Source organism: Camelus ferus, chromosome 9 (assembly GCF_009834535.1).
Source record: "Camelus ferus isolate YT-003-E chromosome 9, BCGSAC_Cfer_1.0, whole genome shotgun sequence".
NCBI classification, from domain to species: domain Eukaryota; kingdom Metazoa; phylum Chordata; class Mammalia; order Artiodactyla; family Camelidae; genus Camelus; species Camelus ferus.
The window spans coordinates 57,961,478-58,033,406 of record NC_045704.1 but is presented as its reverse complement, the minus strand read 5'-3'; the positions used below and the strand labels follow the sequence as shown (position 1 = coordinate 58,033,406).

The 71,929-nt window shown below is 45.4% G+C and overlaps 1 protein-coding gene across 5 annotated transcripts; it reads left to right on the top strand.

Moving 5' to 3' along the window:
- Positions 1–36,488: 36,488 nt before the first annotated feature.
- On the top strand, positions 36,489–66,478 carry HAO2 (hydroxyacid oxidase 2). Of its 5 annotated transcripts, none has more exons than XM_032486933.1 (8): positions 36,489–36,609; positions 53,814–53,951; positions 55,761–55,912; positions 57,784–58,058; positions 59,378–59,587; positions 61,171–61,329; positions 61,689–61,758; positions 65,670–66,478. In XM_032486933.1, exons 2-8 carry the CDS (start codon positions 53,821–53,823, stop codon positions 65,723–65,725), a joined length of 1,053 nt encoding a protein of 350 aa, XP_032342824.1. In that variant the 5' UTR covers positions 36,489–36,609; positions 53,814–53,820; the 3' UTR covers positions 65,726–66,478. The 5 variants fall into 5 exon arrangements, with proteins under 5 accessions (XP_032342824.1, XP_006184351.1, XP_014414360.1 ...); XM_006184289.3 differs by lacking the exon at positions 36,489–36,609 and adding an exon at positions 43,218–43,361; XM_014558874.2 differs by lacking the exons at positions 36,489–36,609; positions 61,689–61,758 and adding an exon at positions 43,218–43,361.
- Positions 66,479–71,929: the final 5,451 nt, after the last annotated feature.

The following is a 71,929-nucleotide window of genomic DNA, read 5'->3' as shown; positions in this document are numbered from 1 at the left end:
GGTAAGAATAAGAAAGACAAAAAAAGAATGAGAAAGGCTGTGAGCAACAAAGGCTAATTAAAATTCAGCCTTCTGGGGAGGATCATATTGAGGGTATAGTGTTTATACACAGTTGTTAAAACCTCTGAATGGAGTAAAGTGTCTTAAAAATTTAATGAAGAGTGGGGTACCCAATAAATAAAAAATAAAGACATGACACTTGAATTAAGTCTAGAGATAGACATAGGGGTAAGAAAGCAGAGAAGTAGCAAATACGCGAGCCACCTTTCTGAAAGGACCGAGAGTGTGGTTGGTAGCACAGGAAGCTAACTGGAATCCACTGTGTGGGGAGTCTCAGGCTAGTGAGTTTCTGAGAGAGTTATGCACCAAGGAATCCTGGGCCTTGACTGCAAAGATGGTGATGGTTAAGACCTGGGCCTCTCATCATCTAGGGAGGGAAGTGAACTGGGACAAGTTCTCAGTCCCCTAGGAAGTCATATTCCCTAATGCCTATTTTTGATGTGATCAGAGGAATAAAAGAACAGCAAGAGCATCCTGTAGGGTAGACACAGCAGTGACAGAGCAAAGTGGATGGGGGAGGTCTGTCAGCCTGAAGAATCAGAGATTAATCAAAGTGCACTTCCACTCCAAGCAGGGGCCTCAAAAGGTTAACCCAGCAGGACTCAAAGCTTTTGCAACCAGTGTCTGCTGTGTGTCTCCCATCCTTCCATTCTTCTGAGCCACGGTGTTTTCTGTAGTTATCATGCCCCTATTCTATCACGGTGAGTTAGGGAGTGGGGACAGATCGCTTGGCTTTTTAGTTCAGAGCTCTCGAGATAACAAGATGCCACATCCATACCTGACCTACAAATTACAATGTAAGATGCCATGAGGAAGGAACTTCTATGCTTCATTCAGAGATCCTAGACTTTGAATTTGATACCTGACTCAGGGTATTTATGTTGTCTCCTTGGGGAGGGGATGAGTATGTTCTGCGTGGATTAAGAAAACAGCATTAAAGATTTGGAGACTGAAGACAGACTGTTGCAGATATTTCCACTGTTGGCCAATACTCAGCTCACCTCTCCTTTGGTGAACATGGAAACTCATACTTCCTCACAACCTTGAAACTAGACGTGGCTGTGTAATTAGATCTGGCCAATGAGTTGGGGCCAGAATAGATGTGAGCCAGGGAATTTAAATGACAGTTCAAGACCCTCTGACTCAGCACCTTGCCAACCGAGGTGACTGTGGATGACTTGGAGACACCTTACTCCATGTAGAGGAAGGAGGCTGCATCAACCTGGGTCCCTGAGTGACCAGAATAAACAGAGGTTTTCTGCCAACCTGATGTGGACATGCGGCCTGAGTGAGAAATACACTTTTGGTTCAAGTCACTGAGATTTTAGAGCCGCTTGTTCTACAGCATAACCTTTCCTATTCTGAAGGATACACTTACCTTTTGTGAAGGCAGGAAGGAAAAGTGGAACCAGGGTTTAAATTCAGTTCTGTCTGGCTCAGAGGTCAAAGCTTGGCCACTACCTCACTGTTAGCTTCAAGGGAATTTTCCAAAGCCAATCCTTGAACTAGGGCTGATAAGTAAAATTCAGCACCATATAGCTTCAAAAAAATTAAAGCCTGAAGATGTCAATAAAATATAATGGAGACTGAGGAAGAAAGAGAGGGAGCCTCATATGATCGATCAGAGAGTTAGGGAATGAAATTATAAAACTTTACCTTGGATTAGCTTATTTTCCTCATGTGAAGACAATGGTTAGAGATACTTAAAAGAGACTAACTCAAGGAATTGCATGAGAATTAGCAATGAAAGTAAGCATTAATGTATTATGTCCTACGCAGAAGGTCCAACAGCAAACTCTGAGTGACAGGTGACTGTGTGTAGCAAGAGGTAGGATGGAGGTTGGGGGAAGAGGGCAAGGATGACAAGTGGAAAGGAAGGAATTGATAATAGTTTGAGTAGGTGAGTGAACCAACTGTAATATTCCTAATCTCAGACAGAAATTGTTAAAATGTCTGTAACAGTGAAGTTGGGACTAGGAATTTTAGCTATTAGGCAATAATCAAGAAATCCATTTAGAATATCAGTATTTTTATATTTTCCATGAAAAGTATTCTGTGTTTGATTCTTATTTTGCTTCCTTAATATTACCAGTTTAAACAACTTTTTCCATCGGTGTAATAATGGAACTTCATAATTATAAATCTCTGTAGGGGACTGAGCCTAATGTGGTAGTCTGGACTTCCAGGTGAATAAATCTTGATGAGACACGTTGTTACTTTACCGACATCTGGTGGCCATGTAGCTTAATTGCAGGAGTATTTTTTTAGTGTAGCAAATGAAATGTCAACATTGCTCTTCAAATCATGTAGTAATGTCTACGAGAATTTTTAAATTTCTTTATTCTATGTATTACTTTCTTTGCCATATTTAATATTATTTTTCTCAACCTCACTTTCTCTTTTTCTTAGATACAGCATTTTTTTAAATAGTCGATAATATATAACCTAGATATCCAAGGTACCCAGAACATTTCTGAAGGAAAAAGTCAGAGAAAACACTGAGCCTGCCAGGATTTTAGAACTTATCAAAGTCATGTAGTAAGAGATCTATCAGAACTTCCATTCCTTCATTTATCTAACACTCACATAGGTCCCATTCATTTTAGGGACATTCAATGTAAGGATTAATGCATAATGTACGTAAAGTGCAGAGATCAGTGCCTGGAATGTGGGAAGCACTTGAAATGTTAGCTAATGCCATTCCTCCGTTTGTGCTCCCTAGACTCTATGTGAGGCACCATACTGAGAGCCCCTGACTTTATGGAGTTTATGAAACTGGTGGAGGGAGTAAATATGAAATGAAAGAAGTGATTTCAGTGCACTGTGGTATTGTTGGATTAGTGGAGTAGGAGTAGGAGAGGAGAACTGTTTTCTGGGGGGACGTGCATCTCTAACCTTTGAACTGGACCGTCAGATATAAACTAGACTTGCCTAGGATCCCAAGAAGAAGGGCATTCTATTAGAGGGCATGGTAATTGCAAAAACACGAGGTGCAAGAGCACATGACCTATTCATGGAACTACAAGTAATTCAAGATTACTCATGTTTAAAGTGCAGGAGAGAGAAGTTGGGACAAGGCTAGATAGGTAACAAGACCCACATCAGGAAAGTCTCTTAGGACATACCAAAGAAATTAGAAGTTTGTATGATACACCAGGAGTGGTTCAGACTGGTGGCCTGAGGGCTTTGCAGCTAAGAGATATTCAGTTTGGTTTGCACAGAGTTTTAAAAAGCCACTTATTTAGACAGGTCACAGTGCAAACAGCTGAGTGCACCTTGTTTTCTCAATGGTCCGTACTGTGAGTTTGTGTTGCCTGTAAAGGTGTCTGTGTTGAACGCCCAGCTCATCTATCGCCTGATGGATGATAAAAAACCACTGGAGAGTTTTGAGCAGGGCAGCAGCATGTCTCCCTAGTGGTGACATGGTACATGAGATAGGAGAACTAAGAATTAGTGACAGAGACCAGTAAGAGACTGTTAGAGTAGCCCAGAGGTGAGAACCTGATTGGGGGCAGCAGCAGAAGGGATGCACATAAGATTGATTTAAGAATTAGAAGAATAGGCAGCTCAGTAAGTAATTGTTTATGGGTTTTTTTGTTTGTTTGTTTACTTGGATAGTTGGGTTTTTGGGAGTGGTGATGGGCAGAGAACAAGAGGGAGGAGTCTAGAATGACTCCCAGGTTGTCAGCCTGGGCAGTTGAGTAGGTGGTAGGCAGAGGGACCATTCCTAGACTGAGGTCCAACGGGATGGGAGGGCAGATCAGGGAGCAAGGTCATGGGTTAGGTTTGGACAGGTTTGAGGATTCTTGTGGACATCCTGGCAAGGACAGTAGTTGGGATGGATCACAGACCAGTAACAAATCATGGCGTTGACACTGAAAGTGGAAAGGTTCTCTGGCACCAAATCCACACCTCTTACAGCTCATAGAGGAGAGGTCCTCAAGCTTGGACTCAGGATAGGAATCCACTAGCTCTCCCATGGTTGATCTAAAGAGTTATAAAAAGAACAGTAGTGATAACTATACTAACAGTAATACAATATTGCCTTTGAGAGAATTCTAACTGCATGTGACAGCCTGGATTCTTTCATTTATTCTTCATAATAACCTTATATAATAGGTGTGCTTGTTGTCCCCATTTCACAGATGTGAAAACCTAGGTTTAGAGAAGTTAAAAAGCTGGCTCCGGCCACATGGTAGTAAGTGGGGGAGCTAGAACCTGCCTTCAGAATTCCGTGCTGATTACCACTCCATTGGTCTGACCACCTAAGCAGGCAGGATAATGAGGGATACCAGGGAGGTTGACTTCTTTCCATAAATTTCCACCCCTCCCCCTAATCTGCACATGTGACTGAAATTTTAATTTTAGAAATGCATTTCTTATGGTCTAGCTGGTTTAGGAGGGGAAGTTTCTCAAATGCCTCTATTCAGATCGAAAAACCTCTGGGAGTTGAAGACTTGGTTTGAATTTACAGGGGTTCTCAGCCTGATTGCACCTTAGAATCACAGGGTGGGGGGTGTTTAAAAACTACCAATGTGCTAATTCTACAAAAGCACTCCCAACACACACACACACAAAAACACACACACACAGTTTTGTCAAAACAGTGATTCAAATTTGCATCCAAGATTGAGAACCAGTGGACATTCAGTGAGATGCAATTTTCAGTGAAATCCAGTCAGAGACTCTAGGCATGGGCCCCCAGCAATCTGTATTTTCTCAAGTCTTCCAGGTGATTCTGGTCAGCACTTTGGTGGACTTAAGGAGCAGCCACAGAAGAGAAAAACAGGTCCAGGGAGAGGATGCAGCTGCAGGCACTGGAGGAGGGAAGGGATGATGCCGAAAGGGGAGCCTGGCCAGAAGACAGACTTCTCCTCCATACACTTTGAAAAGTCTGATCTGTCCTTCCCTACGTGTGGACTTAGTATGGGTCCGTTCACCCCAGAGTTGATTCTGCCTCTCCCAGAAGTCTTGTGGGGAGGTGACAGCAGCCTGCTGGAGAGAAAGGCCAGAGCCTCTCGCCTCCCTGGAGCAGCTGCTAAGGAAGGTGAGGCCAGAGGGTGGTGCCACACTCCCCCTTCTCCTTCAGTCTTTCTGAGCGTCGGGAGTCTAAGGCTCCAGGAGACTCAGGGTGACAAGAAGACTGTGGAGAACGGGACTCAGGAGGTCTGTGGATTTGGAGACTAGGTTAACCAGAACTCCTTGTTTCCACAGTTGTTGAAGGAGAGGAAACAGAGATACCACTTGCTGGGAAAGTTATGTGCAGGGAGGATGCCTCCTCATCCCCAGAGAACTAAATGGAACCATATTGCCCTCCCCACCCCACGCTCCTACCCCTTGCCACTCAGGGAAGATGCTTTTCAAGGGAGTGAAATGTTTTATTGAAGAAACTCCAAGGAGGGAGGGGAAAAGACCAAGAGAGAGACAGCCTGACAGGTCGGCAGATGGAAACAGCCCCGTCCGTGCATGTGGCTAAAAGCTGGAAGTCAGTCCCTCTGAAGGCAGAGCACTGGTCCCCAGGTCCGGACGCCTTTCATCTGCCTTCTCTCGGCTTTGGGCTGCTGGGAATTGGGGATGTCACAGCCATCGTGTGAGAAACAGAAATGGGGGCCCACTTTTAGAGTCTACTCAGCTGATAGCAAATGGGACCCGGAGTTCCTGGAGTCTGCAAACTGGGGCTTTCTATTCACTTTTGCCACCTCTGTAAGATAAGGGCAAGAGAGACCTCTTGTACTGAGTGGTTGTGAAGATTAAGGGAAATTACGTGTGGGAACTGCCTGGCACGTAACAGGTACTCAGCAAATGCCTCTTCCATGTTCCTCTTCCCTAGAAGTGCTCGACAGCTGTACCATCAAAATACCACCAACCAATCATTTATTCTTTAGGTCAGTTTTCTCAAGAGAAAAAAACAAAAAAGGAAGCAATGACACCCTCTTCTCCTGGGGCGATAGGAAACCACAAATGTGAGCTCCCAATTAACCCAAGGATTTTTAATTACCAATAAAAAACTTCTCACGTCCTAATATTGCCACCACACCAGGGTATTAATAAATCATAAGTAAGCATCTCTTTTTGTTGGACAGTTTACACAGCTTAAGGGCCATTTCAGTTATCATGGTTTGTACTTTTACAGGTCTTACCTTACCCAGTTAGATAGTCATCAATTGAAAATGTATTAAGCATGATAAATAATATTGTAAGATAAAGATGGACTCCTTCAGTGGCCACCATCACTTGTGGAATACATCTGGGGCTGTGGCCTCAGGAACATAGCTCTTTCCCACACAGTTCTAAAGGCACCATGTTTTCTGCAACAAAAATCTGATTAAATATTCACTGCACAGAACATGGATATGGAAATATTCTCCAGACCCCTCTTGATTGCCAAATGCAGTAGAAACGTCATTCTTTATCCCACTGCTGCTCTGGCCCCTTTGGCCACCATGAGCCTCCTTACAGACCCATGGACTTCCTTGCTTTGAGTGACACTATTGACTCCTAGCTCTCGTCTCTTTTAATGTCACTTCTCAGCTCCTCCTTGGGCTCCTCTCCTACATCTGTCACTTCCAGGAGGTTTTATCCTTCACCACTCTCTTTTCGTTCTATGGGCGCCACCTTAATCGAGCGCATCTTTTCTCTCCATGATGAACTCACCTCTCCTGCTGTTGGGCTGCACCCTGTAAGCCTGCAAGGCCTGTACTCACCCAGCTTCAAGATCAAAGAAGGAGCCCAGAGGCAGCAACAGAGACATCAGTGGTTTAACAGATGGGGGAGCTTACATGTCTGGAGCAAGGACCTGGAGCAAAACCCCACTGTGTACAGTGGACGGCAGGGCAAGACATGGCGGCAGCCTTCTGTCCTGGGGGAAGAGGGAGACTACCAGTTTATAGGAGGAACTGATGGCAGATTGGCTCATTGGTTACCGGGGAAACCAGCAGAGGGGCACACCCTCTTAGCTCCTCTTAGCTCCCCAGGCTAGTACCTTCCTGGGGCAGAGGTCTTCCCTTTGTTAAACTTTCAAAGGGGAGCCATTCTGATCTAAAGGTTAGAACAATCAGTAGCTGGGGCCAGGGAGTGAGTATGTAGGTATTTACTGATTAGACTCTACAGTTAAAGGGGAGGTTGGTCATGTGAGTGGGGTGTGGGTGAAGCAGGGCACAGGTCGAGCGGAGGGTGTACAAGAGAGCAGGAAAACAGCCACCTGGCAGCGCATGACCTGAGCACACACACATTCTGATGTCTGATGCAGCAGACACAGTAATGCTCACCACAAATAATATGTGCTTCTCTACCTTTCCCTGCCCCTGCAGTCACAGAGGGGGCCATGAAACCAACTCTGGCAATGAAATGTGAACAGATACGATGTAGGTCACGTCCAGCTCAGGGGGTAAAAGGCCATGTGTGATTCTTGAGTTTCTCTTCTCTTGCCAAGTTGACTGAGGAGGACATGTGTTCTAAATGCTGAAGCTACAAGATGATGCCACCTTGTCAGTTTGGGTCCCTGGGTGACGATGTGGAACACATGTTTGTTGTGTAGTGTGAGTGAGAAATAAACTTATTTCCCTGAGATTTGGGGATTCTTTGTTACTGCAGTGTAATCTGTTCTGTCCTGACTTCCAAGTCTAGCATCTAGCCTAATGTCCACATACCCCAGACTGCTCCCAGCGTTTCATATTTATTCTTTCCAGTCTGCATCTGGACAAATCCATTTTCAGAACTGCTCTTCTTCCAGCATCCAAACCTCTGTTAGTAGCTCCACAATCTCACCAATCATCGAGTTGAGAAACATAGGACTCAAATCTTACTTAGAAACCAAAAATAGACTCATGGTCATAGAAAACAAAGTATGGTTACCAAAGTGGAAAAAGGGAGGGATAAATTAGGAGTTTAGGATTAACAGATACATATGACTGTATATAAAATAAACAACAAGGACCTACTATATAGCACAGGGAACTATATTCAATTTCTTGAAATAACCTATAATAGAAAAGAATCTGAAAAAAAAGCATGTGTATATATAACTGAATTGCTTTACTGTACCTGAAACTAGCACTGTAAGTCAACTACACCTCAGTAAAAAACAAAATTTTTTTTAAAAAAAGAAACATACATATCAACCAAGACATCTGCAGTGCTAGCCACTCCTCTTCAATCTGATCACTAAATGCTTCTAAAAATACCTCCTGAATATCTCTCCAGTCCCTTCATCAGCTCTGTTGTGACTTCCCTAGTGAGAGTGCTCATAATCTCTTGTCTGGAGTAGTGGAATGGAATCTTGAACACCTCCTATCTCCTGCCCTGCCATCTACCCATCAAATCCAGCCTCCCTACTCTAGTCAGAGTGAATACCTAAATTATAAATCTAATTCTGCTTAAAATCGTGTAGGGCTCTCCATCATTTACAGAATGAAGATCCAGCTTCATGGCTTGTCAGAGAGGCTTCCTGGCACACATGGCCTAGATCCTACTTGCACTTCTAGCCTCATACCTCGCCTCTTCCACATTGTCTTCTGCACTGTGATACTAGCAAATTACTTGTAGCTCCACCCACATTGTGTGGTGTCATGCTTCCTCCCACAGCTCTGTCCCTGGCGGGGTCCTATGAATTCTCTAAGACTGGCCCAGACATCATTCCTGCCAGGTGGCCCTCCTCAACCCCCGCCTCCACCCCCGCTCTGTGTTTCCACAGCAACCAGCTCATTGTTTTTCACAATGGTAGTGGCTCCCTTGAGGCCCATAGATGTGAAAATGAACACGCTCTACCTTATGGCAAAGATAAGCCCAAAGAGCTTTCTTTGACTTTCTCAGGACATGTTTCATTTGAAAATTACTGGGTTCTAGATCTCTGTGTAGTAAGGTCTCCTAATAATATACCTGAGTAGTACTCAGCATATATATATATTTCCTTCTTTTCTTTTTCCTTCCCTCTTTCCATGCCTTCCTTGTTCTTTCTGGCTTTGGGGTCAGAAAGACTGGGTTCAAATCCAAGCTCTACCATTTACTAGCTGTGTGACCCTAGAAAAGCTTTGTAACTCCTCTGAACCTTATTTTCCTCATTTGAAAAATGGAGATAGTCGTAATCCCCATAGAGATATTCACCTCACTGGACTGTTTTAAGAATTAAATACATGCACATATAAAATACTTGGAATAATGTCTGATACAAGGTAAGCACTCAAATTAATATTTGCTAATATTGATGCTTTCTTTGACCTGTTCAATAACTAACTAAATAATAATCAACACTTAATAGCAATTCCTAACCTTGGAATCTAAGTTAAGCCGACTGGTATTTTGGATTTGGGCCCAAACCACACACCCTGCCCCCTATTCACTTACCCAAATCCCCCTGTGTAGATGCTACAACCGGCATTCCATACCAGAGCTTTAGCCATTTGACTTAAGACTTGTTCCCCCTTAAAGCACAAACACCGCATAAAGTCTTATCAATCATTTATAATGCCCTTATTGAAGTAGTCCCAGACAACCCCAGCTGGAAATAATAACAACTCATATTTGTGTGGCACTTTACAATTCACAAAGCACTCTCACATCCTCTCGTTCTTTTGATCCTCAGAACAGCGCCATGGTTGGAGGCACAGGCATGACTGGGATTGTTACCATTTTAGAGAGAAGAATACTGAGTCTCTCTGAGTGTAGGAGCCCAGGTTCCCACGGCTGGCGCACCACAGAGCTGGGCTCACCTTCAGGTTTTGTGGTTCAGGGTCCAGGCTCCTCCCACTCTGCCATGCTCACGCAACCTCTGAAACCTGCCAGCAGCAGTACAGGGTTAGACATCCTAGGTCCTTGGAGGACTTTGTGTTAATGAGCTTAGAGACTTGGAGAAAGCTGGGGACTTCAGAGCCCACCTGTTGGGGAAGCCGGGATTAGAATCAGGTTTGCTGAGTCCACACCCAGCTGGGTCACTTACTACTGATTCATCGTGAGAAAGGCATTGAACTTACATGTGCTTTAATTTTATCACCTATAAAACAGGGCTGATAGTAGAAGTCATCCAATATGGTTTTGGTGGGGATCAAATGAAAACATTCATTCACAGCCCTTAGTTAATGAATGTTAGCCATCACCACTAACATGTTCACATCACTGCTGGTAAGATTATTTATAATTCGTTGCCCTTTAAAGACATACATGACTAGGAGATCACCTGGACCCATCTCCACATTTTATAGGCAAAGATACTAAGACCCAGTGAGCTATGGTAACTTGCACAGCTTAGAAAAGTAGAGACTGGAAACCAGATCCCCAGATTTTTAACTGAGACCTTTTACCACTTACAGTGAGCTACATCCTCTACTAGGTCTCTGGGAAGCTTATTCAGTCATTCAACAAATATTTATGCCTGACCCTGAAACAGCCACTGTGGAAAATTACAAATGTTTATAATCTGTTTGGACTGGCAAGTGTATGTAACAGCGGGGCTTAAATCAGCATTGAATTGGTAGAACAATTTGTATGAGGCCATCGGTGGAGTGCATGAAGCCTGTGGGAAAGGAAAGAGCTCCACTAATTAAGTCATTTAATGATTCACAAGCATTTTACCGCGCTCATTGGGTCAGGCATTTTACTAGGCTCCAGAGATACAGGGTCTCTCCTCCATTCTACAGCTGCATTTTGTGATTTCTCTGTTTTCAGCTAGACCGAGAATGCCCTGAAGACAAAGAGACTGGGGTCTCTTCCCATATCTCATACAGAGCCCTGCTCCTCTCTACCCCTCTGTGCTGATGGACTTGAAGGCTGGGAAACATTGGAATATGATGGGTTCTGGTTAGAGTTATCAGATTAAATAGAGGACATCTAATTATAGTTGAATTTCCTAAAAACAATGAATAATTTTTTAGTATTGATATGACATATGCAGTTTTTGGGACATATTTATATTTTTTTAAAAAAACATTGTTTATATGAAATGCAAACTTAACTGGGCATCGTATTTTGATTTGGTAAATCTAGCAACTGAGGTTTGTGTGTTTGTGTGTGTGTGGTGTGTGTGTCCAGTAGGAAGGCAGGAACAGAGCTGTGGGGAAGGGATGGGATATACAAAAGATTAAATTGACCTTAAGGATGCTTCATTCTCACAGAGGAGGCCAGGGAGGCACAAGAGACAAAGAATGATGAGTCACACTACGGGAGGCAGTAGAGCAGAGTGACTGACAAGAGAGACCGTCTTAAGGTCACTAGCGCTCCTTGTTCTCAAAGCAACCATCTAATAATCTGGCTCCTATGTAACTGCTCATGGACAGAGGATGTGCTGATTTGGGGACAAGCCCTTTCTGACCCACATGAACTGGAAGTCGAGGACATTATTCAGTGCATGAGTTGTGTGTTACACAGTCTGGCTTCAAATTCTAGCTGCATGGCCTTGGGCAGATCACTTACCCTTTTAATCTGTTTTCTTCATATGTAAAGTGAAAATACTAAAACCTACCTCAGATTCCTTTTAGAATTAAATGGAGGCACATGCATCGCCTGGAACCTATTAATAAGGCACTAATTATCATTATTTTCTCATAATAATAATAGTACCTTACCTTCAGAGACCACTTGTATACACATCTTTTTTTTTTTTTAAATCATGTCCTCACAAGAGCACTGTGATATACATAGACAGTACAGGGCAAGTCAGATTGTTCCCATAATACAGGTTTCTTTAAAAACTGACCAGTTTGGCCAAAGTCACAGGGGAGTAACTGGTTAGTGCCCAAAGCAGGACTCCTAAATGGATACAGTATTAGGACTAGAAGGGAAATTGAATTATCCAGTGGTTCTCAGTGTAGGGTGTTTGGAAACATGAAGGCATTTTATTGTCCCAACACCCGGAGGTTCAGCTAGCATGGAACATTCAGCCCAGGGTGCTAAACATTCTCTAAGAGCAGGACAGTCCTGGCCCCAGATGCCAACCCTAACCCTAACCCTAAACCTAACCCCAACCCCTACTGAAAAACACTGAGGCCTGGAGTGGTTAAATGACAGGTTCTCCGTGGTTTTCACATAGGAGATGATCAAAAACTGCTTTCACTCCTCTACCTGGTAAACGTGGTCCCTGAACGTGTGGGCATGGCGGTAGGAAGGAAAAGGCCACTGGGTTCCAGTCTGCGATATACAGGCGACATGTGGCCAAGAGCAGTTCCTTGTTAACCTCCAAGACTCAGGCTCTCAGTGGGAGAGAGTACCCCGTGGTGCCCCTCATCCAGATGTGATGAGGACATAGGGAGCCTTGCAAGTGCCTCCCTGGTAAGGCATTCATCAAACGCAGTCAGGCTCCTCGGACCTAAGGCCATGGGACTCTCATGGTAAACTTGAGCATGAGGACATGCGTCCCAGGGCCTGAGCTGGCTCCTGGCAGGTTGGGAATGTCAGCAGCACAAGGCCCTGTTGCCTGAGCGGCGCAAATGTACAGCATATTGCTAGAAGCGGCCTTAACATGCATCCAGTCCAAGGCCAACATCTAGGCTAGGAAAATAATAAAAATGCAGCTATCATCTTTCATGACCTACTACGCGTAGATGCAGGCTCAGCAATCTGCATCTATTGCCTCATTGAACTCCCGCCCTGACTCCATGAGGTAGGTGTTTGCATTCCCACTCACACCCCAGGAAAGTGGAAGTAAGTCTCAGAAAGGAAAGTGACAGGGGATTTTAATCAAGGTCCAACGGATTCCACAGTCGCTACACAGCTTTCTGGAAGATTCTGAACATGGGAAAGGGATTTCCCTAAGAGGACCCTCTGCTAGAGGTCCTGGTACCCGGGCCCCTCACTCCTGTTTCAGTGTGTTTTCGGCCACTCGGTGGGGCAGGATGCCCAGACAGGGCGGTGTAGTTTGCAACGCCCCCTTCATCCCGGCCTCACGGGGAGGTGGCCCAGAACGTTCTTGACAGTTTCCATTCCTCCCCAAGTAGCTGCACAGAGGACGTGACAGGAATAGTAAAACCCCGGGCTGAGGGACGGGCCCCCCACCCCCAACCCGGGACCGCGGAACTTCAAAGCCAAAGGAAGCGCGTGCGGAGGGGGAGGAGGTGTAAATCTGCGCGGCCCCTCAGAGCTACGAACATCCGCTGGGCCCCCGCCGCACCCCCCCGACCTCCCCCCGCCCCAGCCAGGTGTCCACGGCCCGGCGCGCCCCGCCCCGCGCCGCGCGCCCCGCGCCCCGCCCCGCCGGCTGGCGGCTTTTATGTGGATCAAGGCCGGGAAGATGACAAGCCTCCTGACTGATAGATACGCGGAGACCTCGCTGGTGATTTATTGGCTTTCTGCACCTGACGAGACCCACTAGGCCTATCTAAGGAGGGAAATATATAGGCTTTCCTGACTCCAAGTGGCAGCTGCGGGGCCAGCATGTGATCTCAAGCTGGGCAGGGAAAGCAGAGCTGTGCTCCGGCCTGTGTTTTGTAAGCGGGCCCGGGTCATAAAAATGTCAGCACGCGATATATTTCTTGCGGGGGATCCTCTCTGGGCTCTTGCCAGCGCCTTCTCTCCCGTGGCTGGCAGCCGGAGCCGGGTGAGGGTGTCCCCAGCCGCCTGAGCCCAGGCTTTATTTCGTTGGGTGCCCCTGAGAACGCGGTCCCTGTGCACCTCGAGCGCGATCCTGGGATGGGGGCTGGAGGCAGCCACGGGGCGCGCTGGTCCTTACACCGCCGGGAGCCTCTCACGATCGCATCTGGCGCGAGGAACTTAAGAGCTCAGCGCTGCGTGGGAGTTCTGGCTATTACACATTAGATGGAGGCATATTAAGCAAGTGACTTAATTCCCCTGGATCTGCTCCCTCATCTGTGAAATGTGAATGATAACACACACTGAATATGGTGGGGCAATGATTATTTTAGGTAGTTTATTTCCAACGCAGCTCTGAAAGGTGACATTACTAGGAGGAGGCTAGGAAAAGGGGCAGGAAGGATGGTGTGACTGGGCCACAGGAGGTGAGCAGGGAGATGAGGCTGGGAGCCCATGATATGGATTGTACCGTCATTCAACTGCTCTGTCACCCCCATTATCTTCTTAAGAAAAGCCCTGGGTTGGGGGGAGGGTATAGCTCAGTGGTAGAGCATGTGCTTAGCATGCATGAGATCCTGGGTTCAATCCCTAGTACCTCCATTAAAAAATAATGAAGTTTAAAAGAAAGAGAGAAGCCTTGCTACATATACTAATATAATACTATGTGTTATCATACTGTATACATTATGATATGGTAGTATGTGTTATTATATTAGTCATTACATATGCAGCAGGGCTTCTCTTAAGGCAGAGATGAATTTTACTTTCTCTTCTATCCAGAAGTAGAGACACCGGGTTATCTAGAGAATTTAGTTTTTCTGAGGAAAAAAGTAATTTGAAGGTCTTTCTTGGTTATGTGAGCCTGAGGCCTGCCTTGTACTTACCTTGGGAGATAAGAGAACTTTCTGTTCCTAGGGCAAGGTTACAAGTCCTTTCACCCTCTGGCATGCAAAGCCAGTCCCCAAAGTGGAGTTGCATCTGTTTGTAAAAAGAGCTCAAGAACCTTCTGGGAGAGAAGCTGCTAAGGCTGCCAGCTCCTGCTTCCCAAGATTTGAAAAAGAAGACCTGAGGGGGGACTGGAGTGCCCCCAGCCAAGGCTCAGGGACAGAAAGGGACAACTAGGCCACAGAAATAAAATTAACTTAAGGAAAAGAGAAGCCTGGGCTCATAACCCCAGCTCAATACAACAGCCAAAAGAACGACAGAGGAGGTTTGGTGTTGCCTCGGCATGGTGTGGCGGATGATAGAATCTTCTCCAGGATCCCCTGCTTGGCACAATGACTGAGTTTGGGGGAAAGATGGCTGAACACGGGAATGGGAACCTAAAATCTCTAACCAGGACAGGCACATGGGGGAACACCTCTAGCCTAACCCAAGGTAACTTCTAAGCTCGGAGAATCCGTGTTCAAAAGCATCATCAAGGGCAACAAGATGAACAGCAGTAAGTCAAGTGATGAAAGTCTATGTCTGTATATTTAAGCTGTAAGTCTTCAGCATTCTCAGACAATTCAGGGTGAGGATGGGGACAAAGAAGAGAATATTGGATTTTACTATTTACAGGGTAGATCGGGAGGGGCTTGAAAAATAAAAGATCCAACTTCCTTTAGACCCCAAGTTGGTGAAAAAAGTTCTACGATTTTGATGAATCCCAGTGCTTTTATCACTAATTGTCCTGTCTTCAGTTAGAATAAAGGCTTAATACTCAGCCCACAATTGTCAAGAAATACTTGTTGGTGATTCTTTCCTAGAACCCTGTTCTGCCCTGATATGTAGAAAGGAACCACCTCTAAATTGTGTTTGCAATAATTTTTTCACCTAATGTCTAAATTGATGGTATGCTTTATTCTTGTCACTCATCTTTCCTCTTTTTCATTTCCTGCTTTGTTCTCGGGAAAAGGAAAAAAACATTTTATGGGTAAACATTCCACTGGATGTCTTTGTATAGGTGTTCGATGAAGAGAAGAAGTGACTGAAGCAGGTAAAGCCACAGCAGTACAAGCTATGAGATGAAGTAGGTTTGCACAAGACCAGTCCACAGCCCACCCCACGTCACCCAGCTAGGGTGTTGATCCTATACCCTGACCTCACTAAATGCTCACCCACAGGTAGGGCCCGCACCAGCCCCCAGTGCCCCTCTGGTGCATATTAGAGAAGAGCCCCATCCCCAGAGGGCCTAGCATCTTGTGGGGCACATGGTTTTGGGACTGGAGCACAGGCTGAATTTCAGTCCCCAAGGGTTCCTGCTGCAGGGGGGTCCTTTTGACCCCTCCCAAATCTCCCGACAGTCAACATTCCATATGGGCTTGTCACCAAGCTGGTCCTCAAGAATGTGTGTTATGCTAACCTGAGCAGAACTGGAGCTGTGGTGACTGTCCATGTTCCTTCTTGTGCCTCCACTCCTTTGCAGACCCCACTGTCAACTTGGACACACAGAAGGTTGAGAGGCTGCCTCTTCTTTGACTTGTGTGAGTTGTATGAACACAGCGACCCTCGCGTCTTTGTCCAGCCTATCCCTCCTGGACCATGGCACGTACAGTCCAAAAAGACAGAGAGCCAAGAGAAAGTGCCAAGGCACACTCAGTTCTGGCAAGTTCTTGGATACTCGGAAACTCTGCCTTAGCCTCCCAGCAAGAATGGTAAAAGATCTGGGGGCCAGAGAGCAGTCACGGGAATGGCCTCATGTGTGATCTAAGGCCATAGACACATGGGAGGGCAGCCTGGGAGAGTCATGAGTCTGGCTGTGAGGAGTGTCCCAGGGCCACCTTTTGAGCCCAGCTTTCCAGGACACCAACCTTCCCCCTCGAAGAGCAAAATCATAGAGTAGAATGGGTTTTTAAGTGAGGCTGACTTGGGTTAGCCAGATGACGGTGATGTGACCCTGTGCAAGAAACTCAACCTTAGGACCATCCTTCCTCATTTGTTCACCTGCCCCAGAGTCCCAAAAGTACCACAAAAATATCTATGTTTTTACCAGGTGATCATAAAACTGAGGATTTACATAGTGCCTAGTTTCCCCCCAAGAACATTTTTAGCTGATCACAGTATCCAAAATGTTTGTTGTTTTTCTGCAGGCTTTACAGGCCTCTCTCTCTCTGGTAAAAATCAATCGACAAATCCATGAATACTTATAAATTCTAAAATAGATGATTTCTGTGTGTTCTACACATGGCCATCTAGAGTCCACAGAAACCTACCCCAGAGTCTGCCCACCCTTTGCCTTAAGTCAGTAGCCGAGGAGGGTCACAGTTCTGAATTCAGATCAGGCCCCATGAGGTTGGAGAGCCTGCAGTCTTCCCAGAGTTTCTAACCTACATTGTGGGGTCGAAGATTTCAAGACATTCATCCTTTGCTCCCTCTCACAGCCATTTGATATTTTATGCCTTTTCCACCAGGGGGCAGGATCACAGAGATTTAAAATATTAAAGAGAAAAGAGCTGTCTAATGAGGAGGCCAGTCTGTGGTTTGCGTCTCAGAGGTTAAACCAGGAAATCTGAGCATACTTCCTTTTTGACCAGATTCTCTACATCATGGGGACAGTGAATCTTTTCTACCAGGGCAAACTTTTTCCGGAAAAGGCCAGATCGTAAATACTTTAGGGCTTGTAGGCCACACCGCCTGTCTCAACTGCTCAACTCAGTTGGTAAAAGCAGCGTAAAAGCAGCCCTACATGATATTCTAACAAATGGATGCCGCCCTGTTCCAATAAAACTAATTACCAAAAAAATAGGCAGCAGACCAGATTTGGCCCAAGGGCTACAATTTGCAGCCCCCTGCTTCATACCATCTGTGCCTCTGAGTATAAAAACAAGACATACTAAAATATTTCCTTATTGTTGAGGCTGGCTGCAACTCCACATCCACCCTTGTTCTACCCATAAACCCCAAGTTACACCTTAGGAAGAGGCCTGGGGTAAATGGTCCACCTCTGGTACGAGGCCTGGCACAAAATTGGCACTTTGTTTTCTGAATAAATAATGATGTAATTAATTAGTTGATTTCTGGGAATGTGAGTTTGCTGTTTGGTTAGCCCAGAGTACCTTTTTTTAAAATTCTTATTTTTTTATTGAAGTGTAGTCAGTTTACAATGTTAGTTTCAGTTGTACAGCAAAGCGATTCAGTTATACATACACATACATACATATATATTTTCAGTTTCTTTTCCATTACGACTCATTACAAGAAATTGAATATAGTTCCCTGTGCTCTACAGTAGGTCCCTACTGCTTATCCACTTCACATATAGTAATGTGTATCTGTCAGTCCCAAACTCCCAGTCTGTCCCTTCCTCCTTCTCTCCCCTGGTAACCACAGTTTGTTTTCTGTGTCTGTGAGTCTATTTTATCCCAGAGTACTCTTGATCTTCAGGTCATTCACCATCTTCAATGTTCTAGCTCACAATCAACCTTCTTTGCCAAAGTCAATAGTGAGAGCAATTCCCTGGGGCTATTATCTGGTCAATTCAAATAGCAAATGCAAATTGCTTTGGGGGGCCATTGTGCCCCAAACACATGCTAAATTCCCTGAATTGCCTGTGGTGAGCCTTTTCTGTAACAAGCCCTCTCCCTTCCCCTGAGGCCAGTGGCGTTCGGGAATCAGTGACCCTATGACGCTGATGGTTTCTAATTGAGATGGAGGGTCTGCCGGCATCTGAGCATCTAAGAACAGTTTGTTCTTACTGGTCAGTCTCGTCACAAATCTACTCCTGGTGCCTGGGCCAGGTTTGGAACTGAGCAGAAAAGGTCACTGAACAAAAGGAAGAGGTCCCTCACTGTATTCCTTGACTCCTCCATCACCTTCACCTGAAAGGCAAGTCTAGCTTGAGGGCTGGTGGGGTGGAGAGATTTCCGGCTCTGCCACATATTTCCAGCACTACTTGCTGCCATGACTTATCATCTGCTATTTGACATGCTCTGCACACATGGGCACGCTGTACATATGAAGACACGCTTCCTGCATTAGGAGATTTTCCTGGATTGAGGACATTTATCTGGTGCAGAAGTGAAGACTGAATTGCGGTCTTCAGATCGACCTCAACATCTATGGGTCTAGAGTAAGTTTGGAGTGTCTTCTTCCCTTCCGGAGTCCATCCCTTTTCTAAAGAGCAGCCGCATTTATAATGAAGCCTCCATCTGGCCCAGAGCAGGCTAGAAGGAGAGCTTGCTGTCTCTGTGGTGGGTGACCACTGTCTCCCGGAGAAACCCTGCCCTAAGCCTGCCTCTCCCCTTCCCCTTCCACATGGGTGGGGGAGGCTGCGGGCTGTAGCTCTCCGCTCACCTGGAACGCCTCCGGTTGCTGAAGGGCTGGATGGAGACTGAGACAACCTGATGGATCATCTCATAAACAGAGCCTGCAGGAAGGAAAGGAAAATTATGCCAGCAGAATGCACTTACGAGAAATAGATATGTGCGGTGCAGGGAGAAATGCTTTGATATTAAAATTTTTTTGTAACTTAAAAAGGCATGAAAAATGATACCGACCTCTAACTAATCAACATTCCTTTCCGAATGCAGCTTCAGTTCCTAACCAAAAACACATCCCTGCTATTGTCTTGTCTGGATCCAGATGCAAACATGATTAATTAAGTTTCAGATGAGGTGGGGGAGGGAGGTGGTCGGGACAACGGATGGCTTGCTGAGGATCATATACACGAGCCTGGGGAGAATCGCTAAGGCTGGGTGCCTTGCTCTACAGGGCAGGACTTACCTTCCGTGCACAACAGCCACAGCGTGGGGTGAGGGCGTGGCACCCAGCCTGGAGAGGCTCTAAGCACGGGCTCTCCAGGCAGGAAGGAGAGTCTGTGGTACAGTCTGTTGCCACCACCCAACATAGCATGTCAGGTATATCATGTCAAAGTACGTGAGATGTCTTGTCGAGAGACCTGGGCTCCGCTCCCCACGTTGCTACCAGGTAGTTTGGGACCTTGAGTAAGCTACCTCGGTTTCTGCATTTGTAAAATGAAGGGCTGGATTAAATATTCCTCAAAGTCTCTTCCATGTCCAGCTTTTTATGCGGGTGCCCCAGGTCCCTCCCTCATAGCAGGTGTTCATCAATGTTTACCAAGCATGGCATCCACTGCCACCTTTGGTCCAAGGAGCCTGCTGATGGTGCGGCTGAGGAGCATCCCAGGTGCATGCCTCTGGTGCTGGTGGCTGGACTGCAGAGATCTGGGCTGCCTGTCAGAGGTGAGGAGAATTGCTTTCTGATCACAGCTCTCCTGCACCAAGCCTCGTGACTCCGAGTGAGGCATCTGATTGCTCTGCTGCCTCACGTCCTTGCTTCAAGACAAAAACCCCAGGTCCAACTTACCCTGGGGTATTGTGAAGCTGAGCAGTGGCACTCGTCCCTTCTGTCCTTGTGCTAGCTGGTCAGAAAGGGCAGTGACGTGGTACAGAGCCGTGTCTTCTCCAGGAGTCTGTGCCCCAGTGGGAGCTGGGAGTCTACCTTCACTGTCACCGGTGGTTAAGGAGGTGGGGTCTGGAGTGAGACTGTCTACATTCAGATAACCTCCCACTGCATTTTAACCATTAGGCAAGTTACAAGCCTCCTTTGGGCCTCATTGACCTCATCTATAAAGTGGGACTAATAATCACAGATCATACCTCAGAATTGTTGTCAATATTATGAGTATTAAGTGAGTTAAAACATAAAATTGCTTATAATTATGCCTGCCACATTCAGCAGGTGCTAAATATGTGTTGGTATTCTTATCGAGGGCCCCCTCTGCAGCTTTGGGCACCCACCAAGTATCCACTTAGACCGTCAGTCACGTCTTCTCTCAGGGGAGAGTAGGTGCAGCTGCCCTGACCTTCATCTACATAGAGCAGGTATGTTTGTCCATTCATTCAACAGATATCACTGAGGGCCCACAACGTACCAAGCCTTGAGCTAGGCTTTGGGGAGACCACATTCCGTGGAACTTCCAGCTTGATTGAGCCCTGGGCTCACAAAAAGAGCACAGAGTGGGTACTTTCCCTGCATGGTGAGCAGAAGCAGGTGCGCGCATTGGCGAGAGAGTTTTGTAAGGTCTGCTGGACCCCAGGGGGATGCTGGTACCAGGTGTAACACCAAAAGCTTCCCATCAGGCTTTAAGGCACTTGTGCGGGGATTTGAGCCAGAGCCAAGACTAGAGTTGAGTGCGCGATTTTGTTGGCGAGTTTATTGCCTTCTTCTCAAGCCAATTGATTCCACTAGGATGTCCTTCTGGATGTTAGGTGGGCATGACCAGCTGTTTAGGTGACTTAGCCAAACCCTCTTAAGCATTAGAATGATAAATTGCCCCATTCAAGTTCTATAATTCTTCTCAATTCCAGAGGAAAGAAGATGGCTTTTACATGTGGGTGATGTTGTCCCTGGAAGCTTCTATGAAATAGGCAGCATTCTTTTACCTCACCGGGAAATCACTTTAAAAATATCGCCTCTAATCCATCTTCATGTTTTCAAGAGGGAGTTTCTTATTCCCATTTCCCAGATGGGGTAACTGAGAGCAGAGTCAGGAAATTGTTTGCTTAGGGACCCAGAATCACAGAAGGAGTTGGTGGTAGGGCTGAGCATGAGTTCTTACTTCCTGCCTCACAATGCACTGCAACCCGGGAATGACCTTTCTGAGCAATGTTAGAGAAACATGAACATATGAAATAGGGAATTTAGACTACAATCCCTTGGACCATGTCCAGGACACTAAAATGAGTGTCCTGCTCCTGTGAAACACATTCTGAGAATTATTTACTGTTCTGAATGTGATTTAAGGTAAAGCAGATCTTCCACAGAGGCTCCAGGTGGGCGAATCCCAGCCCCCCTCCCCATCCCAGCCCCATGGACAATGACTTCAAAGTCATGTCAACAAAGGTTTAATCCCCACAATGTGCAGGGCACTGCTCTGCTGGATGTTTTAGAAAGGAACCAGGAGGAGAAGGAATAGCACAAGGACAGCTAAGAGATGAAATGTTGGCCCCGAGCCGGTGCAGGAACCAGCCCCGCACGTGTGTGTCCCGTGCTCCAGCTGAGCTCCTGGGAAACCGAAGTGCTGTAGTGCTACCCTCGGCAGCTGCCAGGGACCCTCTTGTCCTCATTCTAGTGCTCTTCCTACTCCCGTCCAATTTCAGATTGTTCCTCATTTCAGGCTGCTTCTCCTGCCATTGGCCTTAGTGTTGGTGTTCGTGCTGGGGTTTTGCTGCTTTTATTCTCAAGGTCTTAGGTTTGTATTTACCACCCAACACACACACACACACGCACTTCTAGGAATCTGTGCCTTCATTTTCCTCCTTCATGGCCACACCTCAGCACTGAGCCTTCTGTCTGGGTGCCCAGAACTGGGGCTCAGGGCACATACGGGGCAGAAGGGAGTCCTGATAGAAGGACACCTCCCTCTTTGACTTGAGAGGCATTATAGGACAACTGGCTCAAGGCTTCAAGCCGACCTCGTGCTTATCTCCCTGGCTCAAGGTCCCACTCGACCTTGAGCATCTCTGAGCTCCCTTGTGTGCCCCTGGCAGTGGCTGTGTTCCTGGCAAGCCCAGGTCTGTGTCTGCACAGATTCTGGGCCTCCCAGGCCATGGGAGAGCTCAGCTCCCTCTCACCAACTCCAGGCAATTAACTTCACTGGGGCTCCATGTTCTTTTGAGTACATTAGCCATACCTTCCACTTCTGCGTATACTGAGAATCAAGCAATGTGGTAAAGATTTTCCCACATTCTCTTAATACTCACAGCAACCCTGTGTGGGAGGCCCATTCCCTACTTTATAGATGAGAAAACTGGGGAGCTCAGGGAGGTTATGTAAAAACTCAAGTCATGCAGCTACTGAGTGACACAGTGACACCTGAAAGACTAGAATGGAAATCAAGATAGGTCCGATCTAGGATTTGTCTAGCATTCAAAAACAAGAATGATGTTGCTGTTTTCAAAGAACTTATAACTTACTAGAGAGGATGAGAGAAGAACTGACCAAGTTTCTCCAAAAAATTAGAGAAAAATACCTCTTTACCATATGCATACTTAGAAACTGGCAGAAACTTACCCACATCCTTTCTAGAAATAACTGTATTGCTTGAACATGAATTTAAAAGAGTATAAAGGTGTGGTAAGTATTTGATGGATTTTAGCTCCGTGGTGGATGGAATGAAAATGTTTACAAACAGTAACAAATGTTTGCTTGCCTTTCCAATGTAGGACACAGAAAGCTCTACAAACAGATTTTGCCTGGGGCAGATGGAAAGGACCTCACCATGGAAAAATAGAGGATTTATAAGGGAATTGCATTAGTCAGTTCAGGCTGCTGTAACGAAATACCATTGATTGGGTGGCTTCAACAATGGGAATCTATTTTCTCATAGTTCAGGAACCTGGAAGTCCAAGATCAAAGTGCCAGCATTGTCAGTGTCTGGTGAGATCTCTCTTCCTGGTTGTAGGCAGATGTTTTCTCACTGTATCTTCACATGGCTGCGGGGGGGGGGGGGGGGGGAGAACTAGCTCTCTGATGTCTCTTCTTATAAGGACACTAATTCCCACCCTCATGACCTCATCGAAACCTAATTATCCCCTAAGGGCTCCATTTCGAAAGAGCATCACATAGGAGTTAGGGCTTCCACATATGAATTTCAGGAGAATACAATTAAGTCCATAGCAGGTGTATAAAATTATTTTGTCAAATATCAGACCATAGCTAGGTTTCTCTAAGTTTCTTTAAAGGACTGCTATTATTATTGAAATCCTATTTGCTATAGCTTTAAACACCAGAAATTCACAGGACTCTTCTCCTTATAAATTACATATGTATATTGGCTTCATGACCAGCTTTTGTTTCAGCATTTATCATCACTTGAATAATCTTATCAGGATGTCTGGTAACTATTCTCTTCCCACTTTATCTGCATGGCCTTCAGTAGTAAGATAGTTCAGTTATGTGGAAAATTTGGGGAAACTATAGTTGAGATTTTAGTCGACTTCATAAACATTAAACCACTTTCAGAAACATTACCTGGCAATTTTTATAGCAAACTTGAGAGAAGGGTATTATTATGATCCTTGTTTTCCATTTGAAATGAGAAAACTTTGGCTCAAACAGGTTTAGTGCTCAAGGTCACTGAGCAATGAGGAGGCAGTGTCTGCACTTCACCCAGGTCATCTTGTGTCAAGGCCAATGCTCTTCTCCCTAATCCACAAATGAATTTTTAGAACAAATGAAACTCCTCCTCACAAGGATGACTGGACAGCATGCTTTCTACTGGAACAAAGGTGCAGAGAGAGTGGTAGCAAGTTGGATGTGTGGTAGCATGTGCAGTAGTAATGGACATGTTCCCCCACACATATCCTCACACCCATCATTCACTTGCACACTCAATAGCTTCCTCTAGTCCAGACACTGCAGAAACAGAGAGCAAGGACACCAACCAAACTCCTTGGCTTCAGAAGGAATTGCCCAGGCATAATATAGAGAAACTATGAAAGAAGCTGTGAGCAGACAACTCTCCTTTCTTCCTGCCTTCCCGCCATCTACATACTCCTCCACTTCCAAGCCAATGGATGAAGCCCCTCTAAGCTGAGTAGAGAGAGGAGAGTTGAAGAGGAAATAAGAGGGGTGGATGCAGCGTTGAAATGGTACATCCTTCCAATCTGTGCCCTCCCCACAGCCAAACCCCAGATGTGGGTGTGTCTGGCAGGGGTACACCAAAGAACCCCTTTCAAATTGGGGGTCCGAGAGTGGAGCGGATCTGTGTCTTTCAACATGCATGAAGTCCAGAGAGACTGCAAACATGGCCCATTGTCACATATCAATAGTAGGGTGGAAATGGTGGGGTGACACGGAACCAGATGCTATCCTGAGTTTTCTGTATCCCTGAAAGAGTGTGGATGACCATCTGAAAATATCCAAGGCTCCTGAGCAAGATACAAAAGATATCTGGGAGAGAGGAAGCCCTTGGGGCTTCGGGACCAGCACAAGGGAACACTATATTTGAAGCGTGCAGCCCATGAACAGGGCTGCTGAAGTTCTGGGAGGCTGCAGGCACTTCTCAGAGGATTGCTGGTGTGTGAGAGGGTATCTTGAGTGGATACAGGACAGGGTCCTTCTGAAGCAGCCAGTCTCCAGAGCACCAAGGCAAACCAAGGCTGAGAAGTAGGTGCCAGCCCCCACCCCGCCCCAACCCTCAGCACCACGTAGGCAAGTATGACAGCAGCCAGACAGTGGTTGGGCAGCCTTCTCCCTCCTGGAACAAATGCCAACCAGGGGGAGGCAGAAGAGGGAGAAGAAGATCTCAACTATGACTCCATTACAATCCATCATGGCTGGGAAATCCCTGAATTTAACTGGTTTTTACCCCCAAAATAATTACATTAACTTTTCTGTAACAATTTGAATGAGGGCTCAAGATAGAAAGTAAGAAAAATAGAGGTACTTTTTTGGCCGACCTGAGTCTGTGTTCTGTGAAATGAGTAGTTATTACATTAGCCATGGTTTGTGGTTATCGAGTGTCAATCTTAGGCCAAGTACATTATACATATCATCTCATTTAATCATAACAACTTTATGACTTATGTGTTACTCTTCCCACCACGTAAGACCAGAGAGATTTTTACCTACCCAAGGTTACCCTGCTTATCATCTGTAAAGCCAGGATTTGTCTCTGTAGCTGTATGACTTCAAAACATACATTCTCAGGATTGGAAGGAAGAATTTATCAAGGATGACATTTTACCTTTGCACTTTAAACCATGTTACCTATGTAACAATAAATATAATTAAAACAAGAAAACTAAAGCTAATGTTTTCTACGACACCTTATCCCAGTCCTTATATCCTCCTTGGACCAAAGCACACTGATGTTCACAAGCCATTGAATTCCTTTCCCATCTCTTCTTTACCAGTATCCGTAAAGCTCTGACCCCTGAGAACCAGACTTTGGCTGGGCAACAGAGCAGTCCTTTCCTTTGAAAGGGATGAGCAGGAAGTGTAGGGTGAGATGGTTCCATGCCCTGGTCAGCAAACAAGGCCTGCAGTGCTTTCTTTGCTCATGAAAAATGTTTGTTCATTAACCGGTATCTGACTGCAGACTTTGGGCAGAGAGGGGACATGGGAGAGGGATGCTAGAAGACCCCATGTTGTAGGGGGTGGGAGGGCAGTGCAGGCAGAAGAATATCCTTTGCTCTCAAATCTCCGCTCTCTTGCAAACACATAGCCTGCAGCACCCCTGGTTTCCTGCCAGATTGCTCATGGCCTTGTAAGAAGAAAGGATTCTTCATTTGAACAAGAGACAGGAAATGTGAAATCATTGTCCTGGTTGAATGAAGCCTTGGGTGTTAGATTTTCATCACACACCTAACTGTTGGAAGTGGAGGGTGAAAAGATTATTCCAAAACTGATTTTAGGAAGAGAAGAAACAGGAAGATAGTTCTTTTTTGTTTGTTTTTTGTTTTAATTGAAGTATAGTCAGTTTACAATGTCAATTTCTGGTGTACAACATAATGTTTCAGGCATACATACACATATACATATGTTCATTTTCATATTCTTTTTCATTGCAGTTTACTAAAAGATACTGAATATAGTTCCCTGTGCTGTACAGAAGAAACTTGTTTATCTGTTTATATATAGTAGTTAATACCTGCAAATCTTGAGCTCCCAATTTATCCCTTCCCATCCCCTTTCTCCACTGTAACCATAAGTTTGTTTTCTACGTGAGTCTGTCAGATACTTTAAATTCCTCTGATCCACAATACTGACTGTTTTCCTAATAGGAATCATGACCCTTTCCTCAATATCTGTAACTATAAACTTTGGAAAATTAGGAAACAAATAAGAAGGAAAATGAAGGGAAGAAGAGGGGCGTGGCAGAGGCAGAGATCCATTTGTGAGTGGTTTTCATTTGTACGTGAGATGATCTGTGTCATCGATTCAGGGTACATGAATGGCTATATCTGTATTAGTTTTCCAAACGCTCACACATGTTCTACAATCAGGGGATCCAGACCTTCATTTTCTAATCCGGCCCCCAGCACCTCACCCACCCTCTCAGATTGTCCACGAGTTCCAGCTTATAATTATCTTCTAGAGAAAGAACTGAGCATCCACCTCAGTCACTACTGGTCCGTCACGGCCAGACAGCTGCTCTTGACTTCTGACATTGTGATGGCCTTGCCTAGGTCACTACAGTCCTCCATGCAAAGGCCACAACTATTCTGAGCTCATATTTCCTAGCTCAGCCACCAATCCCAGAGCACAGACATTGGTGGCTAAGTGCTCATGTCTGGAGGAACTCCCAGCATGAACCTTACTGTACTGTGCCCAAACTCACCCCACCCTACTCTGACAGATCACACCATTGGTCCCAATTCTTCACCCCTTCCTAAGTCTGTATTCTTTGCCATGTGTCTTTGGGGCTTCCCCACTAAAGGGACAGAGTATATTCCCCTGCTTCTTAAGTTTGGATTTGTTCATCTGACTTGCCCTGGCCAAGAGAGAAAGGAGGAAGTGGCAGTGTGTCAATTCTGAGACTAGGCTGTAAGAAGCTTCATGCATTTTCACTGGTGGAACAGAGCTGAGCCACCATAGATTTTGCAAATAATTAATAACCCCTTGCCAGAGAGTCCCTTTCCAAGGAGACAGGCAGTTTTATGAAGGCTTAAAAACCAGAAGGTCCGATTATATCCTTCTCTCAGAAAATTATAACCTGATCAGCCAACTCTTACATGACTAACAGAGATTCCTCAGGATCTGCCTTTACAGAGCCCCAAAATCTTCTCTGGTTGGGGGTGAAAAAGTCTATAACAGTACACTGTATTATATAAACAGAAGTCTCGGAGTGGTGCCCTTTTGCACATAGAATTATAAGGTAATAAATTCATGAACTAGTTTTACATTTAAGAAAAGTGAGGCATCGAGAAGTTCTTTTTCCCCTTAACTTTAAACACCTAAGGAAAGACAGAGGTCAGATCAGAACTAACATTTTCAAGTCCTCCATTCAGGTTTCTTTCCACTTAAACTATCATTGGGGTGTCCGAGGAGCCCAGTACATGACACCCCTCTTTCCTGCCCATGTTCTGTACAAACTGACAAGTGAAACAAAAGCCTGGCAAATGGAGACAGAAATACCCTTTGTTTCTAACAGAGGCCAGGCTGGAGGATGTGGCTGTCTGTTAGCCAAGTAGATCTGCCAACACTGGACCTCAGTGAGGAAAAAGATCCCTCCCCTAGAAGAGCAGAACAGAATCCTTCCTTTGTGAGCAACTCACTCCCAAGAGGAAGAAGGGTGGAGCTGAGCCGAGCACACTCAGATGTTTCAGGCAGTAAGGATGCACCATCCTCCTCTGGGGAAACCTGAGTAATGGGAGGATCAGGCCAGGAGTTACACTAAATAAGCTCCACTTAACAAATGGAAACACCATGAATTGGGTAAAGCTGCTCCTACAATATGCCTGATTTGTTTACTATTAATCTAAGTTAGACTTCATTAGAAAAGCCTGTATCTCCTTTAGCCAACTACCATAATGCCAGATAGAAGTCTTCTGCCTCTATGTTAACAAGGACAGTAGTAATTCTTCAAGCCTTAAACCAACTCTGAGGTCCTGTGAGGAAGTGTGAAATGGACTGTATACTGAAGCATCTTGAAATCACACCACCACATTGAGCCACCGGTTCTGTCTCTGAGTAAAGTCACCCTGACTATCCCTGACACAAGGAAAACCCTCTGTGTTTTATCCATTTGCTAGCTAATAAGAGACAATTTTAATTCTAATAAAGTTGTCATTTCCCCTCCCACCCCATCCCCGCCTTCAGGTGTAGTAATGCTCTTTTAGGCCAAACTGGTTCATCATCTTCTAGAAAAATCATGTTAGAAGTATCTAAATCTTAACATAGTTTGCATCTTAGCATCGCCACAACACATTACCTATTTCAGCTGCTTATTTGCTCTTTCCAGCCAAGGCACAATGTGCAATGAAAGTTTAACGGACAAGAATTGATAGATGGATTCCCCAAAGCATGGCAGCAGAGATTACTGATTGCCAAAGCCTTTTATAAAGTAGGTGGAGAGCAGGAATGGTTCTCATCATATCCTGTCTCCACCATCTTGATTCATCTACAGCGAAAAAGGAGGAGGGTATGGTGTGGAAATGTGTGTATGTGCGTGTGTGTATGTGTGTGTGTTTCAAATTGCATTTTTTGGCTACATCTCCAGTGAGATGATTAAAGAACTTTAGCTCTTTGCAACCAGCTCAGCCAAAAGTTAGACTATGCTTTGCTTTCCGAATATGGTTCTCATTTGCTTTCAACCTCATTCATTTCTTATTATTTGTCTCTCAGAGAAAAAGGCAGCAAGAAAAATCAATCTTGGGCTTTGTTAATTAAGGCTTGCATTCTTGCCGGTATATTTCAGGAAGACAATCGGTTCCTTTTGCCCCACTCTCTGGAGAACCTTATAATGTGGTTCTATTCATTCATCAGGGCTCCATGGAGCTCTGGGGCCTGTCCCGGTTGGTCCTTAAATTCATTTTCATATGGAATTGTGGACACTGTATCAATTTATAAAACTAATATTTCTCTCTACAGAGCTCCAGCAAGCAACCAGTAGGATACTCTCATAGAGCTTTACTGGGAAGAAGACAGAAGTAATGATTTTAATGTGACTCTGTGATTTTCGTAATTTAAAAAAAGAAAAAAAGAAAAGGTAAGCGCTAGATCTCTCACTCTCCCCCCACCTCCCCACCCAAATACCAAGCATTCTAATTCTGCTTCCCTGTTTACTTGGTATGTGAGGTCCTGACCCATCTTAAGCTCAGTCTCATTTTTCATGATAAACAAAAATAAAGGCCAGGAGCTTTGGGGTTATTTTCCAGAATGTGGAACCAGATAGAGTCCGAAAGAGAAGCCATATGTCTGCCTTCTCAAATCACTTTTGCTCTGCACATTTATGCCTTCTTGAAAGAAGACTGCTGGGGTGCAGTCATTTTACCCAAGCCTCTTTTGTTATGTCCACCAAAATAAAACTTCCAGGCTGGATGCCTTAGGTAAAAATGGATCCTTGAAGAAGATTCGCCATCTGTTTATTCAGCAGACACTATACCACTCAAGGCAGTGGTGTGAGTGTTGTAGGAATTCAGAGATGAACTCACAGTGCCCATGCAAGGAGTCCATATACAGGGTGGAAGGGTCAGTTCCTCTTGTTCTGACTGCTTGTTCGACTAGGACTGATGAAAGTGGCCGGAGAAACTGCCGACGTGGAATTTCCATTTACTGAGATGAGGAAATTTACAGGGTTGAGTCCTGGGATACCCCAACCTCAAAAAGTCAGGAAAATGAGGACAGACCAGCCAAGGAGACTAAGAGTAGCCAGTGAGGTAAGAGGAAACCTGGGAGAGAAGTAGGTCCTAAGGGCCGACAGAAGAAAGAGTTTAAAGACAATAGTGACTTCCTATGTCAATGCTGTGGACAGCGCAAGAGGAGACCTAAGAATTAAACCTTGGAGTGGACTGCAAGAGTAGAAACAAAAGCCTGATTGGAGAAGAGGAAGTAGAGACACTGATTAGGGACATCTCTTCTGAAAAGAATCCTGGAAAATCAAGTCAAAGACTTTCAGTGTTTGAAAGGTTCAGTTCTCAGTTACCCAATCATTTTGATGCTACAGAATAATCACCTCCCTGCAGTCCCATAGGATTTCGGTGTTCTAGAACAATAGTGGTTAATGTTGAAGTGCTTCCACTCAGTGCCAGGCACTCTAGTCACCTTGTACACACGTTTTCCCATTTATTGAATCCTTAAAATCCTTTCTGGTAACTGCTGTTATTAAAGTCATTCCACAGATGAGGCAGTGGAAGCACAGAGAGGTTCAGTGGTCTGACCGAAACAGCACAGCCAGTGAGAAGTGGAAGCGAACTTCAGACACAGCTGGACTGGCCCTGGAGCCCAAGCTCTGATCCACGTTACTCTGTTGTGAGTCTTGGTCCTTGGGTAGCACAGATTTGGAATCTATGGGGCTCTTTCCTCCAGTGTCTGCCTTGCTGGGTACCACTCAATTCCAGTTGCTGCAGCAGTGGAGGACAGGGGTGGCAGGAAGCTGGTCAAAGCCCCACTCTTCTCTACTCTTAGCGCTCATGAGTTCCTATGCAGTGGTCTTCTGCTGTCTGTTCCCTCTTAGTAAACTTCCAGACCACAGCCACTGCTGCCTGTGATTTGTTAAAAGCTGGAGTGATGGCTGTAGTGTTAAAGGAGGCAGATAGCTAGATATGAGCAGAGAAATGGGCACACAGACCAAATGGCAGGGATTGGGCAGAAAGGAGGGGCATGGGACCAAATGGAGGAAGTCAGACATCATGTAAACAACAGGGGTCCTTGGGCAGAGAAAAGCAGGAACCTCGGCTCTGATATGAAATCACACATTTTGGGGTGACAGGTGTCCTGGATACCCACAAAGATAGATGGGTAAAGGCAGGAATCTCCAGTGTCTGAAAGTAACCTTTTGCTCATTATACCCTTATTACAATAAAATTAGCCTTGCAGATTAGAAGTACCCATCATGCACCAACACCATGACACTTCTGAGCAGAAATCCTTCTCCCCTCTGGAAAGTGGGGTTGGGATGAAAATCAGGGAATACAACCCCAAACCCTTCTTTCCCCAATGAATACCCCGCCCATTCACTTTTACACCCTATGGTTAAAACCAACTTGCCAAAGAAGCTCAGGGAGGCTGCTCACCTGAGCCTGCTCGCTCTCCCCTTGAGGGTGTACTGCCTATCTCTTAATAAATCCTCACTTTACTTTCTTAACCTCCACATCTCATCCCTGAAATCTTTCTGCGATGAGACAGGAACCTAATCTCCAGCAACAGGAGGTAAGGTGAGAGGGGCCAGGTGAGGCTGGAGGCGAAGCAGAGCAGCTGGGGAGGGAAATGGCAGTGCCCTCGATTTGCCTGTTTCCCAGCCATGAAGCCCATTGTTGGAACCAGGATGAGGCTCCAAGGCCATCATTCCTCCCTCTCTTCCTGCCTTAACCCTTCACGAGGGGAAAAACTGAACCACGAAGAGAAGACCTAGGTCTGGGGCTGAGGAAAGTCATGGAGAACAAAGAATGGGTTCTGCCTAGTGTGGCCTGGCTGGAGAAGTCCCGCTAGAAAAGCTTGTCTTCCCTCTGCCTGACTCCAGCGGCCCCACCGCTGACCACCTGCTGGTTTAAGAGTGAAAGGCATATGTGATCGTGCCATTACTTAGCTGGTCAGAAACTCAGGCCAAGCTGCCTCACTTTGGAAAAGAGGGCTGTGACTCTACAAATTCTTTTTGTGGTTGAATTACAACCAACACTCCTCCTGTCTGCTCCTGCTCTCTTCTCCCTGTGCCTTTACTTAAGCCCTTCTCCTAGTTTTTGTGTGTGTGTGTGTGTGTGTGTGTGTGTGTGTGCTTCTTTTTTTTTCTTCCCCCATAGCTTTTATATTCCCTGAGAACTAATATTCTGCCGTATTTATCTCTCCATCTTCCGCACCACCCCGAGTACCTTACTGTATCAGTCAGGATGTCTCAGCCAAAGTAATAAAGATCCTAACTCAAAAGGATTTCACTTAATGGACAGTTTATTACCTTACATAACAAGAAGCCACAAGTTAGAGTGTCTCCAAGAATTCATTTAATGCAACAGCTTGAGGACATCTTCAGGGGCCCAAGGTCTCTGTGTCTTCTTCCTCCAGGCTCAGCCAGCGTGTTGGCTTATGTCCTGGACTGGCCCTCCTCATGGTCACAAGCATGCTGTTCCTCACCGGCATGGTGGCCTCCAGTGACAGCTCTTTGAAAGAATGAGGAAATCTTTATCAAGAGTTCCCCCAGCAAATATCCCCTCACATTCATTGATTGGAACAGGAGTACATGGCCACCTCCAAACTAAGCACTGGCTTAAAGAATGAACATCCCGTAATTAGACTAATCAGCTTTTACCCTTGAGTTGGCTGTGGGATCAACTTGTCTAAGCACATTGCTACGTGGAAGAGTGTGGACACCTGAGGAAAAAATCGGGGCTCTACTAAGGAGAAAGGCATTAGGGGGGCAATGAGAGGATGAATTTGGCGTGCGCAGCCTGCAGTGTCTGATAAAATACATGATAGTAATGTTTATTGCTTTCACCTCACCGTAGCTTGAATTAGTTCCTCAGTTCTGGGAACAGGGCTGTGCGGGGAGAGGACCCAGGCCACACAGGCTTTGATGAGGAAGGGGAAGAAAATATAGAGGAAAGGTTGGGAGCATGAGACGTTGCCCTGCTTCACACGGTGCTGTGTGACGTCTAACGAGGGATCAACAGAAAGCCAGTGCTGAAGACCAGCCACACGCCAGGCACTGTATTCGGTTCTCCATACACATTACCCTATTTAATCCTCAGAAATGTCCTTCTAAAATACAAACTATTAGTCTCCTATTATAGAAAAAGAAATCAAGACTCAGGGAAGTTGGATAACTGGCCGTGGGTTACAGGGCTGGTGAGTAGCAAAGGGAGAATCCTGTTGGCCGCCAGTTATGGCTGTAACCTTCCCTCAAGGTCTGAGTCTTTAAGGGATTTGTAGAAACAGAACTTTGGCTGAACAAATTCTTTGTTATGATCTGAGGCTGTGGGCCCCAAATCACTGGGAAATGAAGTGAGGTGGACCATTTTTGAGCACCACAGACTTGTTTGTGTTGCCGACCTAAGGCTTAGGCCTGGGGAGCCCCTTTCTCCTGGGCCAGTGCTTCTCCGATGTTTCTGCTGAAGTATGTCCAATGGCAGAGGAGGGGGAGACTCAAATTCAGATTGTCAGCTCAAGATACCTGGGAAATTAGCTAATCTGTGCCGATACGGAGCACACTTCTGCAAGTCAGCTAGGCCGGGGGTGATCCTAGAAAGCTCTCCTCTGCTTCACCACTACCCCGGCCACAACTTTGAGGGACAAAAAGTGAGAAACGGCTCTGCAACCAGACCCAGCTCCAGAAAAGGAGAACAGACAGAGCAGAAGCAATACTCGGAAGAAGGAAAGATGCCCGTGGCTAAGCTAAGAGAGTAAGACATACGACGTGGTTCAAGTAGTCACCTGGGAAAACCAGGCCTCCTGGAGCAAGGTGTGGTGGGGCGTGAGCCTCCTGAAGTGTCTAGTCCTCACCAGAGCCCGGGAGAAAGGAGACAGCGAGGGTAAGGGAGCAAGGCTCACCTGCCAAGTGGAGGCCAGAGGCGCCGGTGCAGGCTGGGGAGCCAGTGGCATGCGGGGCTTGGCACCCCGAGGTGGAAGTTCTGGTAGTTCTGATAGACTCTCCTGCATGTCTCCTTCCCTCTCCTCATCAAAGCCTATCTGACCTGAGTCCTGTCCAGTCTGCATGTGACCACTCACGTGTGACCACCTGCCACCCAGCCTTACTACCTGGCAGGCCCCAGCAGAGGTGAGTGGATTCCACAAAAGCCAACAATTGCTCAAAACTCAGAAATGGAAATGCCTCCCCACTGATTCTAGTTGCAGTAAGAATGGGCTTCTTGTGACTGACTGCGTCTCAGTAGTTACGGATGGAAAATAAAGAAGTCAGAGTAAGGTTTTATCCGATCCTAGAGCAAAAAAAGCTGGAAAAGGAACCATTTCTCTTCTTCACCAGATACAGAGACCTTGAGGGGTTGGAGAGAGAGAATACCCCACCCCACCTAAATGGGTTCCCCCTGGGGGGGGTGTAGGAAAAGCAGCAGCAGATGCGGCTGAGAATTCTGCCCGACCTGCAGCTCACCTTTCACCCTCAATCCCGCCGTGTCTGATCAGCTCCTGGCCATCCAAGATTCTTCCAGAGTCCCTGCCTGACTGGGATGGATGAAGCCAGTGTGGGGAACTAGGGTCTCAGGAGGCAGTGTAGGGACCCTCTCCACCTCAGCCAGCCTCAGGGGAGGAGTGGGTCGATAACCTGGATGCCACAAGTAAACAGCTACTGGGCACACTCCCCAGCAGTCCCCCAAAACTGACATTTGCCAGTGTCTTTCCACGTCTCTCCACATTATCATCAGATCCTTGGAAATCCAGAGGAGTTTTATTTTTACTTCTAGAAAGTGCTCACTCTTTTTCAGTTCTGTTCAGCAAAACCCAAGACCAAGATCTTTCTCAGCACAGTCAGAGCCTTATCCTGGGCTCTGGACCGGGGCAGAAAGGGGAGTACTGTTTTCCATGGGTTGGAAGAAATCACAGGTTCACTGTTTGCCGCCAACGAGCTCCAGCCCCCCCGGGCTTCTGGGTTGGTGCTCTTGAGGCTGTGAGTGAGTGGCAGTGATGGCGTGTTGAATGAAAGGTAAATATTTATGGTCGGTCTCCAGCAGATGTAGTCTGTGGGTAGGTGGGTGAGTGGGTGGGTCAGGGAGGTGGTCAGCACAGCATCTGGGGTCCCATCCCTGGTTAGGCTCCGGATCTCACCTGATACATTGCTGGGGGCCTAAACTTGACACTGTTGTTGTTCTGAAACCAGAGCAGGTAGGGGACCAAGCGGTCAAGATGCACTCCGCAGCCCTCCTACTCCAGAAGGACCACAGTTTCCTTGGAGCTAGGGCAACTTTCCTTGTGCTGTTTTTGAAAACTCCCAGGAAGGCAGAGCCCAGCCATCCAGTCTCCTGAGACGCTGCTGGCATCTAGTGGAAAGACAGGGAGGCGGCTGGCCGGCAAATACGGCGCTCACAGACAAAGGGAGGGTCCCAGCCAGATCCCAGGCTTTGCTCAAGCAAGAGTGGTGCCAGCGAAAAAGAGAAGCCACAGAAATGGAAAGATGTCCCTTCAATTCACCCATGTCCTTCAGTTCACCCACAACGAGGGTTCTCCACACCATCAGACCTAATGCCTTCTTTTTATTAGATATATTTAGTTTTTGCCCCCTTTACCACCCCAAAATTAAATTCATAGATGATATAATCAGCCGTGTGCATTATTATAAAAATCAAATAATGTCCTAACTGTAATATAAAGGTGAAAAAAAGCATATGACTTTTCGAAATGTGTTTCAATATGTGTATATTCGCACAGGAACAGATTAGAGCACTTAATCGGGCCATGTGTCTACACTTGCACAAAAAATGATAAAGTGTGAATTTAAGGGAGGGAAGACCATCAGGAGCCACTCTCAACAAGGAGTGCAGGAAAATGAAAGAGCAGAAAGCTGGGTGATGGCTGGAATAAAACCTTGTGTTCCGAAAAATGATATATTCATTTTTAATTATAAAGTCGATTATATATTATAATATGTAATAACATATTTAAATATAAACTATGTTCTATATGATATCATAAATTTATCAGACCACTCTGATGATTTATATGTGATATGATATAAAAGGAAATGACCTTAAGGGAAGAGAAAAGGAAATGACCTTAAGGGAAGAGAAAAGGAGATGTGTCTTACATTTGGGTCAACGAAGGATGAAAACAGCAGAACAGCTACAGGAGGCTAGATACACGTGGAGATCAAGAACGCAGCAGAAGCGGGAACTCAGGCGGTATCTGAAGGAAATGTGGGTCCTCTGAGAATCCAGGGGAATACGGGGTAGGGGGATGAGAAGCTCCCACTCCGTGTCAGATGGCAGCCACAGCCAGTTTATTTGTGATCTGATACTGAAGAGACGGGTGTGCCCCCTCCCCCAATGACCAGAGGACAAGGGACACCTGGGAGGCTGAACTTGGTCTACAAGTCACAGCCCAGGTACTGTGGCTGTCACTGTGTGAGTTTTGTCAGCAGGACTCGGTGCCTACTTCAGCAAAGGTTGCTTGTCAACTGAGTAAATCCGCCGACTGGTTGAGAACACTGCCATCTGGTTGGTGTATGACCCAGACAAGTAGCCTGCTTGACAGTGAAGCTCTCGTTACCGAGCGCTCAGTGATCGGTGCTTTATGTAGCTCACCCAAATCTTATACCGCCCCTGTAAGGGATTCATTTATATTCATTTATCATCTTCACTTTGCAGGGAGGAGACCCCAGATTTGGAGAGTTAAATAAGCAACACAGTCAAGCTTTTGGTGGGATGTGGCAGAGACTGGACTCAAATGCTACTGTATCTTCTTTGAATCTCACAGTCACCCTAGCAGGTAGGTGGGCAGAAACAGGGATTCTCATTCTCACTTTGGTTTTGAGGGACCTGCAGCCAAGAGAAGTGATGTGACTTGCTAGATGCTGTGCAGCTGGAGTGCATTGCCCCAGTCCTGGCTGCAGATCCGTCTCTTCTGTAGCATTTACATCACATTTTGTGATATTTCCTTCCTATCTTGTTTTAGGGATCTCAGAAATCAGCTGCAATCTTAGGCAAATTAAATTAAACCCTACTGGCAGGATATAAGCATGGTAATTTATCAGCTGTTTCATAATGGAGACCAGAAATTTAAATGTCACTTCGGCATTTAGTTAAGATCTGTGTTCAGTATGGGAACAATTAGCTAACAGACTGCAAATAAATTCTCTGATTACTCAGGGATGGAATAGTGACTTGTTACCAAGCCACTCTTAGACATGAGGGTGAGCTGGCTTGAACATCTGTCATCAAATTGACTGTTGGGTTTGATCCCGCATGGTGGGCTGAGCTGTATCACCTCCCCCTCCTCCATTGCTCCTGGAGCACCGTCCCTAAGTTTGCCTGCTGGCTGTAAGGTCCCAATGCATAGAAAACCTTTTTCCTATCGAGGACATTCAAGAAGGAAGCTTCCAAAAAAAAAAAAAAAAAAGAATGAAGCATCTCTTGGGGACAGAACACTTTAAAATCTGTTTTTAAGAACCAACGTCATGGCTTGCAAATGTTAGCCATTATATATATATAAATAGGTTTAAAAAAAAGTTATTCTGTATAGCACAGGGAACTATATTCAATATCTTGTAATAACCTTTAATGAAAAAGAATATGAAAACAAATATATGTATATATATGCATGATTGGGACATTATGCTGTACACCAGAAACTGGCACATCGTAACTGACTATACCTCAACTAAAAAAAAAAAAAAAAAGAGAACCACTGTCATGGTTTGAACTGTTCTGAGTAGTGACTCTGAGCTCACAGAATGAAGCCTAAGGGATCGCCCAAACTCTGGAACGCTGGTGGTGGGCGGGCAAAACGTCTCAACCACTCTGGAGAACTTTTTCTGACTACATTACAAATGCACCCTCTCCGTTATTCAGCGATTTTTCTCCTGGGCATCTATCCAGGAGAAATGAAAACATGCTCACGCCAAGAATTGTGTAAGAACTTTCATAGCAATTCTATTCATAATAGCTGCCCCCCCCAAACTGGTAGCAACCCGAATGCCCACCCACAGATGAATGGGTAAACAAATTTGTGTTATATTATCACAACCGAATACCACTCAGCAATAAAAAAGAATAAACTACTCACATAAACAACAACTTAAGTGTATCTTAGCAGCATTGTGTTGCATTAAAAGAAGCTGTACATACATAAACAATTGTTTAGTTGATTCCACTAATTTAAAGTTCCAGAACAGGTGCAACTAAGCTGTGGCGATAGAAATTGGAAGTGATCTCTGCCGTGGGTGGGAAGGCATTGACTGGAAACACACAAGGACGTTTCCTGTGCTGATGGACACGTTCACCAGTTTCACACTGGCAGGAGTGTCTTCTGATTCTTTTTTTTTTTTTTTTTTTTTTGAGGTTTGGGTCTTAAATGATCGAGAATCATACAGTTCATCCTCAGTGGAAATAATCAGAGTGGGTTGCTGGAGCAGTGGGGTAACTGTAGTCTAATGCTTAAAAATGATAGTCAACCCCTGGTTCTAGGACGTGGATTCAGCAGCTTGCAGATCAAATAGGTTTGAAGCACAGCAAATGATGGCTGCCACCACTGAGCACAGAGTAAGAACAGCCGGGTGGCCCGTTCACAGAACCTGAAGCTGCCTTGTTCAAGGAGTAAGCCCTGAGCGCACACAAAGTACCTCTGGAGAAGGAGGGTTTGCAAACTCAGTATTCAGGAGGAAGGAGAAGGGAAGACTAGGGCAGCTGCTTTCAGGGGCACCAAGGACTCCTCTTACCCATAGTGACACGGCAGGCTGGTTAGTCCATTTGGACCTGACAAAGCTCATTCAGCATCCTCAACGGTGGGCTTCAATGGGAGTCAGCGGTGCTGTATACCCGTAAGGGGCCAGGGGCGCTAAAGCTACCACCCGTGAAGCTGACTGCCCCAACATAACCCAGCGTGTTCACTGCAGGCTCAGAAATGTGAACATCAGGCCACGGTCCAGGAACCAGAGACGTCCGGACCTTTGCATTAAATCGGCTACACTCTTGCAGCGAGAGAGATGATCGAAAGGAGAGAGAAGGGAGATGCTGGGTTGAGACAGGAAGGCCTGATGCTGACTGACCACATTCTAATGCCTGCTTCCCTGTCTGAGGATGCAGGTTTTAACATCTGTTCTCTAATCCTACAGCAGAGACTCGTCATGTGCCTACTATGCGCCAGGCTCTGCTGGGCAGTGGGTTTCAAGAGTGAATGCAACATGGTTCCTGGCCTCAAGGCACTCAAAGTCCTGCCAGAGCCACCGCCATAATGGACCAACTGGAACACAGTGTGACATGTTTCTCTCTCTCTCTCTCTGTCTCACACACACACACACACAGCCTGACAGCACAGGGGAAGGCTTCATGGCTGGGAAGACACATCAACTGAGCCATAAGGACAAGTAGGAGTGACACGAACGCTCCAGGAAGAAGGGCAGCAGGTAGAGGCAGAAGCATGAAAACCTGGTGTTTTGGTGCAGGTGCAGGTGCAGGCAGAGGCAAAGGCAGCCAGTGAGCGGAGGCTTCTCCCGAATCCACGGACTGTCTCTAAGAGCCCCTCCTTAGCTGCGCCCCTGGCTCTGGGTTCAGCAGATCTGAGGCCTTAGCTGAACACCCTACCCCCGTTCATGTAGGGGCAGGACCTGCGGGCTCTATTTCAGACCCAAGGACTGGGGTTGGGAGCAGAAAATAGAGTTGAATTTATGTTGAAGGGCCAGTTGATACAGCTACTTATTTGGGTTACCCACTTCCTTGGTCACCCCAGCCAGAAGCCATCTCTTCCTCCTCTGGTCTCCTGTAAGCCATTCTCTGTAATATGAATAATAGTGTAAGAGATAACAGACTCTGGGGCTGGATTGCCTGCTTTGAATCCCGGCTCTGCTGCTTGCTAGCTGCGTGATCTTGGACACCTTACTTTTCCTCTGTGTGTCTCAATTTCCTTATCTGTAAAATGGGGAGAAAGCTGGCCCCTACCTCACAAGTTACTACATGTAAAACCCTTAGAACATTGTCTGGCACATAGTAAATGTCTTATGAATGTTATCAATTGGCACTGAGGATAAGACTTACTAACACTTACTAGTAATACAGTGTGAGACCCTTTACCCACCGTATCACAGGGCAGCTGTGAGGCACCCTGGTGTCTGAGCAAGGCCATGAGTTGTTTAGGGAGGACATTACTGCTCTCTCAATAGAAGAAACTTTCTCTCCTATGCCAACCATCCCTCCCCTGCCACCTAACAAGTCATCTCCCAGATGTCACTGGTTTGGAAGAATACAAGTCATCTGCACGATGTCGATGGTTCTCATACCAATGGGCTACTGATAGTGGATCCCACATCATCTCCCATGTGGTCAGCCGTGCCCATGACCCCCGACACCCAGCAGATTCTGGGATTCTGAACTCTTGTTCTGTACCCAGTGCCCAACTCTCTCCGTGATCTCAGAAAGGTTCATAACTCCAGCTCTTGCTCCCTAGTTCACCTTCACACCCCAAGGCTCCATCTACTTCTGGTCAGATCTGATCTATGTAGCGAACTCAGCAGCTGGAGAGAGACTTCTTCCTGCTTTCGACCCTGGAAAACAAGGACAAACAATACAGCCCCATGACAAGGGTCACTGGCCTATGACCACACTCTCCAGGAAGTCCTTCTTCGGGCTGTGCCCCCATCCCTCCCTGTGACTCATGCTGCACAGTTGCCCCCACCCACGGGGCAGCCAAACCACTGGGCCCATAGCTTGTAAGGGAGCTGCAGAAAGATGCAAACTCCCCCTTGGTTTGACTTAGCCTCGTGCATGACTGGTTGGCTTCAGGCTCCAACAATCCAAGGTTAATATTAACCTGAGGCTCCAAAGGGTCAAGCCCCCTGGTGGGCTTGAGCACAGACCTCAAAGTCCAGGACTCGTCTGACTTCTGGAATCAGCTCAAGCAAGATGGATGGCCAGGTGGCACATCAGGGACCAGGAGGGCCTAGACGCCCTCCCTCGTGGGGGACTGGGGCATTCCTTTCTGATCACAAAACTCCATTTGCTCCCTAAGAAGCTGGGCCATGGCTGCTCGGGAATGGCCTGCCATTTGTCTCCACCCAAATTAAGCAGGCACATTGTTCAACAGGTACCCAATGGCTGCTTGAAACAAACAAACAAACAAACAAACAAACAAACAAAACCAACATCCCTTTTCAACCTCATCCTGAAATGTGCTCCAAGCCTGCTGGTGATGCCCTGTCCAACCCAGCGTCAGATCCAAGGTTGGACAGGAACACATTCTCTGGAATTCAAGAGATGCTGCAAAAGCATCTCAAATAGCTCTGCCTGTGGCCCTCCGTGCCTCTATGCAAATTAATTCACTTAAACTACAGCAGTGAAGGCTGATAGTTAAGTGCATCATCTTAGAAGAGAGAATGTTCCTTAGCTCAGTGATCAGATTCAAAAGGTCCCCCAGGACCTCATATTAGACTCAAACTTGAGAACTTAGTTCAAACCTGGTTCAATCTAGGAATCCAGTTATGAGAGCTCTATGAGAACCTCCACTGTTCTACCAAGTGCCAGAACCTGATAGGAGTGAACTCATTTACTTCTCATTAAAGTGTGGAGATGTTATGAGGAAACTGAGGCACAACGAAGCCAGGTCACATGCGGATGTTAGTAAGAGGCTGCAGATTTGAGCTCAGGCGTGATGCTCCAGTGTCTGTGTTTCTGTTCATTCCTGACTGTAATAAATCCTGGAAGGGAGGGACGCTGTCTGGGATTGGAAAATGGCAATGGAAAGTCTGGATCAGAGGACTGAGAGCAGGCCAGGTGATGTGACAGCTGACTGTGAGCATGGCCTGGAGGCTGATTGAGGAGGGGTGAAATGAAAAAGGAATTTCCAGATCCCAGAGTACAGCCGCTTTGAAAAGCATTCTGAGGTAATACTGCCATCTAGTGGTGGTACAACAGATAGCAATTAATTTCCAAGAAAATATGGAAGGAGCCTTTGAGGAAGGTGTATCTAGCAGGTATAATTAGCAGGGAAGTTGTTATTTTTCTCTCCAACAGATTCTAAAAGACAGGCAAATACCATGGCCACGGTCCTCGAAGTAGCCTAGAATGTCACATGGCACTGAGTGGTGGCTACAGGCTAGATTCAAATCCAGACTGCTCTTTACTGATGAAAATCTTGGGCAAGTTAATTAACTTCATTTTCTCTTCTGAAAAATGGGGAAACTAATATCGACTCATATGGCTGCAGTGAAGATCAAATGAAATAATGCATGCAATGTGTCAGGCATATCAAAAGCACTGAATAAATGCTTGTTGTTCTTGCAGTGTGAGGGAACTCTAATCCCAAAAGATACATGCACCCCAATGTTCAAAGCAGCACTATTTACAATAGCCAAGACACGGAAGCAGCCTAAATGTCCATCGACAGATGACTGGATAAAGAAGTTGTGGTATGTTTACACAGTGGAATACTATTCAGCCATAAAAAAGAATAAAATAATGCCATTTGCAGCAACATGGATGGAGTTGGAGATCATCGTTCTGAGTGAAGTAAGCCAGAAAGAGGAAGAAAAATACTATATGATATCACTCATATGTGGAATCTAAAAAAAAGAAAAAAAGAAAAAGAAAAGAGAAAGAAAGAAAAAGGGGACATTAATGAACTCATCTACAAAACAAAAACAGACTCACAGACTAGTAAATAATCTTATGGTTACTAGGTGGAAGAGGGTGGGGAGGGATAAATTTGTGAGTTTGAGATTTGCAAAGGTTAACCACTATATATAAAAATAGATAAAAAACAAGTTTCTTCTGTATAGCACAGGGAACTATATTCAATATCTTGTAATAACCTTTAATGAAAAAGAATATGAAAACAAATATATGTATACACACACACACACACACACACACACACACACACACACATGACTAGGACATTGTGCTGTACACCAGAAATTGATACATTGTAACTGACTATACTTCCATTAAAATATATATGTATTAGTGGTTCTCCCTGCTTCGCATATTAGTCTCTGGTCAGGCCTGGAGGGCTCTGCACAGTGTGCCCCTCGCTCCATCCTGGCTGGGTCCCCGTGGCTCTCTGGCCCCGGCTCCCCAGCTGTGGCTGCTCTTTACCAGTCCCCTCACCACCTCCCCAGACTGGCCTTTCCTTTCCAACATGGGGCTTTTGTAATTCTCCACCTGAAGTCACCCGCTACTTTCCTCTAACTATCTGGAGTGAACTGGGGAAATATAAGGTATGGGAGTAAAGCAGCAGCTCTTTTATTTTGAAGTTTAATTTTGCAATGAACTTCACTTAAATGGGAGGCAACTTGGCAAAGCACACAAAGTTCGTGTCATGGTTAACTCGGCTCTGGACCCCTTGCTCACTGACTTCCAAGAAGGGTGTTGTCCCCAGTTAAAGATTAACCTGTAGCCTTGAACGTCCTCTGTCCTCGGGGAGCTGTGGGTGGGAACGTGCTATTCCCACCACAGCCAGCCGTGAGCCGGGATTTGGGTGGCTGCCTCTGGACACCACTTTTCCCAAGTCCTGGAAGAGACTGACATCAGGTTGGTTGCTGGGTGTCTGTGTGCTTGGAACAGGGGCAGGGGAGGAGGTGGCAGGTGGGGAGGGGAGAGAGGCGGAGAGAAGAGAGACTTCGCGGGGCATCACAGGTGCTGACTGTGAGCCGACAAGGTGACAGTCTTGGCAGAAAGGGGTCGTGCGGAGACAGGCAGTGGGATGCTGAGGGAACTGGCAGAGGAAGGCTTCGCTTCACAGACACTACAGATAGAGGAGGTTATGTCTAGATAACTTAATCTTTAGAACCACCTGGGGAATGTTTATGGGTGTCCTTAGGAGGGAAGATGCGTCAGAAGATGTCCACTTGAAAGGGTCCTGGAAAATCTAAAAGACACAGTTCCTACCCTCAAGGATATGCTTGTGTAACTAGACCATTGCCGCCTGGCCGCAGGCAGAGGAAAACAGCCACAAGGCTACTGCTTCTAAAAGGCAAAGAAGTTAATATTTCTCAAACAACTGGGCTGGTGTAGTTTCTCTGGGAATAAGCTTGCTCTGAACTAGGAACCAATTTCCTCCAATGCAAAGCCTCCCGAGATTGTGATTGGATCAAGTTGAATCTGTGGATCAACAGATCAATCTGGGGAGAACTGCCAAAACAGTGATGAAGTCAGGGTGGTACTGGTATAAAGACAGACAAATAGATTGTGATAGAGAGTCTGGAAACAGTATCAGGGGAGAAATGCTTTTGTAACAGGAGACAAAACTCCCAGCGTCTTTACTGTTAATCACTAGGCTAGTCTGCATTTTACAGAATCCTTCCATTCCCACAAGATCTCCATGAGATAGACAGCCTTGTCTTAATTATATAGATAGGTGAGAACTGGAGCTTGTCTAGACTAAATGCAGTAAAGCATCATTTATGAGATACCATTTGAGAAACAATGGCAATATTCCCAAATTCCCAGATAACTCTCCCTAGAAAAGGATTTCTGGTATACTCTGTATCATCCCAAGTAACAGAAAATCAGATACTGAAATCTGCCTTCTCTTTTTAATATAAGATTCTTGAAAGCAGAGATTGACATCATCTAAGTTTAAAAAAAAATCTCTAGTGTTTAGTTCAATGCCTAGATCTATTAGTCAGGTTGGGGTTGGCTATGCCATTGTAAATAATAAACCCTGAATTTTTAGTGGCTTAACACACAAATCTTTACTTCTTGCTCACGCCAAATCAGCTGATCTCCAGGACTATTTCTTTCCGAATGGTGATTCAGGGATCCAAGCTCCCTTTGCCTTACAGCTATGCCTCCTGGAGAACATGGCTCCCAGAATACTGTAAGGAGAGAAGGAGAGAGGGTCACATATCAGCTCTTAAACTCCTGACCTACAGTTAACACGTGTCACTTCCACTCCTAGCCCGCTGGCCCAATCCGGTCATATGAGCCCCACCCACATTTAACTAACTGGGAAATGTCGGGGAGCAGTGGCTGCCTCTGCCTTCCTGGCGGATGGCATGCATTCAGTAAACCTTGTTGGATGAACCAACGAGTAAACCCAACACAGGTTTAAATTATACTATCACAGAATTACTCAAATCTTGAATCCACTTTCAACCTCCAGAGCCTCGGAGGAGAACCCGCTAGTCATCAACAAGAGAAATCATGCAAATGGGTCTACCATTCATTAATAATCCACACTCCAAGGCAGTGTTCTAGAAAGTTTATATGGGCTATCGTATTGGTCCTTATGAAGGCTCTATGGGATAGGCATTAATATTCTTCTTTCACAAATAGTTTTTTCATGGAACCATGGTGAGCAAACAGCAGAGCTGAGTTTGAGCCCACGTTGGCCAAGTTACAAAGCTTATGAGAGTCTGTCTTCCTGGATGCTCTCAGCGACTGATGTCTTAGGGAGTACTGGGAGCAGCTGAAAGCAACGGCCTTCAGAAATGCAGTTTGGAGTGGATGCCAGAGTGGGAGGTGCTAGGAGGAAGGCGGAGAGAGACCGAGCTCCATCCTATAGCTGCTCTGTCCATCCAGACCGCACTGCCCTTCCTCTCTCTCTCCTGCCACCTCCTGGCATCTGCCACTCTCACAAGCAGCAACACCTTCCAGTTCTCAAGTCAGTAGTGTTCAGAGTTCAGAGCTTGCTCTGAACACTTGTGTCATTTCTGACATCTGTTTTGGCACTCTCCATCCTTTCTGAACAAATGAAGAGGCAGGGCAGTGATCTCCATGCAGGACACCTTTCCCAGGGGTCTCGGTTTTCTGGAAATCGACCAAGCTCACTTTATGCAACTCTTCTGACCCAACAGAGCAGAGACTTGAACGTTTTCTAGCTCACCACGGATACTCCAGACTGGCCGTGTCTGTAGAGACACCCAGAGCGAGTCAGAGGGATTCCTGGTCAGGCTGTGCCAGTCTCATTCTGTGAACATGGGGAATTCACTTGGAGTCTCTGGGTTTTCATTTCTTTCATCTCTGATTTCTTACACTCTCTGATTATCCTTTATCTCATTGGATTAAGATGAGTGACAATTGAAATTAAATATGGAAGGGTTCTCTGTAGACTGTTGAGACTGATTTAAACTTGCAAGGTGATCGTTTATGACCAGTTAAGTGATGGTGTTTTCTTACTTTCTGATCGAGTTAGGATTTTTGCTAACGGAAAGGAGCAAAGATGCATTTGCCCATGGCATTTCCAATGCCAGCTCTCACCCTGCAAAGCATGCTTGGCTGCACACGTTTGCTTCTTTTCATGATGCTTAAGAGCCAGGCCCTGGGAGTCAGAACATACTACTAGGCGTGTTGGGCATCACATATTTTAATCTCTCTGAACATCTGTGAAACAGGGATAATAATGGGATAATAATATTTGTGCTTGGGAATTATTATATAGGTTGAAATATTAATGCATATAAAACAACTTACACGGTGCGTGACGCATCATGAAGCACTGGGTAAATGGCGGCAATTTTATTTTCATTATTAAGGAGCCATTATGCTGTCTCAAGGGTCTTTGTAATCAGATTACTCCACTGCTCAGTAGAATTAGAACGTCCCTAACCTTTCCAAATACCGTAAGAGTCCTTGGATCAGTGTCTCCCAGTCTGCCCTAAACCGTCTCCAACACCCCATAGGCAGCCCACAACTCACAACATGGCTGTGCTCCAAAACTCTACTTGGAAGTCATTTGTTTGAAACTCAGCACTTATTTTCCCATAGAAAGAATGCTATTAAAGTAGTGGTTGGATTCCTGAGTGACTGCAAATACCTACTTGATATGCCAAGTAGCAGAAAACTGGCATAATTGCCATGCAAATGAGCACAAAGTAATGTATTGCTAGTCATAGGTCCAAACTAAAAGCTAAGAAAATTGTGTAATAAATGCTTTCTTTAATTTTCATAAATGCTCCTGATGAGGAAAAGCAGGCTTAATTAGAGGAAGACAGAGTCCAGCAGTAACTTCAGTAAGGAAGCTTAAAGTGCCTCTGAGGGTATTTTCAAAGGCTTTGGAGGTTCTTTACCGGCTCTAATGTGACTTCAAAACTGTTTTACTTTTTTGTTCTTAATCCACGGGACTAATCTCATCCATCACATTGGGATGGGGTTACTTCTGGTTTGCAAAGGGAAGGAGACATGAGAGACTAGGGAAAAGGAAGGATGAGAAAGATTTCCTGAAAAAACAAACCAAAACAAAAAAACAGCCAACAGCTTGGCGAAATCAGGGAAGGGGGAAAAGGCAGACGTCAGTAGTAAGATGGATTACCTGGACCGCCAGCGGGGAACAGATGGGGTGAGAATATATACCACTGGCGAAAGGGAAATGGTGTCCTGACAGGTCAAAGAGTTCCCCTCTGAAGCCATTAGGTGGCGCCACTGGGCCAGAACAGCTTGTGAAGAAAGCCACCTCAAGGCTGGTGAGGAAGAGGCAACGAAGGCTGTGAGCTCCCATCTATTTGCTGCTAGGAACCAGCCCAACTAACCGGCTAGTTCCCTGTTCTGTACTTTATAGCCGCGGAGGAGGTGCTGAATTAGAATGTTAACAGGACCCATCCAGACGGAGGCCTTTGCATTGGTGACCAAGTGAAGCAGAGCAGGCGAGGACCTGGACATCAGCCCAGCCTTTAGTTTCTGGTGGCTTCAAATCTGGCAGAGGTTCTACCAACATGAATAAAAACCCGCAGTCTTTCAAAGGAGGGGCTGAGGCCCAGACAGACGAAAGAACTTGCCTCTGCTCATCGGGGTGATCGTGTCAGTCACCACTGCGAGCACCAGTCCCCCGACTGCGTAGACGAGGCTTTGCTGTGCCCCTCCAGCGGCGGCCCTTTTCCCTGACACTGGTGAACCAAGCGGGGACAGGAGTGGAGCTGGAGCTGGAGGGATGACACCCGGTGCAGATAAGTCTCCAGAAACCTCAGGGCTACGCTGAGAAGCATATTTCAAAATATGCTTATTTCAAAATAAGGAGCAGCAAATTCCAGGTACTTTTGCCAGGTTCTCCAGTGGAAATTCTTAGCGTGACATGCTGTGTCAGGCAGAGCCCTGCACGTGGAAGCAGGAGACCTAGGTCCATGCTGAAATTCTGCTCCGATGTGAACATGTGCACAGCTCTCCTCTCTCTAACATCCCTCTCAGCTCCATCGAGCACAGCACTTCCAACTGTCTCCTAATCCTGGCCGGGTGGGATTTGCGGTCATTATGGCTTATGGAGCTGGGACTGGTGGCTAATGACCTAATTAGGTCAGGATCACTCCAGAGTGAGCAAATCCTTCAGATAGATGTGCCTCCCCTCAGAACCTCAAAAAAACTCCTTCAACCCACGATAAACAAAGCTCCGGTTGTAAAACAAAGATGTGATCGTCCCCCAACTTCCCTGCAGACTGGGTTCTGAAGAACTGTGTGTGCTTCTCCTCAGGGCAGAACGTGTCTGCAGGTCAGGAGGGGACATTTTAATTCCTGGGAAAGAAAACTGGCTAATGAGAGCGGTTGATGGGGTGGTGGCTGGAGAGGGCAGAATATTATTAGACAAAACAGAATAAAATGAAAACGTGGCCATTATGGCCTGGAAGGGGTCCTGAGTCCTCGATTCAAAATGTGTGAGGGTTCAGGGAAAAGGCCAGACCTGATCCTGGACTGACAGAAACCCCAGTCAGTTCCTGTGGTGTGTGACTACTGGCACCTGTCCCTCTGTCCCCTCCCTCCCAGACAAATGTCATTCTCGGTTCCTGAGACCACTCCAATGAGAGGGACACTCCAGTCTCATTTTTTACTCTGGTATCTTACCTTATGTCTCTGGGAACCCAAGTCCTCTACCCTGACCTTTCCTCCCTGTTTCAGGGACTTCTCGGGAGGCCTGTCAGCCTCAGTGACCCTGGGACTCTGCCTGGGACCCCAGCAGCCCTGGGCCCTCCCTTCCCTGCCCCCACGCAGCCCCTACCAAGGCCTTCTCCCGCCTCCATGTCTTCCCTTTCAGTGCCACTGTTGCTATGGCGATGGCTCTAGGCTTTGCGGCCTCTCTCCTTGAGACTTTCATCCCACAGAGATGAAAGCACTTCCAGCCAACCTTGAACCGTGTAATCTCTCAAACAAGGCCCCCAGATGGTAGCCTTGGTATTATCTCTACCACTCCATTGGGAAACTTGGCATGAGTTCTCAGGGCACGGGCCAAAGGGTCTTTAAGGACACCAAGCACCTGCACCTGGAGGTGATCTTCAGAGATAGCCTTTGCTTCCACCCGCCTTGTATCTCAGCGATCTGCCCTGTGCATTCCGCCCTGAGATTTCTTACAGAATTCCTAGGAGTTTTTATCCACGTAGAATCTCTGATATCCCAGGGTTCCTGAAATGTCGACACAAATCACGAGTCATTTGAAACTTCAAATGAGCACAGGTTGCTTTCTAGCTTAACTGCATTCCATCAAACAGCAATAGTGAAGAAAAGAGTCTGCCCTGAAATGCCAACCAGCCCCAGTCTGTGTCCATCCCCCTTCTCGCAGTCGGGGAAAATGATTTGAACTTCAGATCATTAGCAACGGGTACCACCAAGTGTCCTTGCTCTTAGATTTTAGCTTCCTCATCACTGGTATGTAAGTTACACCTCATCATTTTTTTTTTAACCATAGACAAAAAGCCTAAACAGATTAAATGAGCCAAAATGAGCTGAAGTTCTTGGTCAGTGAGCAAGAGACTTTTAGCCTTTTCTCCCCTTTCTCTTCTGCTTGTGCAGCTGGGATATAGGAGGAAAGAAGGAAAAATACTGGAATGGAGATCAAATAAAATGGGAATTAAAAAAACATTAAATAACTTGGATCCTCCCATTAGCTTCTGGTGGCTTTAAAGCCAGTTTGGATCAAACTGAAATACATAAGAACATGTAGGGTGGCCAGGGCTGTGTCTCCATGTAGGCAGTGGTGCTGCGTCTTGTCCCAGCCACGTAGTTGGTCAGACCCCTCCCATTGGTGCCAGAGAAAACCATGCCTCTTTAAAAAGAAAAGAAAAAAAATTTTTTTTAAATCTCATGGCTTAGGTAGGATAGTCTGACTTTCTAGCATGGTCTTGTTGGTAAAGAAATTGTGTTTGAGTGCAGGGGCGATGTCCTGGGGGCCCAGTGACAACCAGCTGGCTGTCTCTGGGGTCCTGTGTGCTTTCCCAACTGTACCTTGTTGGCTTCGTGGAGCTCCAGGAAGGGTGATGGCGCAGATGCGCAGTGCTGGGCAGGCCCCTGCCTGGGGCGCAGCGCTCCGTGCACAGCAGGCACGGGTCTGTGTCGCCCACCTCCACCCACCGCAGCCTGTCCTCCGTGCAGCCATGACTGTCCTGCTCTGGCGCCGCTCTGGTCTCTCAGGAATTTGCTTGTTACTTTCGCTGCGTAAATAAAGCTTCCTGGTTCAGTAGTGCCCCTGCCAAAAAAAAAAAAAAAAAAAATATATATATATATATAGTGCTTAGTCTCCCTTCCAAACCCAGAGAAAACTGAACAACAAAGGTGTCCCCTTCAACTATGAACCTTATATTGGACCTCTAGTGAGAATAATGGGCTCAGGACTCCACTAAGCTTTACCTATGCCATGAAAAGAAAAAAAGGGGGCATCGTAATTGTATTTATATCTTACAAAATTCTTTTCAATTCAATATAACAAGTCATTTATAAGAACCAACTGTTTTGCTCTGCACCATGAAATTGAAAAGGGAAAATGCCTATTTTTAGAGACTACCAGAAGACAGGATTCTGAGCTTTCCCCTGCCTGATCTTTCATGAGTTATTTTGTTTCCTAAGCCCCATTCTCTTCAAATTCAAGCACAAAGAGACTAATACCTTCCCTGTCTACTTCACAGGGAAACGGAAAGAAAATAGTAGATAGAAATGCAATAAAATGGTGTCTGGCCTATCTAAACATGCTGGGTTATTGATTTATTTCCAAGCAGCTTTCAGACGAGAGAATTCATACTATTCCAGGCAAGTAACTCTGAGTGAGTCTGTACTATTTCTCTTGGATTAAATACCAACATTGTTGAGTTTTTAATGCTAGAAATCTGCTGAAGAACCTTTCTGTGAGTGTGTAATGTACAGGTATGTGGGTTTGTTGAGACATCAGGAGGAGAAACTCAGTGGAGAACTTTCATCCAACGAGGCAGAGCGATGACACCCAGGGGAATGTTAAATTCAAGTAATGAACATTGATGATCAGCAACTCAGTGTCACATGCTATCCTACTGCCTGGGGACACGCCGTGTGTTGAGGGGTCCCAGGTTCTGTGATTCGTGAGGAAGACTCACAGGACACAGCGTGTAGTTGAGGCTGTGATTTATTGTAGCGAAAGAATGCAAAGTGAAATTAGCAAAGGGAAAACACTCAAGGGAAAAATCTAGAGGAAACCAAGTGTACGCTTTCAGAAGTCCTCTCCCAGCAGAACTGCACAGCATGCCCTTAATCCTTCCAGCCAGCAGTTGACCACACGTGTGAAATGTCACCCTACCAGGGAAGCTCGTTTCAGAGACTTGGTGCCCAAGGTTTTTTTTTTCACTGGAATCTGGTCAAATGGACACTCTCTGCCTAACCCATACCAAAATTCTAGACTCTCAGAGGGAAAGCAGATGTCCAACATAGTGCACATTGTTTGCATAGCCAGTTTAGACACAGTGAGCCGTTCTTATCAGGAAATGGTGGGAACCCTCCCGAAACCCAAGATCCCAGACTCCAGCCAAGGTCTAACATTGTAAGCAGGCCTTTGGAGCACTAGCATTCTCCGGCATGCTGTTAACCCTTTTATGCACACAGAGGTTTAAATAACTTATGACAGTACAGATGGTTAAATACAATGATTAATTCATCTGATTATAGTTACCCAGCCTTCAAAGGGTCAGATAGGAATGAGATAAATTCGACATGGTTATGGTACTTTGTCAAACTCAACTCAGCACCTCAGTTGCTCCCTGCCCACCCACTGACAAGGTGTGGTGCTTATAAAGAGCTCTGTGGCTGGTTTCCAAACTCACCTCGTAGCCTCTTTCTAGAACTCACGGTGCATCCCATGGGCTCTGTCTTCTGCCTGTCATGTCACTTCTTTCTGCTTAGCCCTTAAGGTGGGTGTTTGGGGCCACTTTTCTCTTTGACTTGACTGGATTTTGACACAGCCTTACCCTTACCAAGATTCCTAACCCCCTACATTTCATCTGGCCTCCTGGGCCCCCTTGTTTGCTGCCCCAATCATGTTTGAAGCCTTAGTTCCTGGGGCTTATCCCCTCAAACAGACTTGAAAGTCATTTAGTTTCTACTCCTAGTCTTTGGCTAATTTTTACCCCCCTGCCAACTGCTGGAGAGATGCTTGGAGCTATTAAATACAGATTTGTCCCCCTGTCCTCGTGGAATCGTCTTATACAGAAGCTTTACTGGCTGGGGCTGACAGTAACCAGCACTCTCAGTCGGCTCTGCACCTGCTGTTCCCACTGCCCTTGCCCCCACTAGAGGGATTTACCCAGCCCTGCCCTCTTTCCTCTTTGAGGAGTGGTGGTAGCAGCAGTACCAAGCTCCAGGTTTACAGGGTTCAGGTTGGAGGTGGGAACAAATGGGGGAGCATATGTTGTCTTCTTGGTCTCCAAAGTCTTCTGGGTCCTATGTTTAATGACCTAGCCAAGGAATCACAAAAAGTCAGCTTCCTCCCTGGTAATCCACTCCAGCCCCTCGCAACTCAGACATCCAGAGATTCTTGGGAACTTGCAGATATTTGTGTCAGCTCAGACCCAGTTTTCTCACCTTATTGGATCTCCTCCCAAAAGGGGCACAGAGATATGAAATCACCCTCCAGGGCGTTTAGGATATGCTCACAGTGACTCAAATGACAAGAAAAAGTCATCAAGAAATGCTGGGTCAGGAGCCAGGTCCTGGAAAGCTGTGGATGCGGTGATACGGGCCCTTGAAAGACAAGAGCTGTGATCAGACTGGCATTTTAGAATGATCCCTGGGTAGCTGGAGGGAGACGAGATGGAGAGTGAATCTGGAGGCCAAGGGACAAAGATAAGAAATTTTTCCTAGGAATCCCACTCCTGGGCATATATCCAGAAGGAACCCTACTTCAGGATGACATATGCACCCCAATGTTCATAGCAGCATTGTCTACAATAGCCAAGACATGGAAACAGCCTAAATGTCCATCAACAGATGACTGATAAAGAAGATGTGGTATATTTATACAATGGAATACTACTCAGCCATAAAAACCGACAATATAACGCCATTTGCAGCAACATGGATGCTCCTGGAGAATGTCATTCTAAGTGAAGTAAGCCAGAAAGAGAAAGAAAAATACCATATGAGATCGCTCATATGTGAAACCTAAAAAACAAACAAACAAACAAAAAAACAAACAAAGCATAAATACAAAACAGAAATAGACTCATAGACATAGAATACAAACTTGTGGTTGCCAAGGGGGTGGGGGGTGGGAAGAGATAGACTGGGATTTCAAAATTGTAGAATAGATAAACAAGATTATACTGTATAGCACAGGGGAATATATACAAGATCTTATGGTAGCTCACAGAGAAAAAAATGTGATAATGAATATATATATGTTCATGTATAATTGAAAAATTGTGCTCTACACTGGAATTTGACACAGCATTGTAAAATGATTATAAATCAATAAAAAATGTTAAAAAAAATTTTTTTGTAAGACTCATCAGAGATGGTGGGGCCCCGACTAGGTCTGAGGCAAGTCAACTAGATCTAGAGAGGAGGGGACAGACGTGAGAGATATTTGGAAAACCAAGTGAGCAGGAGTTGGAGATGGGGCTGGGGAATGGAGGCATGAAGCATGACTCCCTGCTTTCTGGCTACAACCAGCATCTTTGGCAGAACCTCCTTTGAGATAAAGATTACAGGGGGGTTCGTGTGGAATCCAAACAGCTTCGTTCTGTAGCCCCTCCTTCACCCTCTCCTCTATATCTGAAGCCTTTCTTACTGGGTTTTGTTTGGGTGGTTTTGGTTTTTCTTTTAAAGGTCCAGAATGCCCTTGCTGTGTTTGGCAGACTTCCAGGCCCATGCACGGGAGCAGCTGTCTAAGTCAACTTGGGATTATATTGAAGGAGGAGCTGATGATGGCTTCACGAGGGATGACAACATTGCAGCATTTAAAAAGTCTGGTCATCTGTATCCTTTCTATGCTAAGCTAATGTGCACTGGTTGAGAGCTCTTTGGAAGGTAGCAGTCCTGATTTCTGCTTCCAAAGAATGTAACAGTACTCAAGGCAGAATAATGGTTTTTTGTTGTTGTTTGTGGGGAGGGGTTTCTTGGCAGGGGATGCAGGTGACTGGGGAGAGGATGGAGAGAGAGAATTTATCTTAGTGCTGCTGCAGAACTAGCACCAGTGAACTAGCCCTCTCCTGCTGCATCGTGGTGACTTTGCCACCTGAGAAGATAGGACATGAGTCCCAGTGTCTCCAGCCACCTGGGCAGGGAAGAGAAGCTGGCTGGGTAGACCTAAATCCCCTGAGCTCCTAAACTTCCCACTTGGAGGTATAACAGGAGAGAGGGCTCAAGGCTGGAGGAAATGTGGAGACCCAAGGAGTCTTGGGGATGAAAGAAGACTGATTCATGGAGAAGAGTTGGACTGGGGCAGTAGCAGGTAAAATATGGGTCAGTAAACAGCAGTGCACAGGCCAGGTGGGGCCCACTACCGATTTTTGGATGGTCCACAAGCTAAGGATGAGGTGTTTTTTTTTTTCCATTTTTTAAAACATTTAAAAAATTATTTTCTTATTTATATTTTAATTTTTTTCTTTTGTTTTTTTCTTTTTGTTTTTAATTTTTTTCTTTTTTCATTTTTAAATGGTTGAAAAAAATCAAAAGAAGAAGAATTGTAACATGTCCAAATCATATGAAATTCAAATGTCAGTGCCCATAAATGAAGTTTTACTAGAACAGAGCCAAGCTCAGTCATCTACATATTGTCATGGATGCTTTGGCATTACAACAGCCGAGCTGAGTAATTGTGACAGACTGCATGTCCACAAAGCCTAAAGTATTTACTATCTGGCCCTTTACAGAAAACGTATACTGACCCCGTGATACGGAAGTCAGGAGAAAACCGAAAAAAGAAGTGCGAGGTGGTCACTGTCTTCTGTATTCTCATACATCTGTAATGCTATAACAGGCATTTTAATTGCTTTATCTCGTTTTGTCTTCAGGACTCTTAGGAAAGTTGGATTATTATGCCCATTTCACAGATGAAGTAACTAATGCTGTCTTCCCCAAGTTTGCACAATCAGTATTTCCAGAAAAACCTTTCTCAGTTTCTGTACAGAAACAATAATATCTTGTGAGAAACAAGCATTTTGGGACCCTGAGGCTAAGTATCTATTGCACTTAAATGTATGTTTCACATATTTACTATTTCTCAATTGCCATACCTTCCTCTAAAGTCATATTTAAGTTACATTTTCAAGTGAATTAGCTTCTAGCAAAAAAAAAAAAATCATGATCATTCTCTGGAATTTGTCCTCGTTCAGTGACCTTTTCTTACATTACAGAATCTTGTTTCCAACCTAAGAAGGAAGAGCCTGGAATCCTCCCTGCTTATTCTTTTACTTTCTAGTCCTTGTTATGATGAATCCATCAATGCATACAAGTGCAGAGAGTCTGGTCAGGGAAGCATGGCTTCAAGACACAGACCACTGACGGGGCAAATCAGGGAACGTCGTGGACCACATGCGCACTGAGGGCTTAGAGAAGGCGGGGTTAATGGGGTAAATGTGGGACAGGGTGTTGGGAGAGGCTTCCTGGAGGAAGGGAGCCTCCAGCTTGTCTATGCTGCCTGATCAGCTACCCCCACCCTCAAACAGCAGTTTCTTGGGACTCAGTCTGATCTAAATCTGTGCCAGGAATCTGGAGGTCTCCATGCTGGAGAGTCATTCCTCCAATAGAAAATCTCTTTATTGTTCAGCACAGAATCCGCCTCCGTCCCCGGTACCTCAAAGATGTGTCAAAGGTGGACCTGCAGACCACAATCCAAGGGGAGCAGATCAGTGTCCCCATCTGCATCGCACCCACGGGTTTCCACTGCCTGGCCTGGCCTGATGGCGAGATGAGCACAGCCAGAGGTACAGACCCCACCTCGAGGCTCCCTTCCCTGGGGCCCTAACGTGTGCGGAGGTGTCCTTCAGAGCAGCGGCAAGCAGCTCCAGAACTTCTCCGTTAAAGGGTTTACAGCCAGCAATCTGGCTGGAATGAAGGGTAGAAAAAGGAATGCTTAAAACTGTGTTTGTGTAACATTTCACCTAAGAGTGAGAAAATGGCAGTTTTCCATAATAAAGAATGATCAGAGTGGGAGGGAGCTACAGAGGAATAGGAGGTTGTGAAGACCCCACCAAGCCAGCCCACAGAAGAGGGGCACAGGCCCCTCGGACACACCATCTGTGGGGAAGGGATGCTCAGTGTGGCCCCAAGGGCAAGGCTCTCTGCACTCTCGTGGACCAGGGCTGGGGCTGAATGGTGAGTCTCTGGATTTAGGATGAGGAGAGTCATGACATTGGGCCCTGATGCAAAGCCCTGGCAGGTGTTCTTGTCCAAATGTTCCATTTCCCTTCTCCTCAGTTGATTTGACCATCTTATTTGACAAAAAGTTTCTCACTGGGCTCTGTTGCCTTCCTAGTACCCCCTCATTCTTTTCCCTCATCCACTACCATCAAAAAATAATAATGAGAAGCAAAGAGAAGGGGGAGGAGAGGGAGAGGAAAGGAGGGGAAAGGGAGGGGGAAGAGGGTCAAAATATTCCTGTGACTCATTGTAAGCTTCACCCTCAGCCAAATCTGGGGAGTTTTTTTGGGGGGGGGGAGTTAATTAGGTTTATTCATTTATTATTATTTTTTAATGCAGATGCTGGGGATTGAACCCAGGACTCCATGCATGCCAAGCATGTGCTCTACCACTTGAGCTATACGCCCCCCAGTCTGGTTTTTTTCAAGATGCCCAGGGCTTCCCTGAGGTCTTTTCCTTTGATTCTGTGATATAGGAAGCAGTGAATCTAGAATCTAGAATCCAAGGATTCTAGAGCTGAGAGTGACATCCATCTGGTTAGGACCCAGGTCTGGCCAAGCTGAAATATGAATACCCTGTATGAATATGACTACTTTACTAAATCTTCCTGGTTGAGTGTGTTGTGTTGTCTTAGGGGTGGGGTGAGAGGATGGGGGTATCTCCTGCTGACATTAGGAATTGAAAATATTAATTTCTGATTAGGTTGAATTCTCTGCCCCTGGGTTGTAGGATGGTTGTGACATGAACACTCTGGAGAATCCCACTGAGAATGATTAAAAGAAGAAATGAGAAATAAGCAGTGCTTGTCATTGTCAGCCTCATAAGCACTAGCATTTGTACAATACTTCACTTCGTAAATTAAAACAAAACAAAAAAAACGCTCCCCTAGCTGGTATCCCATCTTGCAACCCTATAAGAGAGATATTATTATTTCCTTTTACAGATAAAGAAAATGATGCTCAAGGCCATGCAGCCAAGAACTGGTGGAACCAGCATTCTTCTAATTCCAAATGTCATGCTTTTTCTACAATGTAGCTCAGCCTTCTCCATTGGAATTACATTTTCTCATCCTTGGCCCATTTTAGTTCCCTCTGCTTCATTGATGAGTTCACAAGAAGCCCCGTTCCTATCTGAAAGCCACAACAGGCCCAAAATGGTTCTGGGGACTTAATGTCATCTCTAGCTGGAAATTTTTTGGATACCAAGGGCAGAGTTTGTAAGACGGGTATTGGGAGGAGGACCCAGACAGCTTTAGGTCTGCTAGTCTTGATGAAATATACCTGCTATTCCGGCCCTACAGGAAAGCAAAATGCAGGCCGGTGGTACCCTCACTCAAAGGGCAAGGCAGCCATAGGCAGCACAGACCTCTAGGGCTTCTCACCCCAGAGCAGAATGTGTCTGCTCCTCAATCTGAGTTGTGTTATTTGCTTTGCAGCTGCCCGAGCAGCTGGTGTCTGCTACATCACCAGCACGTATGCCAGCTGCAGCCTTGAAGACATTGTTGCTGCTGCCCCCGAGGGCCTGCGGTGGTACCAACTGTATGTGCAGCCAAATCGGCAGCTAAACAAACAGCTGATCCAAAAGGTAGAATCCCTGGGTTTCAAAGCTCTGGTGATCACTGTGGACGTACCCAAAATTGGCAACAGACGATACAACGTTACGGACCTAAAGAAGAGCTTACTGCTAAAAAATCTTGGATCACCTGAGAAGGTAGGAAAGATACCCGAGCCAATGCGCAGGCGTCACAGGAGGCAGACTTCCATCCCTCTCTCCTCTCTTCTTTCTTTCCACAGGAAGTCACTGAGTGCCTGTCCTGCACCGGGCGTTAGGGATGCAGCCATCCCAAAGGCAGCTGTCATTTCCGCTGCCCAGAACTTCCAGACAAGCAGCATATAAGGCTCGATGTTCTCAGCCCTGGAACTGCCCCACCTGTCACCAGAAATGTTCTGGCCGGGGCTGGGTGCCGAGAAATAGGAAAGCTAAGGAAAGATTTTTTTCACGAAATAGGAGATTGAACTAAAAATTTCTCCCAGTATTTTCTACTTTATGGCACACTTAGCAAAAGATCATTTGGCTGGCACACTGAGATAAACGGACCTTCTGAAGAGGATGCTTATAGCCAAGGTGAACAGCCCTTGGAGTGTTGAAAACTGAGGGGGCACTATCTCTGCACACCTAGAACTCATCCACGTGGCACTGGAGTGCCACAGCACACTTGCTTGGATGAGATGACTACAAAAGGAACTTACAGTCACATGGGATGGAGTGCCCAGAGAGAGAAAGCTATGGTGAAGCTGGAATCCCTTGGCTTCATTACAGATGGTGACACCAGCCTTTTCAGTGAATGGGCAGCTGTGATCCCCAGCCGAGTGCCTCAGCCATTCTACTCATTAACCACAAATTGGCCTTGAGGTTTCCTGGAATCTATCTCAGATTCCAGGGATACACTGGGGTCTATAGATATTTGATTCACATGGAGAGTCAAGATACAAATTGGGTAATCTCAGATTCAGAATGATTGAAGTATTGCTTAGTTCCTGGTACCCAGTGCCTGTCTCCACCATAACACATCACATCGGCCTATACATGCTCTTGCTTTTCCATCTCACTTACTACACTCTGAGGTTTTTTTGTTGTTGTTGTTGTTGTTGTTAGGACTGTGTCTTATTTGCCTTTGTGTGCCCAGATCCTGGCATAACTATTGAGCATTGACACAAATAATGGTAAATAAATAAGCAATTGAAGTAGAAATTCTTCTGTTTATTAATTAATTAATTTTTTTAATGGAGGTACTGGGAATTGAACCCAGGACCTCATGCATGCTAAGCACACACTTTACCAGTGAGCTATACCCTCCCCCTACGGAGAAATTCTTCTACAGAAAATTTGTCAGGAAAAGGAGCTAGTAGTGTTGGATTTTCTGCCTCTTTTTTCAAGCTTATAAATGGTGGCTCTTCAAATGGTGTCCCATCTTTGGAATGGGAGTCTTGAAGGAGTTCAGGACTAAGGTTCTCTTGTATCCCCCACAGGGAAACTCAGTGCCTTATCTCCAGATGACCCCCATTGACTCAGCCATCTGCTGGGATGATCTCTCCTGGTTTCAGAGCCTGACTCGATTGCCCATCATCCTGAAGGGGATCTTGACGAAAGAGGACGCAGAGTTAGCTGTGAAGCACAATGTCCAGGGCATCATTGTTTCCAACCACGGCGGGAGGCAGCTCAACGACGTTCCTGCTTCCGTGAGTAGTGTGCCTTCAGAGTGAGTGTGTTTGTGAGTTGTGTGTGCATCCACAGCAAGGTACTCTCTGTCATTCGACACACACTCCCCTCTCCCTAACCACCTATGTTGGTTTATACCTGTGAATTGTAAGGACTTTTAATTATTACTAATAGCCTAGTATATGCCAGGTTATTTTTTAAAACTTGACATATGTCATCTCTAAATCTCACAACAGTCCTACAGGGTAGGCATCATTGTCCTTAGTTTACAGATGAGGATACTGGAGTTCAGAGATGTCAAGTAACTTGTCTGAGTTCACACAGTCAGTAAGTGGTCAAGCTGGAATTTGACAGAAGAGTTGTCCCCCAGGCACTGAGGTCTCCAGCCGTCTGGAAGGAGTGTTCAGTGAGAAGCTTGCCTGTCTGCATGGACTATAACCTCATATTTTCTCATACGACACATTCCAGGAAGAAACAGTGCCTCATTTAAGCTAATAAACAACTATCTTTCACAATAAAACTTAAATATGTCCTATGAATCCTTTGTTAAAAATTTGGGATAGTGTAATTTTCCCCCTTGACTTATGAATTTATATCCATCATAGATGGAATTTGGGGAAAGAAAAAGAAAAGGGGTGAGGCGGGGTGAGGCAGAGTTAGGCCGATTGACTCCTTAAGTAGCAGAAGTCCCTGCAGGGCCCAGTTTTTACTCTTTTTCCCTGGTCATTCCTCTAAGAGGAATGGAGCAGAACAGAACAGGAGCCCCGAGGCAGTTCCAGAACCCTTTCCTGAAGGCCCCTCCACCCAGACTCGGCTGTGACTCCTCCTTACAGACTTGGAGATGCCCAGGAGCACGGCTCGGTCTGGGGCATCTTAGGTCCACAAGGTCTGTTGGTCACAGAGCCTGAAATGGGAGAGACACGGTGAGAGAAAAGAGCCAGTGGAGACCAGGCCAAAGTGATCAGCTGTTTTTATTTTGTCTTTCGAAGGCTTCAGCCCTACTTTTACAGTGTTACTGCTGCATTCCTATCCCCTGTCTTAGATAACCCCCAAGGGAGTCAGGAACAAGCTGCTCAAGTATGGTGTGTTCAAAATGAGGTAGGACCCATTTACACAGAACAGGCTGTGGTCCAGACACTGGGGTCATGACTGATAATGCTTATTTTGCCAAAAAGACTTAGGGTCTAAGCGATAGAAAACATCTCTAGCTCTGCCACCCTAGAAAGAGTTAAGGTGGAAAAAAACCAAAAGTCAAGATATTCTTTAAAAAGAAGAGCATTAAAGTGAACACTCTAAATGGAAAATGTCCCCTTGGGGATGTGACGAGGAACCAAGAGGTTGTTCCAAGCTGTAGACATCTGAGCTCTGTCCGATCAGAAGATGGCAGGAGGGAGAGCCGGGAGAAGGTCCTTGAGCCTTGGGATTGTGGCTGCACTGCTTTGACAGGCACCAGCATCCTCAAGCAGGGAGGGGAGGAACTGTCAGCCATCACCCCGGCTTGGACCTCCTGGTACCAGCCCACATGGAGGGGGCACCACTGTCCCATGATGCCCTGAGAGTCAAAACAGGAATCCCTCGAGCCACTCTTGTCTCTCCTTTGCAGATCGATGCCTTGATGGAAGTGGTGGCTGCTGTGAAGGGGAAAATCGAAGTGTACGTGGATGGTGGGGTCCGAACTGGCAATGATGTGCTAAAGGCTCTGGCCCTTGGAGCCAAGTGCATTTTTCTGGGGAGACCGATCCTGTGGGGTCTTGCCTACAAGGTAAGAGTGGCAAAGGGAAAACCACCAGAAGATACCACGCTGCCCATTCCTTTCCACGCATTTCTGTGGTTTGACTCCCAAGCTCAGCTGTTTTTTGAGGTGCCACAGTTTCCTAAAGGACTGTGACACCTCCTCCACCCCTCCTTGCTTCCTCTGTATCGTGTTGCAAAATTTTAAGGGCTCTCACACCTATGTTTTCCTCTTTGCCTTCCTTTATTTCCAGCATAGTTCTGATTTCATGGCTCCATCCTCCCCATCACAGCTCTGAGCTCACCTGAAATTTATACTCAGCACATGGTCAGAATGTTCCATCATGCCTCTTTTTGTCTCTCTCCTCTCTGTCTCTGTCTCGGGAGCAGGGCGAACATGGTGTTGAGGAAGTTTTGAACATCTTAAAAAATGAGTTCCACACTTCCATGACCCTTACAGGTAAGTGTTTACAGCTCTTTTCCTGATTCACAACTGAAAGCCAGCCGTCTAAGGAGCCGGAGAGCTGGCCCTTTCTTCTTGCTCGCCTTTCCTGGGCCCAGTGGCTGCAGGAGAGAGCAGGGAGGGAATGTTCCAGACAAAAATTAAGCACAAAGTGCAAATATGACACATCTGCTACCAAAGCAAGTGCAATTTCTGATTACGGGAAAGAGGGTCCCTCTTACTCTGCTCGGATCACATCAGGCTTGTTGGATGTGGTTCTGGGTGTCATATTTGAAGGAATATTCATGGACTCTGAAGAGCAGAGAATTTCTGTCAGAGCAGAAGCATGGAGGGGCTGGGGAGATGGAGGTAAACCAGAGGACGGAAGAGGGAGGAGGAGAAACATCGTCTTCCATAACCACAGACAGCAGGACAAATATGAATGTCTTGAAGTCACATGCAGGTGGACTGCCGTCAAAAATGAGGAGACTGTAAAGCAGTGCTCATAAACATGTTTATGTTTTTAGCAAAGCCTAGAATCCCAGCGAGCCGATAAAAGGGCGTTTCTTAACTAATGATGGTACCTTCTCTCTTCATGAGCATTTGGTTTTAGGATTTGGGTTTTTGGTTTTCTTCTAATTGGCATAATGGCTGGAAGGTGGGTACTGGAGATATTTAGTGCTCAGGGGCCAGGGATGCTGAATGTCCTAAAATGCTTGGAGCCGTTTCAGAGAGAACTGTCCTGCTCAAACGCCAGTGGCCAGTAGCTCTCTCTGCCTTTGACTGTCTTTGTCTGCTGTTAGTGGTAATTGATGGCAATGTGAGAGACAGACAAGGTGGACTCCGATAATGTCTCCCTTCACACCTCAATCCTAAAGTTTGGTAATAACAAATCTTCTGCAGAAGTGAGGAAATAATGAACCAAGAGCTCTAAAGTGGAATCAAGGACACTTTCATGCCGTATTTCTGCGGATGTCAGCGAGCATCTGCCATGTGCCCGGCACAGGGCATCCAGGTCTTTTCCAGTCTGGTTTGATCTGATATTTGGATAAGAATCTTGTACCCAGTGTCCAAGTTGCATAGCATCCATTGGGGCTGCGGACTCAACCTTTTGGGCTTGAGTAGTACAAGCTAGAAAACTTAGATCAGCATTAACACCAGGACCAGCCTCCTTTCCTACCGAGCAGATTCATAGAAAGAAGGGGAAACAGATTAAGGCATCAAGGACCACAAGGGTTTGGGGCCAGAGCCCTACTACAAAGCCTATGATGTAAGTCAGTAAATGACTCAATGTCACCAAGTCCCTCCCATGAGGGAGGAGAGGGCACAAGTGTGAACAGATATCATCTTGGTGTCTTTTGCCCCTGAGAGGGAGCAGGGAGAGAGATGGGAAGACCTATAGGCTTTTGCAGATCCCAGGAGATTGAGATGACTTCTCCTGTGCCCCCAAATATTTTCTCCCGTCCTTGTGAAATGCTGTCTAAACTTCTTTACCAGAATCCTGTTGGGGGAACTTGCAATAGCAAAGCTTTTTTATTCCACCGAAAGTTTATACTGAACAACCTTTGGGGCATAAGAAATAATTCTTTTTCTGAATTAGAGTGTGGAAAGCACCCTTTTTAAAAGGGGGCAGGGAAAAAAGAAAGTAAAAACAGGATGGTGAGCACTTTTATGCCTGACTTTTTATATTCCTTTTCTTCTAATCGGTCTACAATGAGAATGTATTGTTTCAAATTGTTTCAAATGTATAGAAGAATTGGGGGGAGGGCATAGCTCAGTGGTAGAGTGTGTACTTAGCATGCACAAGGTCCTGGGTTCAATCCCCTATTAAAAAATAAATGAATAAACTTAATTACCTCCCCCTTCAAAAATTTAAAAGTAAATAAATAAAATAAATTGTATAAAAATATTTGTTAAAAAATTTTAATATATAGAAAAATTAGTAATCAACAAACAAATGTGGGATGGAGAAGAGGGTCCAAGGAAGAAGAGAAAGAATATAAAACCTAGGCTGAAAAGCATCCTTCAGCATCCTCTGTGCAATTTCCCTCTCCAGGAGAGATCCCCCTCTCCCCAGGTGAGTCCCTGGGGAGAGGAGGGTCTCAGATGGAGGCCTGTGCTTTTGGTGGAATGCACTAGAATACAGAATCATATTATGAAACCCCAGAGATTCTGTTACCCCTTAGCTCTTCCCAGCACAATGCACGTAAGACATCTGATACAGAGTCCGCACCCAGGAGGTGACCAGTCAACATGACTTCTCTTCCCCAATTCCCCCAGAAATATGTGCTGCTTTTCCCTTAAGACGCTGTGTCATCACAGCCCCAGGAGGAAAACCCTATTTGCACTGTTGATAAAAACAAAATCGGCATAAAAATAATGCTTTTCTAACTGTGAAACCTATTGCTGAAATTACATTTATAGAAAGGTTAAAATCCTGATTTGTCTTGAAAGAAAAAAAACACATGCACGTATAACTCATACCCACACAAGCCTGCACAGACCTCACTCAGGTTTCCTCCCTTGTAAGGGCAGGGGACTGAATCAGAAGAGGCTGTGAATCTTCTGGAGGTTTATTGCTTAGAAGCACCCACTTCACGTTAAATTAGCCAAAGTATTTTAGTGTGAACAGCCTCCTTATTTACTGTAATGAAAAAGCAGGAATACACTGTAATTCTGCATTCGCTCTTAACCTTCTACTAAACCTCTACCAAGAGTGAGGTGGTGTCCCTGGTACAACGTGGGACCCAGTCTGATGAGCTTACACTGATACACAGAACAGTACACAGATATCACCAGGGCTTATGTGTGAATGGATGCTTCAAGTTGCCTCCAAATGGAATCACAACACTTTGCTGCAACTGTTGAGACTTTTATACAGCTGAAATATTATTTCTATGACAAAACATAACCAGAGTTTATATTTGGGCATCTCTGTGCTCCTCGAGGAGGCCTGCTGGCTCTGAAGCTGCTCTGTTCTCTGCTCTGTGGAAGCCCAGAGCTCTCAAGATCATTGTCAGTTCTGACGAGAGCATCTCTGGCTCTGAATTCCTGCTTCTGCTGAATTAGGTCAATTACAGGTTATGTTTCTACCCCACGCTTGTCATTTCCGTCCACTATAATCAACACAGGCATGGAACTCAACTCTTCTCTCTGCTTCCATTTTCAGGAAAGGACACCCGCATTAGTTCTATTTTTGTGAGTAATACATTTTGCTAGTTATGTTTTGGGAGGTGAAGGTGCATGCCTCACAGATGTGGATGAGAACTTCAAGCAAAACAGGACATAGTCTCTTATTAAATTCTTTCAGCCTTCTAATCACCAGTGATTTTCCACTGTCATCTTAATCCCACAATTCTCCAGCTCATATTATCACTTTCTCCCATCTCTTTTTACTTCTTATCTGGAGTTACTGTCTTCAGTTCCTGTGTCTAATTTCAGTCTAATCTCTAGCCCTAATTTTGCTTTTTAATTAAGGTCCTCCACTAAAGAAAAGAGTTCTGTTTTACAACTTTCCCTTAGAGGGCGGTTGTGGATGCAATACTCACCCTATGTCATATACTATCCCTGAGTCATATTCCTCCCTGACAGAGACTTCCTATGTCCTTAAGCCTTATCAGGACTGAGATAAAGGCCAAGTATATCTACTGCAGACAAACTGATTTTTCAACATGCTGCAATACTGCTTTTACGTTTTTATCATGCCATTTTGACATGGCTGTTTTAAAAGAGAACCCAGGCACAGGCTCACAAGATAATTCCCAGTGTGCAATCAGATTTACATGGTACATCCAGTGTACATAACATTTTATCAGGGTGAGAACAAAGATCAAGACAGGCTTGTTCGCATTGGACCATCCCATACCCACAGTGGGGTGGGCGACTGGTGTTTTTGAGAAATGAGCTTTTAAACTATGTCGTTCTTTTAGGCTGCCGGTCAGTTGCTGAGATCAATCGGGACCTGATCCAGTTCTCCAGGTTGTAAAGAAAGAGAGTGAATGACCTGACTGATGGCTGAGCTTGCCCAGAGAAGGAAGTCAGAATCATAGTGTGACGTGTGATGCTACCCTGCCTCGGCCCCATCCTGTCCAGTGGTTCATTCCCTGCACCCTTGACCACTCCACCCCAATCCCTCATTCTCCTCAAATGTGCCCTGCTCTGCCTCACTGCCTGGCTGTTCTCTTGCCTAAAATCCTCCCCCAAAAGACGTGATCTTAAAAAGGCAAATCAATAATGACTGAAATAGCTAGTGGATTCAATTTTTTGCATATCTTATACGTTTCTATGAGACAACTATGGAAATCTACACTCTAGACAGACAGCACTGTGTATAAAATACTCCCCAACAGAACTCATACTCCTATCTACAGATAATGAGGAAATAATAGAGGTAGAAACATAGGCTTTGGAGCCATACAGACAGGATTAACAGTCAAACTTTTGACTTGGGCAAGTGTTCCAGTCTCTCTGTGCTTCCATGTCCTTGTCTATAAAATGGGGATTATGCTACCCAGCTCGCTACGATGAGAGAGAGATTAAGTGAGATAATGTATGTAAAGTTCAGAGCACAATGCTTAACGGTTAATATGTTTAAGAAACAGTAGCTTTTGTTATTATTATTTGGCAGGTTGCTATTCATCTTTCCAGACCTTGTTCAAAGGTCACCTATTCTTACTCTGCCTACTTCCTAAGGGCTTCCTGTAGTACTTTGCACATTAAACTATTACAACCCTTATTATAATGTGGTTTTACTGATTGATTGAATTTTTCACATCTCTCGCTCCACAAATAGACTATACATGACTCTGAGCAAGAAACTGTATACTTGGTTCTGGGGTTGACATGCAGTGGCATCTCAGTAAACTTCTGTGGGACGATGGATGGATGGATGATGGGTGGATGGATGGACTGAAGTGAGTGAACGGAGTGAAAGGAGAGATGGAAAAATGAATAAATACCCTACCAGCGGAAAAACTCCCCAGACCAGTCAGTCAGCGAAAATAGACTCCTAGAGCAGAAACACCCAGATGAGTAAGATCTGACACTTGCAGACAGCAAGAAAGTTAGGGATAGAAATCAATGTCCTAAATAAGTAACATCATAACTGGTTTCCAGGTGTTCTCTCTTGCTCCTTGTTACATTCTGTTTTTCCATGCAGCTATCAGATTTTTTTTAAGTATAAGCAAATCCTACATCTCACCTGTTTAAAGCCTGTCTATGGCTTCCCACTCCATTTAGCCTAAGTTCTAAACTGATGATCAGCCCTCCGGGGCATGGTGTTACCCTCCCAACTCATTTCTTTATCACTCTCTCTCTCCTTCGCTCACTACGCCCCAGCCATACTCCTCCTTTCTGTTTCTTAAACAAGCAAAACTCTTTCTTGCCTCTGGACTTCCACACTTACTGTTCCCTCTGCATAAAATGTCCTTCCCTGCCTTCTGCCTGTGATTGGCTCTTTCTTGACATTCAGATCTCGGCTTAAATGTGACCTCCACAGGGAGGTGAGAGTACCCTGACCATCCTATCTAGAATGGGCTCTACTTGACTCATCACAGCAACCTGTTTTCCCCCTTGTCACTGCAGTACTTCCTACAATTGGCAATTAACTTATCCTTTGTTTATCTGTTCATTGTGCATCTGCACCAGGATGGAAACTTCGTCAGTTGTGCTCTCCCCTTCATTCCCAGAGCATAGAACCATGCCCAACCCCATGAACGCTTTGAGTAAATGTTTGTTCAATGACATAATCCGAAAAGACAAAGGTGGGTCAAACTGCATTGTCACATCTGGAGAAGTGCAGCTGTCCCAGAGGGAAAACAGTGAGTTAAGACACAGCCAAGCTGGACTGGTCACTACCTAAGCCAACAGACATCAAGTCTCCTGTCATTCCCGGGCTGGACTCTCTTCTGCCTGAACCCATGCCAAGTACAGTTCCACGTTCGCCCAGCTTACATCACATAACCAAGGGCCTGGTCAAGGGAACATCAGATAGCACGGGAAACACTGAAAGAGAAAGCAGTCCTGCAGTGACCTCCCTGGTCATCACTCTTAATGCTATAGCCACTTGCCTAACCCAAATATATGCACATATGTCACCTACATATTTGGAAAGAAAAAATAAAGTATAGTGGTATTAGATAGTCCTGTTTGCCTACGCTGGGGATATTCAGAACCCAGAATATAAAGGAAGTGAATACTCAGATTCCCAAATAATCAACTCCTTTGATGGTTCTCTGAATAAAAGATCTTAAAAGGGCAGATCAGTAATGACTGCAGCAGCTATATTTTTTTGCACACCCTCTATACCTTTATGAAATAACTATGGAAATTTGCACTCTGGACAGAAGAACTATCCATATAAAATATTCCCCGGCCAAAATCATACTCCCTATCAGACGGGCAGGATAGACCAACTAGAGGGAAGAAGGAAGGTGAAGCTACTGTAGTTAGGATGCTTAAAAGGTAGTAGATACTTCATAAGGCTGTGATCTTTGGAAGGAGGCCCAGGAGGCTGAGTGAGATGCCACTGTTAATGAGTTAATAAAAGGAAAAGGAGAATTGCCCATGACCTTTCTCTTAGAGTCTAACGTTTTTATTCAGTGAAAAGTTAAAATTAGCTCCTTCATTGTTGGGCTGATAGTCAATTTGAGGCCAAGAAGGAGTCTTAATTTGGTAGCAAGGATGGAGTGCTGGTGCTAAAAGTTTAGGAACATTTGAAGGAAGTGCCATGTCTAGGAACAACTCCCTGGCTGATAGAGATGTCACAGTTGCATGGTGGGACGGGAGGCCTAAATGACCTTGGGTTTGAAGGAGACCCTCAACACACTGATTACAGCAGCCACATGTGCCTTGGAAAAGATGGAGGTTTCAAAGGATCAAAAAGGGATGTGGGGCAGCAGTGGTCCTGGGGTACCCCAACTCATGTGCTGCTGCAAGGAATCTTGGGAAACTTTTTTACTGTAGTTCACAGAGACATAAGAGAACAGAAAAGCAAATAAAAGCTTAAAATAATATTTTTTTGTAACCTAGGATGCTACAAGACCTTATGGCCCATTAAGGAATGCCTCTTCTGTGTAGTACACTGACCTCCAGGAGAAGTCACAAAAAGAGAGTTTGAGACGAGATTCAAGGACTCTGGAAACAAGTTAAAATAGACTATACCAGACCTTCACCAATACATGAGAAAGGAGAGATCTTTATTTCAGTCATACTGGATCATTGGACAGTTTTACTAGACAGACGTAGACTTTCTCAATAAAGTACTAAAGAGTTAAACCAAGCGAAGAGATTTAAGTCTGAGAAATATCCTCTTACCCGGGGGTCCTCAAGAACATGGACTCTGACAGGGGGCAGACTCATGGGAGAACCGCACAACCCAGGCACTTCATGCTGCAGGTGACAGCTCCTAGAGAGACTTGGCTCTCCTCTGCCCTGGTCCTCAGCCCTCTTAGACCCCCGTCCCAGGACACAGCATCACATACACTGGGGCTTGGCGCACTTTCTAGAACTTCACTCTCTGGAATTTCACTTCTAGCCCACAGCACTCTGCCTCAGATGCCCCTTGCTGAAGCCTCTTTCCACTTGTGTTAAGTCCATAACTTTGGTCTCATTACTCTTTCATGGCAGAAACAAGATGAGAATATCTCAGTACTGAATTATCCTTTGTGCTGCAAAAGAATCAATAAGCAGCCTTGAAAATAAGGTTTGAAACCAGAGAAATCATTGGTGGGATAACATCCACCTCTCTAACCACCCCACTGCAATCTCATAAATCAAATCTTTTCCTTCATTCTCAGATGATCTAGCTGGCTGATGAACATGCTATAAAATTCCTCAAATTTCTCTGAAATAACCCTACTTATTATAGGAATGTCTAAGTAGGCATGATGGCCAGGTTGTCTCTTCAGCCCTGAGATCATCAGATGGGGCTTGATTCAGTCATTCCAGATTGGTTTGGGCAGGAGAGAAACAAATCACAATACAATATGACAGTAAGGAAATTTGGTATGCAGATAATGGTATTAGCTTACTTTACAAGAAAGTCTAGTACAAATTCTCCCTGTAAACATCTACCTTGGCGATAACTGTACTTTTTTTTTTTTTTTTTTTTTGGTCCTGGACAGATGTGGGCATTGTTTTTTAAGTTGCTTTTCCTTCCAGACTCAGTGGGCTAGCTCCAAAATTCCAGGGGAAATAAGCAAGCATGTTATAAAGTCAGTGCCAAAAGGCTGTTCTCATCGCCTCAGAAGTCCGGACAGGGAACATCCAGGGTCACATGAAGAGATACATAGTAAACCTCAGAAGGGACTTCTTGGCCCCTGAAAATGTCCTGCATTAGAATGCATGGGTAAAAAAGGCAGAGAAACTTTTCCCCACTGGAAAGTTTCAACAGCTGAACAGAACACGGTATCTCAAAGATAAGCACTGAATTCTGATAAAGAAGATCAGCCTTGGAGTCAGCCCGCAGTCAGGCTGTCTGGGCTCAGATTCTGACTGCACTGTTCTCAAGATATCTGGCAAGATTCAATGCATCTTTTTCTTCATCTACTAATAATAATACCGATATTCTTGGCATCTAGTTGTGAAAATTAAATGATGGGGGGGGGGGGGCTTCTGATTCCCAATCCAGGATGTAAGGAGGTGGAAATTGCCAGTCCACAGCAAGTAAACAGTGGAAAAAACTCAAAAGTCAACAACTCCTCTAGATTCCTCATAAAAGTGAGGTCACAGGGCACACCACTGCCCCCAAAACTGGAGAGATAGGAAGATACAAAGAATCACAGTTTATCTGAGTAGGAACCTCCATGAAAACCAGCACCAGGGTCGGAAAACCTGAACTGTAATTGACGAATTGCTGGAGGAGCAGCGTGGACAAGTCTGAGAGCTCAAAACTGCAGGGAGGCCCAATCAGGGGAGGCCCCCATATTTTTGTTTTAACTACAGGAAGTCTACTAGGTTTTCACAGTGAATATCAGAGGAAAATTCCCTGAAGCTTCCAAACAAGGGAGGAGAAAGTAACCATTTTGAAATATGCCAGAGCATTCTGTTCTTGACAAGGCTTGCCCTCAAGAGAACTTGTTTTACTAGACCCTCACCTACTAGGGTTTCATTAGAGCCTGACCCACCCAGGAGATGGGAAATACCCAAGTCCAGCCCCTCTAGCCATGCTGTCCCACTTAAGGTGGGAGGTGGGGAAACACAGAAGCACTGGTAAAGTTCACAGTCCAATCCCCAGTACCTCCATTAAATAGATGCATGCATACCTACATGCATACATACATATATACATACATACATAAGTGAAACTAAAAATGGGCAGAAGATTCACTTAGATATTTCATCTAAAAGGTATAGGAATGTTTAATAAGCATATGAAAAGATGCTCAGCATCACTGGTCATTAGAGAAATGCAAATCAAAACCATGATGAGACACTACTTCTTATCCAATAGAATCATAAGAAAGCTTGACAATGTCCATTGGATAATATGAAGAAACAATGAGATGAAAAAGCTCAAACATTCACTTCTTACTGGCAGGAAGTGCAGCCACTTTGAAAAACAGTTTGGCAGCTTCTTAAGTTAAAAATAAATTTACCATATGACCCAACAATTTCACCCCTAGCTATCTACCCAAGAGAAATGAAAGCATATGTCCACGCAAACAGTCGTATGTGAATATTCGTAACAGCTTTATTGGTAAGAGTGCAAGAAGTGGAACCATTCCAACTATCAACTGGCGAATGAACAAACAAAATATGGGCTATCCATCCAATGAAATAGTATTCAGTACCTAAAAGGAATGAAATACTGATACACTGTACAACACAGATGAACCTCAAAAGTATATTATGATAAGTAAAAGAAGTCAGATGCCAAAGACCATACAGTGTACGACTCTATGTATATGATGTCAAGGTTCGTCGAACTAACACTTAAGATCCGAACATTTTAATGCATGTAAATTACACCTCAATTTTTATAAGCAGAAGAAAGACAGTATCTTGAGACGCCAGTGGTATTTGGGCCTCTCTGGGTCATAGGCTTCTGAAGCATCTACAGCATCTGCCGCTCAGGAATCCGCTGAGGGTGGTTTTACAACTAAACTGTGGGGTGAGTACAAACATCTACGTTTAAAGCCACTGTGGCCCACAGCTACAGATCCCTATCTGAGAAGGCATCTTGAGAATG

What these genes read in the sequence shown, in the direction of transcription:
- HAO2 (XM_032486933.1), top strand. Translation starts at nt 53,821, where the DNA reads ATGCCCTTGCTGTGTTTGGCAGACTTCCAGGCCCATGCACGGGAGCAG. An exon ending in AACATTGCAGCATTTAAAAA is followed by an intron (nt 53,952 to 55,760) that starts GTCTGGTCATCT and finishes TGTTCAGCACAG; the next exon opens with AATCCGCCTCCGTCCCCGGT. An exon ending in TGTGGGGTCTTGCCTACAAG is followed by an intron (nt 61,330 to 61,688) that starts GTAAGAGTGGCA and finishes TCTCGGGAGCAG; the next exon opens with GGCGAACATGGTGTTGAGGA.